This window comes from Eleginops maclovinus, chromosome 24 (genome assembly GCF_036324505.1).
Source record: "Eleginops maclovinus isolate JMC-PN-2008 ecotype Puerto Natales chromosome 24, JC_Emac_rtc_rv5, whole genome shotgun sequence".
Taxonomy (NCBI): domain Eukaryota; kingdom Metazoa; phylum Chordata; class Actinopteri; order Perciformes; family Eleginopidae; genus Eleginops; species Eleginops maclovinus.
Window position 1 is genome coordinate 8,029,437 of NC_086372.1, and position 66,179 is coordinate 8,095,615.

The 66,179-nt window shown below is 41.9% G+C and overlaps 3 protein-coding genes, 3 long non-coding RNA genes and 1 pseudogene across 6 annotated transcripts; 3 read left to right on the forward strand and 4 right to left on the reverse strand.

Annotated features, from left to right (window-relative positions):
• Positions 1 to 8,244: 8,244 nt before the first annotated feature.
• Positions 8,245 to 12,202, reverse strand: LOC134861181 (transmembrane protein 182-like; annotated as a pseudogene).
• Positions 12,203 to 30,648: 18,446 nt separating this feature from the next.
• On the reverse strand, positions 30,649 to 33,558 carry LOC134860613 (zinc finger protein 862-like). The gene is made up of 3 exons (XM_063877374.1): positions 32,400 to 33,558; positions 32,033 to 32,253; positions 30,649 to 31,854 (listed from the first exon to the last, which is right to left on the reverse strand). Exons 1-3 carry the CDS (start codon positions 33,546 to 33,548, stop codon positions 30,966 to 30,968), a joined length of 2,259 nt encoding a protein of 752 aa, XP_063733444.1. The 5' UTR covers positions 33,549 to 33,558; the 3' UTR covers positions 30,649 to 30,965.
• Positions 33,559 to 35,043: 1,485 nt separating this feature from the next.
• Positions 35,044 to 37,204, reverse strand: LOC134860719 (uncharacterized). The gene is made up of 3 exons (XR_010165297.1): positions 36,789 to 37,204; positions 35,708 to 35,788; positions 35,044 to 35,159 (listed from the first exon to the last, which is right to left on the reverse strand). It is a non-coding gene; the product is annotated as an uncharacterized LOC134860719 (long non-coding RNA).
• A 4,590-nt stretch (positions 37,205 to 41,794) lies between these two features.
• LOC134860671 (protein FAM200A-like) lies at positions 41,795 to 44,691 on the reverse strand. The gene is made up of 2 exons (XM_063877440.1): positions 42,372 to 44,691; positions 41,795 to 42,233 (listed from the first exon to the last, which is right to left on the reverse strand). Exon 1 carries the CDS (start codon positions 44,454 to 44,456, stop codon positions 42,375 to 42,377), a length of 2,082 nt encoding a protein of 693 aa, XP_063733510.1. The 5' UTR covers positions 44,457 to 44,691; the 3' UTR covers positions 41,795 to 42,233; positions 42,372 to 42,374.
• Positions 44,692 to 57,625: 12,934 nt separating this feature from the next.
• On the forward strand, positions 57,626 to 58,900 carry LOC134861054 (uncharacterized). The gene is made up of 5 exons (XR_010165355.1): positions 57,626 to 57,850; positions 57,939 to 58,114; positions 58,222 to 58,391; positions 58,481 to 58,719; positions 58,814 to 58,900. It is a non-coding gene; the product is annotated as an uncharacterized LOC134861054 (long non-coding RNA).
• Positions 58,901 to 59,479: 579 nt separating this feature from the next.
• Positions 59,480 to 60,112, forward strand: LOC134860639 (uncharacterized). Its single transcript, XR_010165264.1, has 3 exons — positions 59,480 to 59,613; positions 59,695 to 59,847; positions 59,949 to 60,112. It is a non-coding gene; the product is annotated as an uncharacterized LOC134860639 (long non-coding RNA).
• Positions 60,113 to 63,874: 3,762 nt separating this feature from the next.
• On the forward strand, positions 63,875 to 65,774 carry LOC134861182 (uncharacterized). The gene is made up of 3 exons (XM_063878211.1): positions 63,875 to 64,375; positions 64,502 to 64,829; positions 64,935 to 65,774. Exons 1-3 carry the CDS (start codon positions 63,966 to 63,968, stop codon positions 65,772 to 65,774), a joined length of 1,578 nt encoding a protein of 525 aa, XP_063734281.1. The 5' UTR covers positions 63,875 to 63,965.
• The last annotated feature ends 405 nt before the right edge of the window (positions 65,775 to 66,179 follow it).

The following is a 66,179-nucleotide window of genomic DNA, read 5'->3' on the forward strand; positions in this document are numbered from 1 at the left end:
CTCCACACTTTGGCTGCCACCCACACCGGTCACAGTGACTATCTTATATGCGTCCTCTGCTCATAATCTAAAGCTTTTGCATGCTGAGCGTACAGCATCCTATTTCCAACAATCCTCATTCAACACAAGGTGCGAAACAAATCCTCCTTCCTCTGGGAACGCCCCGGTCAGAGTTATCATTTCCACTGGACAGCAGAAGATGAGCTGTTCAACGGGGCTTCTTTCACACCCTGCATGCTCTTCCGTTGTCTTTTTGCGAGAAATAAAATGACAATGGTGGCGGTGTTATCGCACAGAGCTCGCCTCACTGCCCACTAGAGTCACACTTTGAGATGTAGCCTGACTCAAAGGACGTGGACTCCCAAACTCTCCCACTCGTTGACTACTGCTTCTCTTTCTTCCGGCTCCACCATGGCCATTTTCGGAGGACACTGGGAGGTTAATACTGGGCTTTCTGGAGGATGTTCAACCTTTCATTTAAAACTTTGAGTCAAAGTTTTTATCCCAAAAATGTAGTCAATAAGGGTAGCGTGTTGAATTGAAGGAAGAATCTAAAAGGCAGGTTTAAGGTTCTGATTGCATACGAAGTTAATAGAAGACACAACCACAGAAAATGTGTTAAAACATGCGGTGAAAAAAGCTTACACCAGAGTTTGGTTATCCTCTTATTGCATTTGGAAATTAGCGCCGTTTATCCTCCAGGGAACCGAGGGAAAGAAGTGTCTTCCAATTGTCTTTTTTGTGTGATTTCCTACCTTTTTAGGGTTAAAACTACTTTTTAGTATTTCATTTAATTCTCACATGTGTCCACTGTAGAACACGTGAAGACCATTTTAGTGTGAAAAGACAGCTAATATAAACAGATAAACAACATATGATGCTTATAGAGTGATAGCAATACAGTAATTACACAAGGAATTGATCTGAACTTTGCTCTATATTTAGCCACAGTTGTTTTTTGCTGAACTGGACTCCAGTCTGCACTGGCTGTATGGTCTTCTTGACTATTTTTATGGATGGTCTCCAATTGACCGTACTCAAAGGTACAAACGTTGCATTCCTGAGGCAATTTGCATTTTTCATGGCACCACTCTTCACCCACAGATGGCCACGTATTTCCTGCTTGTCCCTATCTGTCTCTTGTCTGCTCATCTGGGCCTCCTGCATCTTATCTTTTTTTTTCTTCTTCTTCCTCACCCTCTACCATCCCAAGTGTGAAATCCTCATCTCTCCCATCATCTGAGATCGCTTATTTAACTGCTTTCAGAATTAATTATATAATTCCTCACAAGAGCATATATGACTTCCAGAGTAAAAATTAAAAGAAAGAGGAACTTCCCAGCATGCCGTTTTAACCAATGAAATATCACTGGAAAGCCCAGGATGTCCTCTTGTATGCAGCAGGGATTAATAGCTCAAAAAAGTGGAAGAAGATTGATGTGAACAACATGTCCACTACAAAGGACATTGGATCTCAGGAGCTGCTAACGTCTGCCGCCATGTTGTGCCAAAAACAATAGCGTCTGGTCTCGTGTCTCAGAGACGTGTTTGCGCGCAGACATCTTTCTCTGCACAGAAATGTATTCAAGGCCATGATTCCGGGGCTAATTGAAAAATGTTCCCCCAAAATAATCAAATTTAAAGCTTAAGAATGCATTGGAGCCCACATAAGAAGCAGGGCAAACACACGCACACAGACACACAGACACACACACACCACAGCTTGTCTTGTTGCTCTGGAGTCCGTGACATGGTTTAACAGTCTCACAGGATCCATAAAACGCCCCCGAAGGCTTCATATAATCTCTCCTTTTTTTCCTGCTTAATAGGAGATAATACAAGTGCGCACCCCGCTGAATCAATATGCAACAGCAGCTTTAGTTTGATAATTAATACCAATGTCGGAAATAGATTTGTGATTTGGCAGTGCAGGTCTGATATGACTCTGGTCTCCCCTCTCTCTTCCTCTCCAAACAGTCCCCGTTCCACTCTGTATCCACATCCCATTGAACTAATCTCATTCATTTTTTTCTTTTTTCAATAGCGCTAATTCTTTGACTAAAGCCTGTTATCTCATTAAAGGCCCCGCGATGGGATCCGATAGCATCCTGACATCTGTATTCATTCCCCCTCGAAATTAGTCCTGACATAAATTTAATGAAAAAACACTCAGAACAGTGGAGATTAGACTTCATGCCAAGTGTCACAGGAGGGAGGAGGAGGGGGGGGGGGGAAATCATCTATTTAGTTTCATTTTTGGAAGGGTGGATTAGCAGCGTAGTGAGTGATTTTTGACCGAGAAGTCTGGCGTCTTCCCCTCGTGTTTTGACTCTTTTAAACTAAGTCGGATATTGAGGAGTACTTTTCCTGACTGCAACACTCAGGCATTATCCAGTTAAGGTAAGAAATGGTGAGGCGAGACAAAGAGGAGCACCCTGGCCCTCAGTAGATAAAACCCACAAGCTGGAAAGTGGATTTCCTCTCCGATCGGCAACCACCTCACTTCCCATCCCGCCCCTCGCCTCTTCTTCTCATCCTGCTCCTCCCTTATTCCTCCCTTCCTCGTCAAAAAGCCTGTGTCGGCTGTGGTTGATAATTCCCTCTGTCTGAAAAAAAAAGAAAGAGATGAAAGCGTTCATGGATGAAAGAAACTTGGATTTAATCTCTCGCTCGCTCCTCCAGTACACGGGGTGGATCGTTGGGTGAAGAGTGAGGAAGATGGGAATGAGGGGAGGAATAGAAACAGGGGTGAAGCCTATTTGGAGGCCCAGGTGAGGAAAAACGCTGGTCAATAGAGTCCGATACCCTTCCGAATATACACACAGTGGCCAGTGGGGTTTCCTTCTGAGGCCTGCAGGTCTCAGGTATCCGTCATGAAGGAGAGACAGAGAGACTCAGGAGTAGATGACAGATACGGAAATTCCCTCATCATATACACTTATTGAATCCACTTGATTTGCCACATATGGTTGATCCGAGATTAGAAAAAAGATGCACTTATTTAGAGTGCGTCTTTTAATGTATTAAAGCTGCATTTAGCAATGTTATTATGTAAGCATGCACCCATTTCAGCCAATTAAATCAATAACTGGGGCTGCAATAAAGACAATTGTACCGCCATATTGATATTATTCATAAACAGCTGTTTGAATAAGGATTTATAACCCAAGAAAATGCATGTCATACAGTCCCATCGTTTTACATGTAAACAATCTTTTATGTCTTGAAACTGAAGAGCAATGCAATATTTATATGTTTTAAGCCTATTTCTTTTTATGGAGTGTCTATACTAACCTGGGTACAAATAGCAACTGCCTTCTTTTTAAATATGACTATTGATATTCAATATGGTCTGCTCTTCTTAAGCTTTTTCAGGCTTGGACTTGGAATCGTAGGGTCGCAGGTTCAAGACCCCGAACAGACCTCACATATGAAATGTGGACTGGTGCTTAGAGAGGTCCCAATTCACCTCCTGGGCCCTGCTGTGGTGCCCTTGAGTGCCCACTGGACACCCGCAACCCCCCACTGATTGTAGTACTAGGATGGGTTAAATGTAGAAGTTAAATGTCACTGTGTGTGCTAGGCTGTGTGAAATAATAAAGAGGGTTTCATCCTCCGATTCTAATTGTGCTTCCATTCCATCCTCCCTCAGGAGGAAAATCCTAAAAGGCAGATTTATGTAGCATGGTTGTAATTCCTAGACTCCTGACCTCTCATCCCCTTCTGTTCTTGCACCCTGTAACAGCAGCCCCGGTCGCAGGAGTGTTTGAAACTCATACTGTACTCTCAGAGCGGGGCCGCAGACCTCATCATACGCCACTGACTGGTTTGAATAGATCAAATGGAAGGTGGGGAAAAAGGCAAAGACAGGCAGGAGAGGAGCGTGTGTCAGCACAGACCTGGGAAATGGAATCACCTGTGACTCCAAATGATTTAAATGAATGGGGCAAATTACAGAAATGAAAAAAGCAGCTCTTATTCTCTGCCCTTACACCCCGAGAACAGTCATAATAGAGTTCCATAATTCCATAATTACTCATTTAGACTGTGAAACTGCACTACATAAATTCTATTCTCGTCCCTAAATTGATTTTCTGTTCCTGCTTTTGTAATGGCAGCTTGCACAGAATGACACAGCCATCTCATCTTTTTCTGGAATTGTTGTAAAAAGCACATCGTTGGCCCGAGGACAACAGCATCCTTCCAGGAGGGGTGCACAGAGGTGTGGGGGTGTTGGATTTTTATAGCCGGCAGCTTGCCATCCGGGGGCAAAGAGAGCCCGTATGGCAGCCAAGCGTGGCTCCGGCCAGCGCGGGGCTCATATGTATGGAAAACAAGGTCTGGAGAGGGAAGTCACAGGGGGTCACGCTAGTCAGAGAGGCAGCCCCGGGTCCTGGTGCAGGTTAGAAGGTCTTGGTTCAGGAGAAGAGGCTAATTTCTTCTACTTGGCTGAGCAAAGGCCTGAATAATTGCGCCCCCTGGGTCTGCCTCTGGGTAATGTGGAGGTAGAGCAGAGCGTACCAACGCGCACAGCGAGCAAGGGGAGCTTCGAGAAGGCGGTGGGATCTCAGGAAAGGAGGTCTCCAGCTTTCAGTGGCTGCTCATTATCTCTGTTTTTATGTTATGAAAGTGAAATATCATTATAAATGATTATGTGGGCTTCACAGCAAGATACAGGGGAGACTTTCAGATTTTCAAATCACTCTTTTGTTGTGAAAAATGAACTGGTATTCTTCCGTAGACAGATTTTAAGGAATATTTATTTATACATTGACTGTATGAGCTCTGGGATTTGGGCTTATTGGAAAATGTGTTTGTACAGATAGTGACTTGTTGTGTTTTTTCCACTTTGGGACCGTTCAACAAACTAAAACACAACAACAGCATTGTCATTTTTTCAGCTGTAGCTAGCTTCTTGCTAATTAAGCTAATGTGGACTCCAAGACTCTTCACCTGTCTTTTTAGTATCTCCAAAACGGTCAAATCTTTTGGAGTGTCTATTTGAACCCAGGTGACCTTAGCTTGACCACAGTACAGGATACCTGGGGTGCACATGTCTCATGTGCTGTATACACCCGGGAGCAAATAGCATTTTTCACTATTTACACTGGGGACATGAAATGGTCCCTTTTGTCCCCTCCAAATGTTCTGAAAAATAGCGTGCACAAAGACATGTCATAAACAAGAACACTGTTCTATTTCGCACAGGAGAACGGTTCCTTCATTCACACTTTGTGGGTGTATTTCTGGGGACCCAAGGTGTGCAATTTGGACATGTTAGTAGACTAACTTAACTAATAATAATGCCTCCGTACTCTACTGACTCTTAAATGACCCAAACATTCTTGGGGCACTGTTGTTAGGCTTGTTTGTCTGAAGGTAATGTTGTCTTTTTGATTTATTTTCTTCTCAGAGTACCAGAAAGAGCAGTTTACATGTTGAAATAATAGAAAATCTTCTGGGGGAGGATCCTCAGACAACCTTTTTCACAACATGTCAGTGTGCAGGTGTGGGTGTGAAGGCATGGAGAACAGGCATGTGCAAGTCTCCTTGGAAAAGATGAAGATTATTGCCTTTTTCAATAATTTCCCCCCACCACACATATCATGGTTCCTGTAGCCTGACACTGTGAACCCTGAGTCTACAGGTGTCGCTGACATATAGTAGGGAAACTATGTAGTGTGCACAAAAACAAGGGAGACGCACAAAACGGTTTTAATTGTATCTGAGAAAAGTATCCCCACCACTTTACATGCCAAAGTGACTCTCTTGTTGAAACATTTTAAATCCAGAGTAACGCTCTTTTTAGAGTCCGAAATCCCCTAGTAAAGAATCAAATTAAACTTTATGTTTAAATATTTGCAGTAAAGAGAGAGTTGTCTTTGGTCTGATGTCTCTGTTCCTGCAGTAATTCATGTGGACAGTTCTATCTATCGAGGACAAAGAGTCAGCATGTTGATGTGCTGTAAAAGGGTTCCAAGTGCTGTAAAAAAAAAGAAAAAAAGGCTGACAGCTTCAACAGCAGCATGTCAACTCCTGGACCCGAGCAATGACTATTTGGGTCTCTCCTTCTGCATTCACCTTTCAACTCGTGCTGGTGCCGGCTGAGGCAGAGGAGGTGACAGATGTTTGAACAAGGCCAGGGCCAGGGGAAGTGAATGTGACGTGCTCCGGTGTAATTACACTCACCTAGTTCACAGCGGAGATTAAGAAGAGAAGGGATGGAGAGGCACAGGAGCGTCAGACATGAAAGAATATTGAAAGAGTCGCTGATGAGCAGTGTCAACCCTCTTTTTTCCCCCCCTGTTCCCCTCCTCTCCCTTTTGTCACTGCAACATCTCAAGGTCTCACTTCTGTTTGCCTTTTCCAATTATCAAGGTGTGACTGTGGGCTTCCACTACCCCCCCTCCCCCAACCCCTGCTCCTTCAGATATAACTATACTGAACTTGGAGAGAGAAAAAATCCTATGTTTGTTGGGGAAATTACAGGAATTAATTAACACTTACAAATGACTCCCTCTGGTCCCAATGTCACAAAACTCGGTGTACGGATTGATCGGGATTTTAAATTGGATATGAATTCTGTTGTGAAATCCAGCTTTTTCAGCCTTTCCTTTCTTTTAAAGACTTTGTTAGTCATTCTTTTATCACAGCTAAACTTGACTACTTGAATGCTTTCTACATTGGAGTTAGCCAGGCTTCCATCCCCCGGTTCAGAATGCTGCTGCTCGCCTTCTTGCCAGAACTCTCAGGCGTGTACTCGCATCTCTACACCGGCTTCCGATAAAGTTTAGAATGGATTTTAAAATTGTGTTGTTTGCTCACAAAGCCCTTAACGGTTTGGCCCCACCTTACCTGGCAGTACAACATCCTCATGGTCCCTGAGGTCTGCTGACAGATTCTTCCTTGTGGTCCAGAGGTCCAGGTTGAAACAGCAGGGGGACAGGGCCTTTGCTGTAGCTGCTTCCAGGCTGTGGAACCATTTTCCCCCCCTGATAAGATAAAAGACGTACTTTATTAATCCCATTTTTTGCAGTAGCAGCATAAAACAAAACAAGGCATTGCACAGAATTAGAAATTAAAAAGTAGAAATAAACTATTCTAAAATAGAAACATCTCAGAATAGAAATAGAAATAAACCGGCATTAGAGAGTAACAAACGATATATACAAAAAAAAGACCAGACTTGCTCTCACTTTGCCTGTTTTTAAATCTTGTTTAAAGATCCCTTCATTCTCCCGTGCTTTCACAGACCAGACTGTGCTTTACATTTAGGTTTTATTTTCTTGTGTTTTATATTGTTTTTACATCATGTATGAGAGTTTTGAGTCCGTGGTTTTATTTTGTCTGAATGTATTTATGCTGCTTTTTATATATTTATTGATGTACAGCACTTTGGATTGGATTGGACTGAAGCACTGTGCTGTAATACTGTTGCATGGTCAGAACTCCTATCCCGAGTCAACACTGTCCTCTAGTGGCCGTTGTGTGTATTACCAGCCCTGCGAGGCGTCCCTGAAGTGGCCCTCCTGTCACAAAATGGATTATGACAGTCTAATTTATTATTACCTCCGTCCCTCTGACCCGATATCTCAGAGCTTTCGACCTGATGTCCCGCTGACAGGCAGCCGCGGTCACTCTCAATCTACTCAATCCTTCAGCACACACTGCTCTGCCCACTTTAGTCAGGATTGATTCATCAATTTTAATAAAAGCAGAGGGAGAGTACTGGAGTATTAATCACGTTGGGATCTGTTTAATAGATTAGAAAAATCATTCATAATGACCAACTTCAAATTAAGGCTTCCAATTATCCTCCCTGATGGAAGTGGCAGAGGAGATCCTACAGTTGTGAGCACCTGTCAATCAAACTGTCACCCACAGTGTGCAGGAAATAAACAAAGTGAAACTTTTTGCTTTTGATTGCGATTAGGAAAGATGTGTGTATTTAATTGTAAGTTAATTATAATCTACATTAGTTTCCAGGAAAGACAAAGCGCCCTGAAGTTTTTTGGTTTTTTTTGTAATTGAGTTGTATTTTGTCAGGAAGAATAAAAAGATAGACACACGTACAAGGGATGCAGGATTTCATGATTATTCCATCTTTATTTTTTGTTGTATGTGTAGAAAAGTATGCATTATAAATGGCTCATGTCAAAAGATATTACTAACAAAGTGTCACTGATGCATTTCAATATTGACAGGGCAGTGTCCTCTGTATTCCAGGGGGGGAACGACAGATGCTTAAAGTTCAGGAAGTGGCTTTTCCTTATTTTTCTGAGTCCCCTGAACGCTCCGGCCAAGCAGGCCGAAGAGGAGGCCGGCCAGCAGGCAGAAGAAGACGGAGACCGGAGCCAGGAGGAAGGAAGGGCCGTGCTGGACGCTGAGGTGGAAGGAGGGGCAGGTGGAGACTATGTGATGGAGGGCAAACTGCTCCAGAGTGTCCAGGATCTGAATCCAGATCAGATACCTGAACACCACAGCCAGCTCACACCGGCCTGAAAAGTGAAAAGTAGTTAATGCTGGTTAAGTTATGTCCTTTAAAATGCAGCCCGTGCAACTTTATTGCGTTGAATATTATTTACTCAGTCATGCTCCATTATCAATATTACTTTTCAGACTTCACAACTATCATGGAAGTTCTAAAACTCACACCTGGCCCATGAATTAACATCTAAGCATGTTTTGCAATATCCGTAACATGGAGAATACTTCCAGGCTAATGAATACTATCCTCTGTAAAGAAAAGCAAAGTTATAAGAAGGGGAAATGTAAAAAATAGCCCTAACGTTTGATTGTAGTTTTAACTGCATTCCCCCTACAGTTAAAAGCCATTTCTAGTCACTTTGGATTTGCCTTGCTTGTATAAATGTGCAGCAGAAAAGTTCTTCCATCCAAACTCACTTTATTCAAAATAAAAGTGAAGAAGACTCCAAATATGTCAGCTTGGATTTTGAGCAGGTGTGTATAAAATCCTCCACAACATTAGAACATGTAGTGGCTCCTCTCTTGAATCGTGACTCCTCCCCCAAGAATCCCCTCATGAGAGCAGAGTATAAAATGAACCTGGTGGCCCTGTGCTCATCCTTTGGTCCTGCTGTTGTGGTCGGTGGTACAGGTAGGCTGCATCACTTATTATATGGAAACATTGCTCTCAGCGCCGCTAGAATTTTCCTTTCTGGTTCCTTGCACATTGTCCTGATGCTCAGTAGTGTTCCAAAATCACTTCCTCTGTTGAGCAGGGCAGAACCTGAAATGTTTTTATGGTAGGGTCTCCCATGGCAAATTGGTCTCAGGTAAGGGGCCAGACTAAGATTGGTTCAAAAAGACTTCATGAATGAACACAATTGGAAGCGAGGATACCCGGCCCGGAGGAAGCCCAGGGTCCCCTTCTGGAGCCAGGCCCAGGAGGACGCGTCAGCTTGCCACGGAGCCCGGCCGGGCACAGCCCGAAAAAGCAACGTGGGCAACACCTCCGCTTCTCCGTCCCGCGGGCCCACCACCTACGGGAAACAACGATGGGGTCGGGTGCGCTGCCAGAAGGGTGGCAGTGAAAGCAGAGGGTCTCGACGGACCAGACTCAGACGACAGAAGTTGGCTTTGGCCTGGGCGCCTCCCTAGGGAGGTGTTCCAGGCACGTCCAGCTGGGAAGAGACCGAGGGGTAGACCTAGGACCAGGTGGAGGGATTATATCTCTTCACTGGCCTGGGAGCGCCTTGGAATCCCCCAGTCAGAGCTGGTTGATGTGGCCAGGGAAAGGAAAGTTTTGGGGCTCTCCGCGACCCTGACGGAAAAGCGGGAGAAGATGGATGGATGGATGGATGGACTCTCACCCCGTTAGTTGTTTAGCTTCCTGTCTTTCTTTATATGGTGGCCCTGTTCATTTAGTATTTAACCAACTGGGATCCTTTTTGTTTAACCTTGTTTCAGTTTCTTTTCTTATATAGACTTTTAATGTTACATTTTAGGTAAATATTTTGAACACATTCCATAATGAAGTTCATTTTAAACTGTTTTCTAACCGAGGGTTTTATCGTGCAGCAACAGTGTCCTGATTACTTTGTCTTTTTGTGTCTATTTCCTGGGCTGCAAGTCCCCAGGTGGTGGTGTCGGTCCCTTTATGCCCTTTTTAAACCTCCACTTTTAGTATAATTAACCCTTAAACACACCACTCTGCCACAAATATAATGTCTACTTTGATTTTCAATATTTGTATTCATGCTATAAAGATTTTTGGGTCTTTACTTTAAATTTCCCACCCATAAAGGTATTCTGAAATGGTCAAACAATAAAAATAATATAAACTCGTAACTAAGTTGCAAACAAGCTAAAGCAAATTGTGGAGCTGGAAGACTCAAAAACAAGGGAAAAAATGGGATGTTAAGGGTTAAAATGTTGGTTTATTAATATGAATAAACACATATTTTAGGGTTAAGAAAAGCATGATGTGAATGTGACCTTTTGGCTTAAAGCTGCTGCGGATCACCCTCAGGCAGACTCATCATTTACATTATCACTACATGGCATGCATTATTGTAATATTCTTTTTTGGCTGGAGCAAATTCTTCAGGTCATATTTCTTCTTCTAACCTATTGATTTTCTCAATCCAAGACACATCAAGAGCAAGTGGCTGCAGGGATTCGACCACCAGCTGAGACCCTCCACTACTTGCATTTTGGCCCTTTTTTAAAAAATGTGTTTGCATATTACATGTTTCATGGATAGTCACTCATCTGTGTCTCAATGATTGTCTTGATAATTGTTTGGGTAACACATTTCAGGTGCTATTTAGGGGATTTAGCCACTTGTACCTGTTTCCTATTCAATGATAGTGCTAAATATATATTTTGATGTCTTCCTATCCTTCCTTTTTTCATTAAAACCCACATTTTATTTTAAGAATAAATGGATATTTCCACATAAAACATGAGGTTACGTTTTTCTTTCAGCTTAGCCTCGTCATTCAATATTAATTGAAAAATAAAATGAAAGTAGACTATATGTAATGATAAGACGATAAGTGTCGGGGCATTGATTATTTTTATTATATTTCTTGAGCTTGACTCCTGAAACGAGTCAACGAGAGAACAAAATATGGCGATATGTAATTTTCCATGCACTGTAAACGGTACAAATCCTATGTGAACAAGTTATATTCTATTCTATTTCGTATAGACATTTACCAAAAAGACGCGTGAACAGGATAGGACAGGGTCGATCGCTGTGATTTGACTGGACAGATTTAAATGTAATTTTTTTGGGTGGAATACTCTTCTCCTCTCACTACAGCTGGTAACCAATGTAGGTTGTATAAAAACCTAATCACACAGTAATAATAATGCTATTTCAGTCACTTAAGATATGAAAATAGTTGTGTTTCTTATTGATTGTACCACTACCCTGTTAAAAGCATCCATTCTCTTGAATTATTTTATTGCTGTGTTCTTGCACTTTTTCCTTATTCATTTTACTGTATAAAGTATATTGTATGTTGCATTGTTGGAGAAGCAGCAGAGCGCTTCAGCTTGGATCATTTCAATCCTATTCAAATCATGGTCAAGTGTTGCCCTCTGGTGTCCACAATAAGTAATACAACAACACACTTTAAAATGTATGTACCATAGACTGTATATATTCAGTCTATGGTATGTACAGATCATCTTGGCAACCCTTTGTTTCATCTCTAAATTGAATGTTCCTTGCCTCCAGAAAGCATAAGGCCCCACAGATTTGATAAGAGTCTGTGATTGGTCAGTGGGGCGGCACAGATGGCTATTAATCCTCCAATGACGACAGTCGCTCTGTGACGAGGAAGATGCTCCAGATGGTCCTGAAAACTGAGATGAAGAAAATATAAAACATGAAGGATCATAATGCTATGATTTATGAAACAAAATAATACTAACCAATGGCAGAGCGACGCTCAAACTGTTCCATGGGGAAACTGCGTGGCCCCCGCCCGTGATTTCACTATTTCATAAACAGGCAATGGGAAGAGGAAGGCGGCACAGCAGGCCTCTGATGATGGCTGATTAACTAAAGGGAAGGGTTATGAGGCTGCTGTTTGAAACATTTGGAAGCGTAATAAAATCATATAAGCATGAGGCTCTTGCAGATCCAAAGGCCCCACAGAGCGGGATCATTGGAAGCAGCCACGAAAGAGCAGCACCAAAACAGGCCCTCATGGAAGACCCTCACCATAAAGTCTGAAAGATCAGAAAACCAAATGGGACTAGCTTCTCTTGTGAAGAAATAAGATGTCACTGTACAGTCTGAAGTCTACAAGTCACTAAATCAAACTTCCTGGAATATATGAGCCAGAGGAACAGGTGTCCCAGTGTCGGCAGTCTGCTGCAGAACTACAACAGCAGACTGTGTTGTCATCAGCTCTCTGTAAATAGACTGTTTGAAAGATGGTGCACAGGGAGGACAGTGAGCTGGCGCCAGCACACTGTTTGCATTCATACAATAAGACTCTTTACTATAACTGTTTGGTGTTGTTTGTATCGTGTGATAAGTTTGCTGTATTTATTTCTTGGCAGATGCTATTTATACCCGGGTGTCCGTAGCTAACCATGCTATTTACACCCGGGTGTCCGCAGCTAACCATTCTATTGATACCCGGGTGTCCGTAGCTAACCATGCCATTTACACCCGGCTGTCCGTAGCTAACCATGCTATTTACACCCGGGTGTCCGTAGCTAACCATGCTATTTACACCCGGCTGTCCGTAGCTAACCATGCTATTTACACCCAGGTGTCCGTAGCTAACCATGCTATTTACACCCGGCTGTCTGTAGCTAACCATGCTATTTACACCCAGGTGTCCGTAGCTAACCATGCTATTTACACCCAGGTGTCCGTAGCTAACCATGCTATTTACACCCGGGGGTCTGTAGCAGGATGAACCCTCTATTCCGACATGCCCCTATTCCAACACAATTTTAGTACCGCCATTCCGACAGTCTACCCAGGCGCGTCGGGGCATCGTCTTTCTTTCATTTTTGTTTGTGTGTCTTTTTAACATATTCAGTTTATTTTGTTTAATATAATATAGCCTATTGATGCACTGCCTGGTTGGCACTCAATTTCGTTGTTGTCCGACCGTCCTGCATCCGATCTGCAAGGGAGTCGCTCAAAGAAAGTTAAAGCTATGCAAGCCATCGAGGCTGCTCCCCATTCTGCGGAGCTGTAGACCGGAGCTGATGGGATGACGATGGAGAGACTTGGATGAGCGGTGGCGGTGGATTCGGGAGGGCTATCAGAAGCGTCCATGAGGGAGGATGGGGGCCCTGCGTGTCTGACAGTGTCAACTACCACTCCGAGTGCTTCCATTTAAGTGGCGCTATGCAGACCCAATGCACCACTACCACTCCGACAATGGAAAGCATGGGTCATTCTACAGATTCGGTGCCATTTCAGTAGTGTCTTTGTCCCAAGGTGTAACATTGTTGTTACTTTTCAGAATATTGATCAAACTACACCTAAACTGTAACATTTCAAAGTTTCACATGTTTTTTATATGAAATAGAGAATACATATTTAAACATATTTATTTCAACACTTTTATGTTTGCTGTTCTTAAGACTATTAAGAATTCCGCATGTCCCATTAACCCACCCTAACAATAGCATGATGCATTTTGAGTATACAATTTTAAATAATAATGTTTTTTTTTGGGTTAAATTCCATCAAGAAGTCACCTTTTCATTGATCATGCATTTTCTCAAGAAAAGGAATTGAATTTTCAGAGAATTTTAGCCTTTTAACCCGGTCCTTGCGTTTCATTCAACCCCGTAACGCCAACATTCCCCCCCTCCCAATAAAATAATGGTTTGATCCTTTTGACATCATTTATGAGTGAGTGACATCATCAAAGTCTTCAGAACAGGACAGTGGAACAAGAGGTAGGCTTCTCTCTCATTTTCTATGAATATTTTATAGTTTTTATGTACTTATGGCCTTTGTCAATCTCAGGTGTTCAACACTGTTGAGGGGTAAACTCATAGCTAGGAAAGTTTTAAGGAAAAGTTATTTATAGCTGTTAAGTATAACAATATCTAAACTGATAAATGCCATGTGGCACACTGCTAGCTGCTAGCATCCAGAATTAACAACAATTAGCACAAAATATTCAACCCCGTTACATTCAACCCCGTCACATTTTTCAATGTTACGGGGTTGAATTGCTGTTACAGGGTTGAATAGCTTTTACATCTTTGCTATATTTAATGTATATTGCTTGATACACATGATGTTTTGTTATTGTTGTAAATGTTTGTTGTGAGCAGTTTTATAGTATCAACCGAAATAAAAAAATAATTTCTAAATGAATAAGCTTCAGCAGTGACAACGACCTTGTTCTTGTTCGTCACAATGAAGGAATATTACCTTCAAGTTCAGGTTCATTTTACTAGATACTGATTCAAAGAATGTATTTAATCGCCTTAGAAAATTAGCAGGCCATTTACTTGTCTATGCTTTCAGATTCATCAATGGCAAAAACAGCAGCAGAAAGGCAAAGAGAGTACAGGGCAAGACGAAATGCTGATCCAGAACGAAGGGAAAGATACCTCAAGAGTGAACAAAAGAGATGGGGAAAAGATGTTTTAGCAGGGAAGAAGAAAAGAATTGGAGATCTAGACAAGAGAGGTCAAAAGATGAGGAGAAAGGGATGGAGAAAAGCGAAGGAGCGCCAAAAGCAAAGAGAAATGGCGGTTAGCAGTATTGCCACCCCTCCACAAAGCCCTGATAGAGACATGGTGATATCACATGAGCCCACAAGGTTAGGAAAATATATTTATCATGTGGAATTAGTTATCAGGTGTGTCTGTGTGCTAGAGAGAGTGTGAGTGATTGTAGGTTTGAGCGAGAGAGAGAGAGAGAGAGAGAGAGAGAGACCAATAGAGAGTGCATACAACTATGATTTCTGGTAACTTTATACACTCTTTCTTCAACAATTATTTATTTATTACTATTTATTTATTTCTACTGCTTATATACTTACCTTGTTGTGTCTATATGTTTGTTTTAGACAATCTGTGGAGGGGAAGAAAAAATCAAGAAAGACTAAAGACAAATTGAGAAAGCAGGTAACTGAATTACAGAAATCTCTTAATGAAGAGAGGAGGGCCAAAGAAAAATACAAGAAAAGGCTCCAGCGTTTAGGAAAGAAGACAAAACCTACAGCTGTTCCAAGTGATGTCAGAAGATCTGTACTGCATCACACAGCACTCATTGCTCAAATAAAGGAACATTATAAAAAGGCAAAAACTGAAAGAGAGAGGCAAATGATATCTAGAGTAGTGGCAGGTAACATTATTAAGAAATACAGACTGCAATCATTTACAGAGTCTGCGTTGGGTTTTTCAAAGAAACGCTGGAAGTTCACCGGCAGTGTATCTACATTTCAAAGGAAGGAAATCTCAAACTTTGTGGACATCAAGAAGAGGGTGAGGGATTTCTTCACACGTGATGATATCAGTAGAATGACCACTGGCAAAAAGCAAACTAAAACAAAGGACAAACAGAAGATGCAGAAGAGGTTCCTCCTTGACACGTTAAAAAATCTGCACAGGAAATTTCTTGCAGAGAACACAGAGGAGCTGTCATACTCCATGTTCTGCCGCCTCCGTCCTTTTTGGGTGGTTTACCCTTCCCTTGCTGATCGGGACACTTGTATGTGTAAGCTTCACGAAAATCTGACATTTGTCGCAGAGAAGCTGAAACAAATTAAGCTTATTGAATCGTCAGTGCTTGAAGATTTAGTCGAAAGTGTGTGTTGTAGTTCCTTGAATAAGCAGTGTATGTACGGTGAATGTGAACTATGCAAGAACCAAACAGTTTCAGTGTCAAGCTTGTATGCTGCAGATGAAAACGTGGTCTTTCTCCAGTGGATGGTCAAGTCAAACAGTAAAAGTCACTGTGAAGGATGAGGTCAGCAAGACGCAGGAACAACTAGTTGAGTTGTTTCATTCACTCCTGTTCAGGTTTCGGAGACATCTCTTCAACATCAAACAGCAGTATGCTTACTGTCGTGAGCTCAAGAAAAACATGTCTGCAGAGGAGTGTCTTATCCATATTGATTTTTCGGAAAATTTCACCTGCGGATATGGGACTGCGGTCAAGTCAGCCGACACTCGCGATTTCTTGGTCAAGCCAGCAGACACTCGTGTTTCCCAACTTTCTAGTGCACCCGTATTCTAAACTATACGGTAAATTCAGCTACACGAAGTACTAGTCGAGTCTGACAGAAGTTTCTCTGCTTTGTTCCTCTGCTTTGTTCCTTGACGTTGGGTTACTGGAAAAACATTAATAAATTATTTCTGTAAATAACTGGTGGATTTGAATTCACGACGATCCTGACCTCACACACACTAAATGTTTACTGAAGGCTACAAAACTGGGGAAGTTCAACTCTTACGATCCTGATTTACACCTTAAAAGACAAATCTCATGTTGTGTCTCATGTTTTATGTTGTAGCCTATGTATGTCTATGTAAAACTCTGTGTTGTATGTAACGCCTATGCTTCTAGTGTACCCGAGACAAATTTCTCTCGTGAGAGACAATTAAACACTTAGGCTACTTACTTAAATATTTTGATGTTCGAGTTACTGTAAAAACTCAATGCTTCATTATGTCTGAATATGACTGGTACATATGAGTTCACCACTACACTGACCTCTAACCAATAGGCAGGTTCCTGTGTGACGGTCTGGGAGTTGCGGAGCTCAACAGCTGCCTTTAAAATAACTGCTCCAACATGGCTACACGTCTCCCCCAAGCCTGCCATGCAGGTGCAGTGTGCAGCCAAGCCAATGCCATCCTTCTGGGCTATAACCCATGGGCGCAGGGGTGGGGCACGTAGCTTCTGACAGTGTTTAACCTGTGTAAGGACAGAAACACATTGTTTTGCAATTAAGACATTTTTAAAAATGTAATGTTACACCATATACTGCAAGATTTGAAACATTTGGTAAAACATAGCTTTTGGTGTCATTGAACTTGACTATTTTAGATAGATAGATAATGTATTCATTCCAGTGGTATAATATATAATGTTCTTTTCCTTAATAATAAGCAAAATGATGTTACTTCATTTACCTATGTAGAATAGAGGACTATATTATGCATAGTGTGGAAAGATATGGGACAGGTCTCAGTAAATGTTATATCACATAGAGGCTTTATTTGTATACCTCAAGATTTGATAAATTTAGACTTGTCCCATCTTTCTCAATGACAGACTTGTGTAAAGGCAAATAGGTTAACAACCCATACATTTAACATCTAATACTAAAGGAGAGCTAATGAATTTATGTAAGAGGTTATTTCCTCTAGATGTGATTAAATCTGCATTTACACATGTCCCACCTTCCTCTTTGTCATGGACAGGACATATTTCTATAATCCCTTAACATTGTATGGAAAGTGCAGTGGTGTCCTAGTGAACGCCAACGTGTGTAATATGCCTACTGACCACAACCATCATTGCGATACGTTTAGCATACCATGCCTACATGTTTATGTCTAATTCTGATGGATGCAGCATTATGGTAGCTGGGTTCAAAAGTTCACATTTTCACCACAAAAACACGGATTCAGAAGGTTATTGTATGTTCTCAGAGACAGTGGTTGAAATTAATACCTAACTAGCACTGGCATGCTAGTGACATTAAAACGCAATAGTTTCAGCTAGGCGCCAATGAGCTAACGTTAGCAGACACCATAGAAAGCTATGGCCATCAAGTAAAAACATCAAATTAGATACATACCTCAGCCATTACGACCACATTTGATGATGGAGAGGAAAATGTCCGTAGGTCGACGACTTTTCCAGAGATTAAATAGTTGTATGACTCCAAGGATTTGAAAGCCTTCAACTCCTGCGCAGTACAGGCAGACACAGTATTTACGAGGTAATTACTATATCCATATACGTGACGTCCGGTAACAACGATGGGTCCTTGCTTAAAGTGTCAGAATCCAGTTCATAAGGGTCAACCCCGCTGATTAAGCTTTACTTGTCTTTATACCGTGCGAACGAAACAATTATGAAAACTTCTGGATGACAGCTCACTTCACTCACTTCAGACAACTCACTCTCTCAATCAAATCTCCCGCAGAATGTCAACAATATGGCCGCCGTGACGCAATAAGGAAAATAGACTGAAAGTACATTTTCAAATAAGTGCACTTTACAATACTCTCAAATAGTTAACTTTAAGTAAACTTTCCAAAAAAACATTTACAGAAAGTATACTATATTACAATTATTGTAAAGTTTGTCAAAAGTGTATTTATGGAAGATAATGTCAGCATACTTGTAACATATTTACAGAGGGTATATTTCTTTAATAGTATATTTTCAATATACTTCTAGGAATTTAAGTATACTTGAAGTGTACAAAAATATACATTTTTTTCACCTGGGCTACAACCAGCAAAGCCCAGCCATGCCGCAGTGGCAGAGGCCCCCCCAGGTGAAAAAATAGTGTACTAAATATATTAAATGTTATATATACTTAATGATCAGTTTGCTTGAAGTGTGACATTTTGGACAATCTTAAATTGTGCTTAGTACACTTCTTTTAAGTTGTGTAAAGGTACAATTTGAAGTTTACGTCATGCTAAAAACATGTTAAAGTGGAACAACTTCAAGTATACTTTGAACACACTTAAGTACACACTTAAGTACATTTTAATTTAGAGTATGGCACCAGTAGATTAAAAATGTATTATCGAGTATAATCGAATTGCCGTAGAAGTGTGCTTTGTTATACTTATTGATTATGATGATTATACTTTGAGTATGAGAGTAGATTAAAAATGAATTAACGGTATCATGCAAATACACTAACAGCATAACAAGAGTATATTCGTATTGCCGCAGAATTGTGCTTATGGATTACATTTTCTAGACGCTTCTTTCCAAAGCAACTTAGAAGGCTTTATATACAGTACATTTTATATAGACATTGTACATCTACACTGATGGCACACTGCACAGTAGGGGCAATTTGGGGTTTGGTGTCTTGCTCTATTGCCTTGAGAGTGAGGAGAAGTCAGGGATTGAATTTACAACCTTCTGATTACCAACCGACTGCTCTACCGTCTGTCCGATGCTGCGGGTCAGAGGAGAAGTAGACTGCAGCCGTTTGGCTTGGCGCTCAGCACTGCATGAGCACTAAGTGGAGGAGGCGGAGGAGGAGGGAGGGGCGCGGCGGGGGCTTGTGAGCGCCGCGGAGCAGGTCAGGGCAGAATTCTCACAAGAACTGAAATAAATGCCCCGTCAGATATCAAAACACATTCAGGTGGAAATGATGACAGAGATAATAATTTATTTTCTTAAATATTGATGAATGAAGAAAAATTGGGCTCCAGCAGAAAGGGCACTTTTCTCATCCAGGGCAAAAGGGCAAGTGCTTCAGCAGTCTTGCATTTTGCATTTTGTGTGAGTGATTATGGGATTTGTGTTTTGAGTTTTGAGAAAATGGGCCATGCTTTGAAAAAATGTGTGTAAGCAATTCAGAAAAGCTGTAATAGGCTTACTGCTGTACATGTCCTCTGATATCTGAACTTCAGTCAGAGGGTCAAGAAGACAATAGTTTCTCACACCTCTTTGATCCTTATCTACTCTCTGAGCCTGGGCAGAAGAAGTTCAGTGTGTACGTGTGTGTGAAAACAACAGGGGGGTGGGAGGGTCCTTGCAGCAGGAGTTGAGAAGCAGAGAGTGTGACTGTGAGAGAGAGAGAGAGAGAGAGAGAGCAAGATTGGAGTAGGAGGGATAGAGGGCCAAGGGAAGTGTTACCTCCAAATCAACACTATAATGCTTGGCGTCTAGTTTGCACACACACACACACACACACACACACACTCACACACACACCCACACACACACACACACACACACACACACACACACACACACACACACACACACACACACACACGCTATTTTGCCTATTAAAATAGCTTTCTGCACCAGAGCATAATCTGGATCTGGTGGGGCAGGGTCTCATTTGCCCCATTTGAATAGCAGTGTACTCTGTCTGAACACACCAAGGTTTTGGGCATAGACAAAGTGAGCAAAAAGCAGAGGAGTGTGTGTATGGTTTTAATAAAAAGTGTGGCTTACAATTGAAATATGTGTCTGAAGCAGATAATTGTGTTTATAGTTCAGAATTGGTTTAGGGAGTTAGCATATGAGTTACAGGTTGTGATCATTGTTTCATAAGTTCCAGATTTTGTGTGTAAACAATTATGAAAAACTGGGTGAAGTAGCCTACATCCCGCCGCGGCACACACACCTCCGTCCACTCGCCCCCCGCCCCCACCCCCCGCGCGTTCCTTGAAGACAGCTTAACCCTCCTATTACCTTCAAATATTACTTACATCTTTTATCCTTGGGGTCAATTTGACCCCAGCAATTTTGACATCTAGAAAATGATTATATTTAAATATTTTACCCAAGTTTATGTGTCAGGTACTTTAGGTGTGTCTGTTGACCACCTAAATAGCCAATCAAAGAAAACAAACCCCCCACCCAACCCCCGTATACAATCCAGAATACCTGTTAAGCGACACTGGAGAAAAATGCAGAAAACCACAAGTTCTCACTGATTGACCCAATATTGAAAGAGATGTCTTTTTGGTGGTTTCATGGCTAAATAGTATTTCTAAGTAGGTTGCTATACATAACATTTTGGAATGAAAAACAGTTTCTGTTATCAAGAATAGTAACAATCTTTGAAAAATATTGAATATTTGTTATATATTTTATACAATTAAAACAGCCTGGGGTCAAATTGACCCCAAAGAACACTGGTGCGTTAATTCTATGTTTAACATTGAAAAGGGTCAAATTGAGGCCAACGGTAATAGGAGGGTTAAAAAGCACAGGAGAAGGTCACGATTAACAGCTTTGAACTTGTAGGCATCGTTTACAGTACATGGGTAGCGTTTTCGTGTCAGATCATCAGTTTTTTGCGTGAATTTCATGCATAATGGCTGCAAGACGAGGGTAAGTTGCCTATCAATACGTTTTCATAGAAAAATATTGTGTGCAATGTTCAATAGGATCTTATGGGCATCATTGTGTAGTATCTTTTGTACTTAAATTCGAACTTTAACAACGATACGAACAGTTACCTTATGTGTTGATTTAATGTTAGGATCTCTGTGTGTGATATTTCATGAACGCTAGTATAAACCAATGTCAAAATTATTTTGACAGAGATTATTTCGGGATAGGCTACTGTTAATGACTTAATAATATATGAATACATTGCCGTGTATTCTTATAGACCTTGAATGAATCATGAAAACAGGAACAAAAGTGTTTTGCGTCAGAACGCTAACTTAGGCTATATATAAATCTCCTCCGATGTCCAAGGAGCCCAACGAGCTTTAGTTGTTGTTTTTAAATAAATAAACGTATGCAACTCCAGAGTCGTAACTTGAGTTTATTCGCCTAACATATTTCACATTAATATTCGCTCGTTGATTATTAATAGTTTGGCCATCTGCAGTATATCACATTAACTGGTGCTTACTCGGGCATGTAAACCTTAAGTATTATTAGTTAATAACTTTTTTCTCCAAATGTAAACGTCATAGGACTTCACTAGACTCATCTTAAAATGTTTGGAAATGCTCTTATATAAGTAATGTATATATAGAAATCAGAATTGTAATATAATTGTACTCATTTGAAAAAATGTTTCCCCCTTTAGAGTCTTGGTTTTCTCAACCTTTGGACCGGTGAGTTACTAGGACCTATGGTATTAGGCAAGGGGATCTGTTAAATGTTGTCGTATTCATTAAATTAATTTATGCTCATTGGTGTTTTATGCCCCCAACGGAGCCTTCCAGGCAGCGGAGCCTTCAAGGCCTAACCCAAATCCTAACCCAGTCCCTAACCCTAGCCCTGACACTGTTGGAGTGCCTTCCATGCAGGCTGCCTTGAAGGCACCGTTGGGGGCATAAAACACCAATGAACTTAATTTATGCATTGAAATTGTCATGATATATTAAAAGTGTTTGTTAAGTCATCTGTTTATCGTTAAAAGGCTTTCTTAGAGCCTGCATTATATTTATGATTGCTTTTTATGAAAATTTCCACTGTTTTTTTTTTTTTCCAGACCAGAAGAATTTCAAAAACGGTAGCGGATATTGTGGCTGTTGTGAACCGTCTTCAGGCTTCGGCCAGGGGCATTGGGGAAATGTCGTGGAAAGAAGTTTGCTTCGAACTTGGAATTTCCACCAACAAAAACAACAGGGCGAGGGTTAAACGTGCCTATAATTCTCATTCAAGGGTAATGGTTTTACTTTTACCAGTGCAATATTTGATAGAGTCTCTGGAAATGCAACTTTACATAGTAAAAAGCATGGCCTATATGTTATCCAAGTTTAATTTCTCATGAAGCATCCGCAAAGATCTAAGTGAAAATATGTGAACAACTATTACAAAATATAGTTCAAACACTGCAGATGTTGCAGTTCAGACTGTTTGTCAAGACTGTATGGGTGTATAACAGATCACCTTTTGTTTGACATCTCGCTTACTGTAGGCATCCCAACACGAAAGCAAAGCAGTGTACCTGCTGCAGTTTGTGTACCACTGTAGATGAGGGCAGCAGCCAAATGTATTTTAGCCACTTTAGTCACCTAAGAAAACAGTGTCAGTATGAGTTTACTCTATATTTACAATATTTTGGATGGTTCACTTTGCCATCACATAGCCTTTTCCAACAGGAAACTTCAGCCACCATCTATCCTCTCTTCAGTGCCAGCAGACTCCTTGGACAAAACAATAATATTCCTAAACTCAGTTGGATTAAGTCTGATAGTTTAGTCTGTCTTCCTGTGCTAACATTTCTTTTTGGAGCATCATATTATTATAAACTTTATTTACCTTACTAACCTTATTTATTAAATATAGAAATGTTTGGATTTATTTTCTATTTCTCATGTGATGTGCAGATGAGACTGCAGAGAAACACAACAAAGGGGTTGACTGCCACGCCTGGGTCACCTGAGTCCCCGGACCAGAGAACCTCCACACCTGGGTCACCTGAGTCCCAGGAACAGAGAGCCTCCATGCCTGGGTCACCTGAGTCCCAGGAACAGAGAGCCTCCATGCCTGGGTCACCTGAGTCCCAGGAACAGAGAACCTCCATGCCTGGGTCACCTGAGTCCCCGGACCACAGAACCTCCATGCCTGGGTCACCTGAGTCCCAGGAACAGAGAGCCTCCATGCCTGGGTCACCTGAGTCCCAGGAACAGAGAACCTCCATGCCTGGGTCACCTGAGTCCCAGGAACAGAGAACCTCCATGCCTGGGTCACCTGAGTCCCAGGAACAGAGAGCCTCCATGCCTGGGTCACCTGAGTCCCCGGACCACAGAACCTCCATGCCTGGGTCACCTGAGTCCCAGGAACAGAGAACCTCCATGCCTGGGTCACCTGAGTCTGATTGATGACGTTAAAACCAGGGAAATCTATAACCTTGCTCTTTCTGAGGTAATCTGTGCTGGCCTTTTCTATTTCCTCACACTGCCGGACATGTCTTTCCAATGATCTTTGCTCAAAGTAATCTTCATCGAAAAACATCTGCATATCTTCAAACACACATTCACAATGTCTACATTTGCTGAAAGCAAAGCCAACACCCTCTTTAAACCCACACCATTCGTGAACAGCTAAAGTATCTCCGCATAAAGAAACTACTGCTCCAAAGACCTCTTGTTGTTGATTTCCAATTTGTATTTTCACACCACTATACAACTGATCAAGATCCTTCTTTAATCTATCCATGACAGCATCAATTCCACAATCTGACATATCACTCTGCAATGCAACAGCAAGTAAGCGGATTGAAGCTAGTCTGGATCTGAATTTAGTAGGGATGCTCCGATCGATCGGCCGCAGATCGTTATCGGCCGATATTAGGGATGCTCCGATCGATCGGCCGCAGATCGTTATCGGCCGATATTGATCCCAGGGGCGGCTGGCCCATAGGGGGCGATAGTGCACCGCCCTCCTTAAGCCAAACGAAAAAAAAAAAAAAAAAAAAAAAAAGAGAGAAAAGAGTTTATTTTGCCGGTCTAAGTCTTAATAGTATAGTCCAAACAGCAGCCTGAATATCGCTGCGACAATCAGCAGCCTGGATGTCACTGTCCAACCAGTAGCCCCGCCCCCTTGGGGCGATATCAGTCAGATTGAAAATCGCCCCAGGCGCTCTCATAGACTTACATGTTGAGACTCGTTTTTTCAAAAATCGAACGATACAATGCATTTCTATGGGCTCCGGGGGGGCTTGCCCTAACGTGATTTCGTCATACGCAGTTACGCACTGATGCGTGCTCGGACGTACAGCGCGCGCGTCATGCCTGTTGGGTCTGTTGGTTTTCTATACCTTTACTAAACCTGTAAACTGTATAGTGGTAAATGGAATATGTTCTGGAAAATTTTGATTAATTACAGTTTTGATTATAGTATAATTTGATTTGATTATTGCTATGGCATCCATGATGGCTATAAATTGTAGACTGTGCTAAAAGTGATTTCAAGGGCAAACTATTAGATGACAAACTATCTGTTAATGTGTGTTTTATTGTGGAACCAAATGTATTGTATATTTTATGTCTGGGGTTGCATCTAGTGGTTGAAAACCAAATTAAACAATGAGATGTGACACTGTAAAGCTGGCTATCTGACTTTTATTTATTATTATTTTACCCATTGAATGGGTCATCTTAGCCATCATCACAACTTTTGCCCCCCCTGAGAAATTTGTCAGGAGCCGCCACTGATTGATCCTAAACAGGTTGATCGGTGTGCTCTCAAAGTGCAGATCAGAAAAGCCGATCGCAAATATATATATATGTATATATATATATATATATATATATATTTTTTTTTTTACCGGAGACATTCTGCGCGTGACGTATATTATATGAGACTGTTTTGTTTCCCGCATTCCAGCGCGTGGCTAATTAACCTGCGACTGTTTATCCGCTCTCATGAATGAGGCTGGCACAGGCAGCATGAGTTCTCCGGTCTGGAATTTTTTCACAGTTTCCGAAAAAGATGTAAAACTCGCTGTTTGCAAGATATGCAACGCCGAAATACCAAGAGGTGGTCAACAACAACGACAATTTAATACAACTAACCTCATCCGACATTTGAGAACGCGCCACATAACAGAATACGGCGAGTATGAGGAACAAGCCCGGACAAAAAAAAAGACGGCCGCCGTCACTCAGCCCACTGTCAGTGAAACGTTTAGACGTCTGGAGCCTTACAGCAGGGACAGTAAAAGGTGGAGGGATATTACAACAAAGCTCATGGAATTTATTGGACTTGACGAGCAGCCTCTTTCTGTGGTGGAAGACACGGGGTTCCGCCGGTTGATATCATTCCTGGAGCCACGCTATGCCCCCCCTGGACGTAAATACCTGACGGATGTATGTCTCCCTCATCTTTACGAGACCGTTTACACACACATCGACAGACTTTTGAAAGACAATGTCAAATCAGTCAGTTTTACAACTGATATTTGGACGTCGAGTGCATGTCCTATGTCGATGTTAAGTTTAACAGCGCATTTCATCGACCCGAACTTTCAGCGACACAACCTCGTACTGCACTGCCAAGAATTCACGGGGTCTCACACAGCCGAAGCTTTAGCAGGAGTCTTCGGGCGTATGTTTGAGTCCTGGAGCATCCCAAGAGAGAAAGTCCGTGCTGTTTTAAGGGACAACGCACGGAACATGGAAAAAGCCATGAGAGACGCAGCTTTGCCCAGCTTACCATGTATGGCACATACGCTACAGCTTGTTGTCTCTGAGGGAGTACTGTCACAGCGAAGTATTTCGGATATTATCAGTTCAGGGAGACGCATCGTCGGGCATTTTAAACATTCCCAGTTAGCGTACTCCCGTCTTCATGATATTCAGAAGCCACTCGGCCAGACAACCAAAAGACTTCAACAGGATGTCCCAACAAGATGGAACAGCAGCTTGTACATGCTCCAGAGTCTCTTGGAACAGAAACTGTCTCTTTCTGCCTATGCCGCTGATTATGAATTGCCGTGTTCATTCACTAGTAACCAGTGGAAACTAATCGAGAATATGACATCCCTCCTCGCCCCATTCGAGGAGCTCACGCAACAGATCAGCTCATCATCTGCAACAGCTGCTGACGTTATTCCGTCCATTAAAGCCCTCACACGTCTCCTGGAAAAAACAGCTGATTCTGACCACGGAGTGAAAACTTCAAAAACAACATTGCTGGAAGCAGTCCGAAGACGATTTGCTGACATTGGATCTGAAAACCTCTATGTAGTTGCAACTAGGGATGCTCCGATCGATCGGCCGCAGATCGTTATCGGCCGATATTAGGGATGCTCCGATCGATCGGCCGCAGATCGTTATCGGCCGATATTGATCCCAGGGGCGGCTGGCCCATAGGGGGCGATAGTGCACCGCCCTCCTTAAGCCAAACGAAAAAAAAAAAAAAAAAAAAAAAAGAGAGAAAAGAGTTTATTTTGCCGGTCTAAGTCTTAATAGTATAGTCCAAACAGCAGCCTGAATATCGCTGCGACAATCAGCAGCCTGGATGTCACTGTCCAACCAGTAGCCCCGCCCCCTTGGGGCGATATCAGTCAGATTGAAAATCGCCCCAGGCGCTCTCATAGACTTACATGTTGAGACTCGTTTTTTCAAAAATCGAACGATACAATGCATTTCTATGGGCTCCGGGGGGGCTTGCCCTAACGTGATTTCGTCATACGCAGTTACGCACTGATGCGTGCTCGGACGTACAGCGCGCGCGTCATGCCTGTTGGGTCTGTTGGTTTTCTATACCTTTACTAAACCTGTAAACTGTATAGTGGTAAATGGAATATGTTCTGGAAAATTTTGATTAATTACAGTTTTGATTATAGTATAATTTGATTTGATTATTGCTATGGCATCCATGATGGCTATAAATTGTAGACTGTGCTAAAAGTGATTTCAAGGGCAAACTATTAGATGACAAACTATCTGTTAATGTGTGTTTTATTGTGGAACCAAATGTATTGTATATTTTATGTCTGGGGTTGCATCTAGTGGTTGAAAACCAAATTAAACAATGAGATGTGACACTGTAAAGCTGGCTATCTGACTTTTATTTATTATTATTTTACCCATTGAATGGGTCATCTTAGCCATCATCACAACTTTTGCCCCCCCTGAGAAATTTGTCAGGAGCCGCCACTGATTGATCCTAAACAGGTTGATCGGTGTGCTCTCAAAGTGCAGATCAGAAAAGCCGATCGCAAATATATATATATGTATATATATATATATATATATATATATATATTTTTTTTTACCGGAGACATTCTGCGCGTGACGTATATTATATGAGACTGTTTTGTTTCCCGCATTCCAGCGCGTGGCTAATTAACCTGCGACTGTTTATCCGCTCTCATGAATGAGGCTGGCACAGGCAGCATGAGTTCTCCGGACTGGAATTTTTTTTCACAGTTTCCGAAAAAGATGTAAAACTCGCTGTTTGCAAGATATGCAACGCCGAAATACCAAGAGGTGGTCAACAACAACGACAATTTAATACAACTAACCTCATCCGACATTTGAGAACGCGCCACATAACAGAATACGGCGAGTATGAGGAACAAGCCCGGACAAAAAAAAAGACGGCCGCCGTCACTCAGCCCACTGTCAGTGAAACGTTTAGACGTCTGGAGCCTTACAGCAGGGACAGTAAAAGGTGGAGGGATATTACAACAAAGCTCATGGAATTTATTGGACTTGACGAGCAGCCTCTTTCTGTGGTGGAAGACACGGGGTTCCGCCGGTTGATATCATTCCTGGAGCCACGCTATGCCCCCCCTGGACGTAAATACCTGACGGATGTATGTCTCCCTCATCTTTACGAGACCGTTTACACACACATCGACAGACTTTTGAAAGACAATGTCAAATCAGTCAGTTTTACAACTGATATTTGGACGTCGAGTGCATGTCCTATGTCGATGTTAAGTTTAACAGCGCATTTCATCGACCCGAACTTTCAGCGACACAACCTCGTACTGCACTGCCAAGAATTCACGGGGTCTCACACAGCCGAAGCTTTAGCAGGAGTCTTCGGGCGTATGTTTGAGTCCTGGAGCATCCCAAGAGAGAAAGTCCGTGCTGTTTTAAGGGACAACGCACGGAACATGGAAAAAGCCATGAGAGACGCAGCTTTGCCCAGCTTACCATGTATGGCACATACGCTACAGCTTGTTGTCTCTGAGGGAGTACTGTCACAGCGAAGTATTTCGGATATTATCAGTTCAGGGAGACGCATCGTCGGGCATTTTAAACATTCCCAGTTAGCGTACTCCCGTCTTCATGATATTCAGAAGCCACTCGGCCAGACAACCAAAAGACTTCAACAGGATGTCCCAACAAGATGGAACAGCAGCTTGTACATGCTCCAGAGTCTCTTGGAACAGAAACTGTCTCTTTCTGCCTATGCCGCTGATTATGAATTGCCGTGTTCATTCACTAGTAACCAGTGGAAACTAATCGAGAATATGACATCCCTCCTCGCCCCATTCGAGGAGCTCACGCAACAGATCAGCTCATCATCTGCAACAGCTGCTGACGTTATTCCGTCCATTAAAGCCCTCACACGTCTCCTGGAAAAAACAGCTGATTCTGACCACGGAGTGAAAACTTCAAAAACAACATTGCTGGAAGCAGTCCGAAGACGATTTGCTGACATTGGATCTGAAAACCTCTATGTAGTTGCAACCATTATGGATCCAAGGTGAGACAAACTTATTTTACTTAGCCTAAATAATCTAAATTCATTACAGTCTCACAGAGGTTACATTAAATGAGATGGTTCATGTTTAGCATCTGTAGGGTTCCCAGGGGAATATGTGTGATTGATCTCATGGTTAAAGATAAATAAATCAATGTACACACTGCCACTCTTCTACATTTTGTCTGTTGTTACTTGCCATGTGGCAGTTCAGATGTGCAGTTCTAAGTGTTTAGCAATGAAGATCTGTGTAGCCTACAGAACATGCAATTAATTTCAGATTTTTTTTTCTCAATTTAAAGATACAAAGACCGATACTTCCCTGACCATCTCAAGCCACACCTGCGTGATGTGCTTCGGGATGTTGTGGCTGCCCTTCCAGGCCACAGCACTGAACAACCCATCAGCTTGGAAGCGTGTGGGTCTAAGTCACCACAAAAAAAGAAATCAGCTGCCAGCTCTCTACAAGCTATGTTTGCAGAGCTAGTAGATGAAAATGAGGAACTGAGAGCTGAGGAGTCTCCACTCACCTCACAGATAAACCTCTACCTCTCTGAGCCCCTGACACCATATAGTGGACAGCCACTTGCTTACTGGCAGGCTAATAAGGAGCGGTTCCCCGCACTTGCAGAAGTGGCACGAGCCTACTTGTGCACACCGTGCACCAGTGTGGATTCCGAAAGACTATTCAGCACCGCAGCACATGTTGTGGATGAGAAAAGGAATAGGTTAACCTCCAAAAATGCAGAGATGCTCATATTTATCAAGAAAAACTTGCCATTTATGCTTGAGAATTAAGTAAGATAGGCTCACCTTAAAAAGAAAATATGGTAGCCTAAGCAGTACCCTGGAGTCTGTTTTTCTCAGTTTTGGTCTTTGACTTTTGTTGGCATAACTTGGGAAGGCTGTTATTTTGTTTCATCTATTGGAATACATTTGGTTTTTTGTTCCATTAATGGAACTTGCTTATTGCCTCATAGTTAAGGTTTGTTTGTTTGTGCTAAGGTTATCTAGACTGTGAACTACTCTCGTGTAGAGAATAATGAGAAATATTATTATTTTTCCCATCAAATGGACATCAATTGTGTTTCCTTATGGTCAATTTTATTTATTTGTATTTAATTTAATCTATTGCTCTTGACAGGGCAGGGTTTAAAGGTACTTTATTTGTCACATATACAGCTAGTACAGTTTACACAAATAAAAAGTTGATTGTGGTACATAAAGATCTTGATTGTGTTTATTATTTATTTTAGTACAAATGGTTTTACCACTTTAAGTGGTGCACAAGGCTACATTGTAAATACAGGACATTGAGGATTATTATTATTATTCTCCCATCTATTCTGTGATCGGTGATCGGTATCGGTATCGGCAGATATATGATTCCTGTGATCGGTGATCGGATCGGCCCCCAAAAATGCTGATCGGAGCATCCCTAGAATTTAGGATTTATATTTCCTAAGGTATAATAGAACATCAGCAATTTGTTCTTTGAGGCATAAGACCAAAGCGGGTTGGACACATCAATCCCATCATAATACAGGATGATCTGCAAAGCAGAAGGCCTGAGTGAAAATAAAGGGTGTGACCTCATTAATTCCCCATCTCTTATGTCATACAAATATCCATCACCAGTGTATGAAATTCGGCCAAAATAGGAGCTAGACCACAGGGCTAGTAACTTTCAAAAGTTACTAGCCCTGGTGTAAAGTTACTAGACCAAGCAAATCAATGTATGTCGTAGGCACGCGCATCACGTTTTCACATCATACACCACAATTTTCATAATAATAATAATAAAAAAAGCGATTTGGCGGACTTTCAGCTCAGAAAAGATAAAATTGGACATTATTGTTATTTTGTATTTGTGTTTTCAGCTATTTTTGGCATGATTGTATTATCAGTATACTTTAGGCTGGGATAAGTGACAGCGCTTTACATTTTCTTCAAAGAAAAAACACAGCAGATTACAAACAATAATTTATTAAAGTAGAACAACAGACTGAGAACAAGGGACATGAACAATATTAGCAGTGGATCAAACGATCAACATCAGTTCATTTAGGCAAAATGGTAATACAAACCGTAATACTTGCTGTAATAGCAGTAGTAATTGGTCTACAACAGACTACCACAATCATTCCTCATCCTCACCAACAAGACCTCTATCTTCCATCTCACCATCGTCAGAATCTACATTATCCCCCATGTCTGTAAACCAGTCTGAGTCATCAGAGTTTATCTCCTTGGTTTCAGCTTCAACTACTGCACCCCCAGCAGCTTCAGCAACCATTTGAGCACCATCCACTCCGTCAACTCCATCAATCTCTTCCTGCACTTGTTTGGCTCCCTCCAAAGCTGCCATTCTGCCTTTCTTTCTTCCCTCCATGAAGTTGGGTCTGCGATTGTGGTTTTGATTCCACTGGTGAATGGCAGATGATGGATCAAAATCCTTTGTAGGTTCTGAGTGCAGCTGAATTGTCATGAGCATTGTCATGGTGGTAGCCTTCAGTCTATTCCTGTACTGGGACTTGGTAATCTTCATTTGAGAGAATCCTCTCTCATACTCAGAGGTGGCGGCAGGGAGTGATAAGACCAGATCAATTACATGCAGGATATTTGGAAACGTGCTCTTGTAAAGCTCAAACACAGATGGCCAGGACATGGAGTGAATCTTGTTCCCCTGGTTTTCGTACAATGCTTGTTTGAGGGAGGTCCACTCTGCTTCGATTGCACTTACATCTACTCCAACATTGTCGAAGTGCTCCCTGTAGTGGTCGATAATCACTCCAATGAAGTCATCCCCAAAATCATCTTCATGCTCCTGAGGCCATGACTGCATGTCCGCTATTTTTGTAGCTTTGAGGACTTCACCTCCCATGTCACTGAATCTCCGGGCTAGTGAACCAACCAATGCCTCAACGACCTTCTCAATCTGGCCTGAAGAGTGGTCTACCCCTGTTAGGGTCTGACCTTCAAAGGAGTTACAGTCTCCCTGCTGGAGTTTCCGCTGCTCAGGTCCTGCCCTGAAATAGTGAAACCAGCACCAAAACCATCACCACCAAAAATAAAGGCATAAAACAGTTGTGATTTACAAAAGAACCAGCAATAGCAAAGAGCATTTACGTAAATAAGCAAGTGGTTAAACAACTAATTAGAGCAGGAAATGACTTCATGATTTAATGAGCAATGTATCTATATTACCGGTCCTTGAATTTGTTGATGCTGGTCATTGTGGCCTTCAGTGCTTCATGTACATGATAGGTACAAACTTCTCTCTGCTGCAGCGTCTTCGACAGTTTGGAGAGAACGGCCAGAATGTCACTTAGGAAGTGGGCAAAAGTCATGGCATCTTTGGAGCGCAGCGTTTTCAGGAGACCTTTTGCCTTTGCTTGCATACCACTAGCTGTCCTGGTGGTGGCAACCTGCAATTCATTTAATATTTTTTTTAATTTCAATTTACAAAAATGTATTTCAATATGTTGCCACAGTGGATATCAGATGATATCATTCATGCAACAGAAAATTCATCGGGCTGTTAATAACATGTTATTATTATCAAATGTCTTACTTGACTGAGATGAAGAACAATTGCACGGTAACCACGCAACATGTTTTGCAGTGCTGTGTGGGTATGGCTAACCCAGCGCGTTCCTCCAACTCGGACAGGCCAGATCTTGGAGATGTTGGTGGTACTGAAAGCTGCCTTCAAACCAGCGGCCTGTTTAGGGATCCTGTAAAGCTTGTACAGAGCATCCAGGAGGACATAGACTTTGATGAACAAAGAGGCTTGTTTCATGGCTTCTTTGAAGGCCAATTCCACCCTATGGGCCATGCACTGCACCATCAGTATGTCTCCACTGATTCTTTCCCGCATGAGAGCGATCACCCCAGCCTTTTTCCCGGTGTTGACAGCCGCCCCATCGCCAGCAAATCCCACAATCTTCTTCATCATTTCTTCCTTTGGGATCCCCGGGAGCTTTACAGCTTGCATTATAGCATCATAGATGCCATTGGCATCTGGTTTGTCACACTGTACAAGTCCAAGGAAATTGCAGTGAGTCTTGCCATCCACTGCAAAGTGCAAGTAAACAATCTCTTGTTCAGTGGCAGAGACATCTGTTGATCCGTCGGACATTATTGTGATAAACTTAGCACTCTTTACCTTGTCTTCAATTGCTAGACGGGTGATTTCGGCTATAGCAACCAAAAACTCCTTACAGCTCTTTTCATTTCTGTAGGTGCTGCCGAGATCCAGGCCCTTCTTCTCATCCATCTCACACATCCATTTGAAATCAGAAACTGGTCTGCAGTGCATGGCAAGGGCGTGGGCATTTATGAAGAGTATCTTGAGCTTCTGAAATACTTTAGTATTCAAAGTCTCAATGGTCTTCTCGGCTATGCTCTCACCTTTCTTCTTATTCCTGGCCTCATACTTCTCCTGGGCTTCCTTGTGGCCGTCAGATCGTTGGTGACAGACTAAAGTGTCATGCTTCAGGTTTTGACACCCTTTGACAAAGGAACCTTGACTTCGCTTTCTGAAGATATCCCTCTGTTGTCGGGTTTCAGCATGGGGGCCGTATACAGTTTGACATGGCAGGCAGAATAAAGTTTCACTTTCGTCCACAATCAACCAAGGAAATTCTGCTTTCCATGCAGGCACTACACTTCGTTTCCTTTTAGTGGCATCGTATGCCTTATTCACTTCCTTTAAATCCATTTTCTTTTTCTTTTCAGGTGGTTCGTTAGGCGTGAGACCACACCACTGACGGAGCATGATTTTGCTTTGTTATTGTCAACCTCTCTTGCACAGCATCTATAAGATTGATTGTGAACATGTATTTATTCATTCTTTATACAGTACATTTAATGCTAGTTCTGATTATATTACTACTATTACTCACAGACTTGCAGTCAGGGGAGGCAGAGGAGGCAGAGCTAAATGTGGTATAGGGCCAAGCCCTTGGACTACTAAACTTGTTGACTTGTTATAGTCATTTTTTTTTCTATAGGCCTATTATTATTATTATGGTGGGTGTATGGAGTTTGGAGTTTTTTTGTATAATAATCTGCGAAATCCCTAAGACAAACCTTAAATAAAATCAAAAGTGAATTGGGCCATTACTAGATCAACTGCAGTGAAAACGCAGAAGGGAGGCAAACACAGTAGCTAGCTCTGCCTCAATGAGGGGGACGTGCGAGAGCGCACCAGTCGGGGTTATGCTTGTTCTGCCGTTGATCTGAGCTACGTTATGAGGCTACGTTATGTCTTTGACGTTTATGACCTTGTTCGTCAAAATGGCAGATTTTATAGTGATTAAGATAGGCCTACTCGTAAATCTGACTGAAAGTGGAAGTGTCTGCCTCGCCAGCCACGAACCTCACCGTATGTCACTGCTAGATCTAACATCTCCTCATTGACATCTCCATCCATTTTTTATGTTTTACAAATGATTTAAAAGTGCTAGTTATACAAATCACCCAACATTTAACAGTGTACACGATTAGCATTCAGGCAAACTCATTACAAATATACTCCTGTGTGACCTTAACTTCTAAAACCAAGATTATGTTCACCGTAAAATGACGTGGCTTACCTATAAGATTGAACGCTAACTTTATTACATGTTATCGTGGGCAACACACAGCATGAACCCTACGGGTTATCAGAAGGGACAAAAACATTTGAATAAACAAATTATTAAGACACGAATGCAGCGTGTGCGAAATAAGACCAATCTTATGTTGTGCAAGAGAGGTTTACAATAGCAAAAATAGGTTCGCGATGACAGCCGTAATGCTTGTAATAGACGCTCCGTGCAAAGGGGCTGTAAAATTGCCAGACACACGGGCAGGCAAGTGCATAGAGTTACTAGCCCGGTAAGAAAGTTACTAGACCCGGGCTTGCGGGCGTGTCGTTATTTCGAACCCTGCCATCACTATTGTAAGTTGCAGGTTCATTTATCATGGCAAATATTTTTGGATTAGACAAGAACTGTTCCAAACTTTTTATTAGAGGGACATAATGAAAAACCTTGGATTTAGTTGTTAGAACTCTTTTAACTCCTTTTGTCTGCATTGATGCTGCATAGCCAACACATACTTCTTCAGGTTCCACATAACAAAAGCTTTTTCTGATCATACTATCCTGGAGGTAAGTTGTAGAAACTGCAGCAAGTGGATCTTCAAACTGGTCAAACACTTCCATAGCATTCATCTCAAGTTCCCTGTCTCCATGTTGTTGCAGTGTAGATTGAACTTGGCTCTTTAGGCTGGTCAGTAACATGGCTTGATACTGCTGCATTGCTGCCACCATTTCATTCACACCATTCTGAAATACAAATAAAAGAAATACCAATGCTTTCAAATGTTTTCATGACTAATCACGATTAATTGGCAGCAGACAGGATAGTTATTTTATCCCGGCAAGGCCTTGATGCTAATTTGCTGGCTTGCTCTGCATAGAGGGGCTCTTTGCACCTATCCCCTCCCCAACTAGGCTAATTCCCAAATTGTCAAGACACTTGTTGAACTGGCCTTAGCTGGCCTAATAGCTAGGGCACCCGCTGTATATTCCGGCAACCCGAGTTCCCCATTGTCCCCAACCCCAGGACAATTTACGTTGTGTTTTCATATTTAAATTTTGCTAGTGTTATTTTCTCATTTGCTTGTGTTGGATTTGCAGTGGTTTAATGGAATGTGTTTTCTGAATTTTATTATTATGGATGAGTTTTGCAGATTTGCAGATGTTGGAATTTGTGTGTGTTTTGATCACTCTCTGCTGCTGTACTAAGTGATGTAAAATGTGCTTACAGCATAGTCAACCATTAGCTTACAGCATAGTGTGAGCATGAAGGATAATGATAAATTGACACAAACCTGTGAAAGGTGATGCTTTTCCCTTACGGACATCACTATAGCAGTAGCCTGCCTGGTGAGAGCTGCATGGGGTGATTCTTCCTGTGGACATCAATTAATGAGAACATTGACCAGAAGTCTACATTTAGTAATGGCATTTTAGCAGTAACCTTTATGACCTTACCAAGAAATTCCTTCAATGTTTATCAATGTATGCAGTAACTCAAAGAAAAAATTGGAAGCTCAACTCCTGCGGGAAACGCCTTAAAATCGTTTTTAGTACATTTTCCACAATTTTGGTGGGAAATGTCTACAATAATTTTGATCTGAAGCATGAAGAGAACACTGATCCAATCACATAAATCAAGGCATACAATCTTAGGATGTGGTCTGATATGACCTGAGGCAGGCCTCACCCTACTCAGGACAGCCCATAATAAATTAAGTAAGATCGTACTTAGGGCACTCTTAAGCCTGCACCTCCTATGGTGTTTAATCAGTTTCTTGAGACGGGCAAACTTTTTGGCTAAAGGGCCACACACACCGGGTTTAAAAAAAATTGACTCACAAGCCGGGTGGTGTGGGCAACTAGTTGAGGCCTAGGCAGTTTACATACTGTACAGTAGCCTATGTGAATTTCAGCATTTCATTTTGCACTTGACTCCAGCTTATTACCAAGGATATGATTTGCCTGTAAATAGGCTGCTACTCTCAAACATGCATGCCCACTTTTTTGGTGAAGGAGGTTACCATTCTGGGTAAATAAAGGGGGAAAGAATGCAAGGAATGTAATGTTTCCTCTTCATGGTTCAGACCGAATTATATACTGGTTGAACATGCCTTTTTTACACTGAAATCCACAGAATTAATTTGGGGAATTTACTGATGCGATTACTTTAGTGGATGAATGAAAAACGTTTGAATATCCTGTACTACACACCTTCAGAAACTGATTGGTGAAGTTTCAATTTTGGTAAGGGCCCTCTACAAAGATTTTCACACCTTTTCACAAATCATTTCACATAAGCTCTAGTCTTGACACAGAGTAGAGGTAAGCCTATGTAGGACTAACTGAACGTGTAAAAACAATGGGATGGCTTACCTCAGAGTGGCAAGATATAGAAGAGTCGTCAGCGTTGGGAAAGACAAGAGAATCCTCACATGGGCTAGTTGAGTCGATAACTGAGGCAGCTCTCTGTAAATGCTGAGGTGACCTTGAGATCGTCTCATCGAGAAAGCCAGAGTACATGCTCCTGGTGGTATCAAAAGTGCCAAAATGCTCTACCATTGAGTCACCGAGTAGGGGTTCCACTGTCGTGCGATCTCTTGTCTCCAATTCAGGAGGTCTCCCTGCATGGCATGCTTGTCTGCTAGCAGCCCTGCTACTTGCTGTCAGGTGTTCCCCATGACATCGTTTAATGTGGTACCAAAATGAATTGTACACCCGATATTCTTTGGCACAGCCATTGATCCCACAAACTACACGGAAGTCTGGGCTGCGACTGTGGGTGACATTTATGTGGCTCAATAAGGATTTGAGCGTTAGCGCCACGAACACGTAACATATGACACACCGCCAAACCATGGTAAATGACCTGTGGCAATTTCTTTTTTTAAACAAGCAGAAGTATGGATGAGTCCAAACAAATGTGTTATCATAATGTCATTGTCCATGGTCAAAATACATAAAAACTAACAATGCATTTATCTGACATACTTGAAATTACATTGCAAATAATAAAGTGAAATCAATATCAAGGAGGAATGCAAAGTACATTTGACATTTATTTGGATTACCCACCCTCCCCCTTCCGTTGGGAAACCACTTGGTACCACTCTTTGGGTTAAGGCGCGAACCACTTCTAACGTCTCTGCATTTGGGATGAGAATATTGCATTTATTGAAGAGAGGAAAGCGAACTTGTAGAGAAGAGAAGAAAGTAGAGAACTTGATTTATTGCCACGAGATTCACAGAGATGGAAGATTTCGACGACCTGACTATTGCCACGCTGAGAGGTAAATTTTGTTTATTTCAAATTTCACCATTTTATTCAAATTTTATTTCACTTCAATTTGACATACGCTATTCCAATCGGTAGTGCATCAAGTTCATGCTAAGGCGCTAGTCAGCATGTAAGTATCGCTAACTAGCATATTTATTGTACACTAATGTCTCTGTTGCAGCGTAGCTTGAATGCTATCCTCCCTTGTAAGTCACTTTCGATAAAAGCGTCTGCTAAATGACTAAATGTAGATAGTGAGGTTAACCAGAGAAATTTAAACAGGCTCTGGGTTAGCTAACTAGCTATTATAGCAGGCTAGCTACAGGTACCTGCTAGTAAGAGATGGCACACTAATTGGCTAGCTTAGTGAGCTATCTATGGTTAATCTAAAATAAACTAATTTTTCTGTTTGTGCTTTATACTCATCAGTAGCTAATATCAGCGAGGATACCCTACACACACTGTCAAGAGAGGACATTAGGGATCTCTTCCCTGGTCCAGAGCACTTTCTACATACGTAGACATATGGCTCAAAATCCACGTGGAGGACCAGGTAAGCAGTAGCACTTAACCACTGGAGGGCACGCCAACTTTTCTCTCACCTAGGGTCTCGCATGCCTTTAAGTCCTTTGCAAACTTAAGCAGGACTAACAAATTACTGTGCCGAATATAGTAAAACTATACTATATTAGTAACACTATACTACAATAATCATTATTAAATTGTTTAATGATTATTATACTTTTGTTATATGATAAGTGTTATATTTTATACAACACCTTAGTTCTTTCGACGTTTTTTCTGAGACGTTCCATGAGTTTTCACTGACTTTTCACAGCTAGACTAATAGTAAATCGCTCAGCAATTCAATGGGAAGCATTAAATAATGGAATGTTGGTTACGTGGCACAGAAAGTTGTCCATTGGAAACGGAACCATTTTGTTCATGCGCTAAAACGAATTAATAATTTGATCAATAATTTTTTATGATTAGTTGTTGGTATAATAGTTGTATAAAAGCAATATAGCGCTCGTGCGAATGGTTATGGTAAAGCATATCCCCACGGGTGTTGTAGCCTGCGGCCTCGTGGCTACGGCCGAACACCACCCGTGATGATATCCTTTACCAACGCTACTCGTGCTATATAGTTACATTTTATACAACAATTGGGTTCTTTCAACATTTTACTTATACCACCAACTGGGTCAGATTTATTGTCATTTGCCTCCAAATTTCTGCCAGGTGTTAAATTTTACACCTGCAACTTTTTGATCTACAACTGATGCTGAAAAAAAATTGATGGCCCTTAAGTTCATATAATTTTGTAATCCCAGCATTGTATTCAACTGCATGTTATGTTTTTGAAATATCATAAATAATGTCATGTTTAATCAGTCACAAGATTATTTGATCCTGGTAGCCTACAATATCTTGGATATTAATTTAGTACTGAATATGTTAATGTCTGAATATCTTCACTGAAGTTCTTATTTTATTATTTACAGCCGCATGAGGGCCACTCTGCAATGGCTTTGCCATCAACTGCTCCTTGTGATGTGGCGTCTCCTAGCAATGTTTTAAAATTCTCCAGTATGGAATATGTTATATTCACTGATAGTGAGCTTGAGCAGGTGAGGCGAGTATTTTTTGAGAAGCAGAGACTCGGAAAAGAACAAGAAGTCCGTTTGTCGAAGGAGCTTTACTGCCGCCTCGTCAGAAACACGATGACAAATATGATTGCCATTGCCCGAGCATCTGAGGATTTCCGTTATCCAACTAGGCATGAGGTGACCTCCATGGCTAAGCGCTTAGTGGAATACTACCCAATGATTAAGGATGACTCCTCAAATAGTGTGTGGGTATGTACCATAGACTGTATATATAGATGGACAGAGTGGCTCCATTCAGCTGTGTTCTATAGAATTGAAGCAACCGAGGCGACGCCATCTTTGAAAATTTGGAGCCAGTTCGAAGTACGCTTGCGCAGTAGAATCTGAAGCATGCGCAGTGAAGAGGAGGTCGCGATCAGACCCGCCCACTCATCGAGTGAAACACGCCCCTTATCGAGTGAAACACGCCCCCTTCTCCATCCGTTCCCCACCACACACACAGGCCGAGTCCGACTCTCTGGGGCTAAACTGGCTGAAACTACAGTGCCCAGTTCGGTCTGGGTATTTGGATTTTCTCCGGTAAGTGTAACGTATGTAAAACAAACATACATACATAAAATAAACTGACAATATACTGACAATGATTAGACTAGTTCTATCTTTAAATAAACTGACAATATACTGACAATGATTAGACTAGTTCTATCTTTAAATTAATAATGCATAGTACCGCTGAATGCTGAGGTAAATTAACCTGGTAACGTAACGTAACAGATTGCCAACTAGATCGCTATTCCTGGCACAATGTCAAATAAGATACATATGTAGTGACTCTAATATACATAATTCACCTCCTTCTTAAGTGTGGTTCTACACACTGTTGTTTCATGCCTGTAAGTATGACCGTTGGTTTATGCTTAAAAGTACAACTGTAAAAAGGGATCGTGGTCCCTTTAATTAATCTGTGTTTACGATGACGTGGAGCCCCATGCTTGTTGGTTTACAGGACAGCGCCATCTTGTTTTGTTTTAACTTTGACTGTGTGATTAAACGAGACACGCATTCGTGTGCTCAACTTTAATGAACGTCTCCTGCTTTTCAATACGATCTCCACACATAAATAATAACAATAATAACCATCCTTCTACCTAATGTCACTAAGAATAATGTTATTTGTTAATTTCACCTCATGTATTTCACAGAGCACGTCAAACACCCTCATCGCAAAGCCAGCTGTGACAGCTGTCATTAAATATTCAGCCTAGAATATTTAAACGTTAACGTTAACTTTTTTCTCATTAGAAATCTCGATGTTTCGAGCGTCTTCAACATACAAATCTATCTGTTTTTCGTTGGTATATGACCATAATCCTTTCAAGGATGTCCGAAAATCTATAGATTACTGTCAAATTAAGTTAACTTTCTAACGTTAGCGGCTAAGCTATCGCTACCGTCATTTTAATGAGTTCGCTAGCTAATATTAAGTTAATATTCACTTACCGAAAAAACTGCACAGAGCTCCCCTGAGATGGCCTGTTAGTACAATCAACAGCACAACACGACATGACTGTCAATATATAAATGTAAAGTAATAACAGCAAATAAAACCAATATGAGTTGCCTGACAAAAGAACACCACTACAGCCGAGCCTACAGCTACTCTGAATGAAATGAAATGTTGAAGGAGGTTGCAAGCGGCTGCACTGTCAATCAAAGTGTAACCACGCCCCTTTTATATTTATTAAAATAACATTAAAGAAAATAATTTCTCGGGAAAAAGAAAAATGGTGTGATGTGAAGCACCTTGAAAGCTATTTTTTCGAATAAAAAGTTGTGGATGCAAAATTTGTTTTAGGTGAGAAAAGTGACATAGAAAGTTGGTTACTTGCCCATTGAAAATACATGGGAATGGGCGGAGCTACGCATTGTACTGCAGCCAGCCACCAGGGGGCTCTGGACTAGCGCTTGCTTCACTTTTAACGGACGAACCTCTGTCCATCAATATATACAGTCTATGGTATGTACAAATTCTTGTCATTACAGTTTTAGACGATGAAAACGACGTTGCTTTGCCTGTCTTAATGAGATTCATATCTTTACAGGAAGATGTGTTTAAGAGACTCATGAAGAGACTTTCAAACATAAAAAGTCCTGTGAAAGGCAGAGCTCCACCTGCCAAGAAGCAACGCCAAGATGGAGAGGCTGATGAGAGTCTTAGCTCTACCTGTAATGATTACGATAACGATTCCTGCGCATCAACAGTTATATTGGAGACGCCACCCAGGACGAGTACCCCAAAAAGGGACAACCAAGTACCCCAACCTGGGGACAGCGAAGATGAGCTCACACCTACAGGTATTTTACATTTGACTTGCATTAACTATTTAGATTAAGTGGGTTTCAGGTAATACAATTAAAGTTGTAGGGTGCATTTTATTGCACTACAGTCTGTCTGCATTGCTGTCTTTTGTTTCCTTGATATTTGTTTATTCATTTATTTAGATCAGGGGTTTTCAACTGGTTTTGTCCCAGGGACCACCATTCGGACTAGAAAGCAATCCGCGGCCCACTGATGTGCCTGCGCGTGCGCGTGTGTATTTGGTGTTACATGCATAGCTCAATGCATGAAACATGAAAGAGAGGCCACGCAGATTTTATAATAATAAAAGTAGATTTATTAAATTAAATTAAATTAAAGATTATTTTAAAGAAAGAATAAAGAATAATAAAGTGTTGTGCAATTCAGTATTGGGAAAAGTAACTAAAAATGTCATGCAAAGTCAGTCTAGGTGTGTGACAAAACAACAACGGAGAACAAAAATCCAACAACACCGGAGAACCAAAATCCAACAAATGAAGACCAAGGCAGCCTCAACTGCTGGCTGGTCAGGGCTTTTATAACCCAGCCAGGACAGACCTGTCACCAATCACCTGCTGTAGAGACAGAGAGATTGAGAAAAGCAGAGAGAGATTGAGAAAAGCAGGGAGAGAGAACAGGCTTACCATTAACACAGGGCGGGGCCTAAACCCGCCAGGGTCGTAACAGTGAAAACATGGGAGAATTAGGCCTACCTGTCAGTGTGATATCTGGGCGTGGTGAAGTCCACACAGCCTGTCTATTCGTGGCGAAATGGTAGACAGAGACAGTCTCATGTCATTCTCTGGATCAAGCCTAGCCCTGTACTTATTCTTTAAGTACGCCAGTGTAGAAAAACCACTCTCACACAGGTATGTGGTTGGAAAGGGCAAAAGACACCTCATTGCTTTTGCAGCAAGCTGTGGAAATTCTGTCTGGCAACTTATCCAGAATTTAACAAGGGGCTGTGTGTCGTACATATGCCTCCTGACAGAGTCTGTGGACATCTCAATCAGCTTATCCTCTTCCACAGCCGTCAGACTTGACCCTACTGATGCATCGTCACTGAATGGGAGCAGGATCCACTTGCTGTCACGGCGCCACTCTTCCGAATCAGTGAAGTACTTTGCGAATTGACGCACAAGCTTCCTCAAATGCTCACATATAGTGTCGTTGATGTCAGTGCTGTCAGGGTATTCCTCAACTGAAGGAAACATCGCCAAGTTATTGCTCTCCACTCGTTCGATCCACTTTGACATTTTTTTCACAAATGCGTCGAGCTTCTCGTAGAGCTGCATGACGTTTGCATCTCTCCCTTGCATGGAGCTGTTCAACTTGTTCAGCTCTGCAAAAACATCTGTGAGGTACGCCAGCTTAGTTAACCAGTAACTATCGTTGAAATTGGAAGCCAGATCAGAATGCTTCTCGCACAAGAACTCGTAGATAGCTCCGCGTAGTTCAAACACACGGGCGAGCACAGCGCCGCGAGACAGCCAACGCACCTCTGAATGATAAAGGAGAGAGCTGTGTTCACTTCCCAAGTCATGGCATAGGGATGAAAACAGGCGTGTATTCAATGCGTTTCGTTTTATGAAGTTGACCGTCTTGACAACGACATCAAACACACCACTGAGCTCAACACTGAGATCTTTGGAGGCGAGAGCCTCTCTATGAATCAGGCAGTGTGTCCAAATTACCCCCGGAGCCACCCTCCTTACATGCGCAAACAGTCCAGTCTTGCTGCCACTCATGGCTCGGGCCCCATCGCTGCATAATGCAACGCACCTCTGCCACGAGATATTGTGCTCCGTGAAAAAATCGTCCAGTGCTTTAAATATTTCTACACCGGTAGTTCGCCCGGGCAGTGGTTTGCAAAAAAGAAATTCCTCGCACATAGTGCCACTGTCCTCGTATCGCACAAATGTTAACAGTTGCGCATCATTAGTAACATCTGTCGTCTCGTCGATTTGAAGGGAAAACAGAACTGTCTGAAGTTTTGCCATCAGCTGGTCTTTGACATCATTTGCCATTTCCCCAATTCGTCTTCCGATTGTGTTGTCTGACAACGGAATAGTTTTTAATTTGTTGGCACATTCTTCGCTTACCATAGCTCTGCACATATCTATGGCTGCTGGCAATATAAGCTGCTCTGCAATGGTATGGGGCTTCTTACTTTTTGCAACCCTGAGAGCGACCAGATACGATGCTTTCAGTGCGTTTTCATTTATTTTTGCACTCTTCCTCATGGTAGCCTGCTGTCCTTTGAAATCACGCAACATCTGTTGCATGTACTCAACGGGTTTGGCCTTCAAGTGGACGTGATGCGTCTCCATATGCCGCGTAAGTTTCGACGGCTTCATAGCTTCATTACAGAGAATTGTTGAACATACGAAACACAGTGGTACCTCCTCTCCTGCTCTGTCTGTCGTCACTGTGAATCCATATTTAACATATTCCTCATTGTATTTTCTTTTTCGTCTTTTTTGCGAAGTTGACGCTTCGGAAGCCTGTCCTTGCCCTATCGTGGCGGCCTGTCCCTCTGTCGTGGCAGCCTGACCCTCTGTCATGGCAGCCTGTCCCTCTGGCACTTTCCTCACTACAAAACGATCCATTGGTGCTAGATATATAGCTAGACTAGTACATATGTAACAAATGTTTGCTGTACTACAACCTATCTTAAAATACTCTCGTCGGCTATGCTTATAAATGTATGTCAACTTTGCTCGCAAGACTGTACGTAATGAATAATAAGTGAGGTTAGCGACGCAACTCATTACCATTAGCGAATCACAGGCTACCATAGACTGGATAGGCGCAAGGCTACATTCTGTCAGCTTGAATTTCCTTTATATTATTTTAAACATATTTTTCACGATATGTAACGGTATTCTGGAAATGTGTTGAAATATCAAAGCGAATTTATATTAAAAAAAAACAATGGTGAACTGATCAACATAGGCTCTTGTCACGGACCACATGCAATGCCGCCGCGGACCACCAGGGGTCCGCGGACCACCGGTTGAAAACCCCTGATTTAGATGAATGCAAAGTTTGACATGCAGTCATAATTCCATTAAAATCACTATTTCCTACTCTAACAGTGTTGTCATCGTCATGACAATGTTTACATCTACTCACCCTTTCCTATGCTCAATTTTTCCGTGTGTTTCCATTGAAAACAATAGAATTTTAAGTGATCACAAACTTTTGACAGTGTATGTTTGTGATGAGCAGCCATTCCAGTGAAATAAAATGGAAGGCCTGTATTCTGCATTGGAAGCCCATCATTGGCCTAATTGAACTGGCTCTGTGATGGCAAAAGTGAGTGCTTGTGCTGTAATATTTTGTTTCTCTATTCTTCGCAGTTCCTGATCTTATGGATAGTGAGAAGACGCAGGCGCGGCATTATCGCACACTGCTGATGATGTTTAAGTCGAAGAAGCCAAATAAAGCTGCCGTCTCACAACTGCTCAACCTAGAGTTTCCAGCCCGTAGAAAGTTTATCGATTCGGATACCATCAGAGAGCAAGATAGGCCTAGCAAGATACTGGAGGCCTACCCTTGCTTCCGGGATCTTGACCATGTAAGACAACGTTATCAGCCCTACAGCTCTTCTCTCTACCCCCCCCCCCCCCCTCTTCTCTCCCCTTCTCTTTTTGTCTCTCTCTCGGCCACCCTTCTACTCACTTTCCCTCTTTCTCTCTCCATCTGTCCACTTTTCCTCTTACTCTTTCACCTGTTTGCTCTCCCCGGTCCTCTTTCTATCTTTCTCTCACTCTTTCTCCATCTCTCTCCCTCCCCTTTCTTTCTCCTTCATGTTTCTCCCCCTCTCTACCGCCCCTTTTTCATTTCCCCTTTCTTTTTTCCCCTTTCTCCTTCATCTCTCCCTACCCTTTATCTTTCCTATCACTCTCCCCCTCTTTCTCTCATCTTTCTCCATCTCTAGCTTTCTAGCTTTCTCTCCCTCTCCCCTTCATCTCTCCCTACCCTTTCTTTCACCCCCCCATTCTCCTTCATCTTTTTATCTTATCTCTTTCTTCACTCTTTCCCTCCTTTTCTTCCTTTCTCTGCATCTTTCTATCCTCTCTTAACCCGGTTATTACTATTCAAACAGTAATTTGGTGTTCTTTTTCTTTTCCATTTCAGATCATGGATGAGTTTCGCCGCGTTGTTGCAATGGACAACGTTGACTTTTTAAGAGACTTGAGAGAAAGATGGGAGTCATTTTATTCCAAGGTCCAATACTATGGAGTGGTGAAGGGTGCAATGAAGCCCCCCCAGACCTTGGACGGCGGTGAGTTATATGGTGTGGTGGGTTTAGCGATGGGAATATTGAGCTTAGTGTTTATTTCTAATATCTGATTTTTTCTTTGTTTTTGATTTAGTTGAACATGCCATCGCTGTCTTCACTGCTTTACCACGGCTCTTCCAATCAAACTCAAAGGCACGCAGCCAGATGGAGGCGATTTTCCACATTTTAACGGTGCGTCAAACATGACTCATGATTCCTATGTTAAGGCCGGTGTACACACTTTCAAGCATGCTCACAAACTGACATCAATTGCGTATAAACCAGTTGGAGCGCTTCAAAACAAACATGAGCGAAACGGCAGTGATGTTTAACGTTGTCCACTTTTTCTTTGCAGCCCTCTGAGAATCCCGAAGCTTTCCTGCGCACACAAACATTCCCAACTGTCCTGTTGGGAGAGGAGAACTGCCTTCTCGCCATTGGAGCAACCACACTGTGCACGTTTCCACGCGAGAAATTTTATGAAACAATCCTCTACCTTATGGGCTGCTACTATGTTTTTCATCTAAGGTATCCAAAAAACATCTGCACACTCCTGTCTGTTATCCAGACTGAGGTGGTCGGGGACTCGCTGCACAGTGGCGATGTCACCCCATCCTACAAGAAAGCCATTGGAGAGTGGCTGGCCTTCATCGGATGAATTAACACTCTTTCACATGTCCCTATTCTATCTTTCTCTCCCTCTTCCTCCTCTTTTTCTCTTTCTCTTTAATCTCTCCCCACCCCCCAACCTTTCTCTCTCTGTCTCTCTCGGCCCCCTCTCAACTCTCACTTTCCCTCGTTCTTTCTCCATCTCTGTCCACTCTCCCTCTTTCCATCTTTCGCTTCCTCCCCTTTTTCTCTTTCTCTTTAATCTCTCTCCCCACCCCCCAACCTTCTCTCTCTCCCTTACTGTCTGTCTCTCTCGGCCCCCTCTCAACTCTCAGTCCCTCATTCTCTGTCCACTCTCCCTCTTCCTATCTTTTTCTTCCTCCCCTTCTCTTTAATCTCTCCCCACCCCCCAACCTTCTCTTTCCCTGTCTCTCTCGGCCCCCTCAACTCTCACTTTCCCACGTTCTTTCTCCATCTCTGTCCACTCTCCCTCTTTCTATCTTTCACCTGTTTGCTCTCTATATCTGTCCCCTTCCTCTTTATATCTCTTTGTCCCTCTTGCTCTCATTCTCTCACTCTCTTCTTGATCTCTCTCCCTCCCTTTCTCTACCCCCCCACCATAGCCTAATTAAGCATCATGGAGACTCGTTTTTTATTTTTTTTAGTTAAATTTTAAAAACTTTTATGTTAAACTGTTTGAAAGTTTGAGCATGATCCTGATCAGCTGATCCTAGTGTATACATTGTGTGTGGGGGACGACTGTGCATACATTATGTGCGTGTGTGTGACAAGTAAAGTAAATGCAGACGGAGAAAAGGGGGGATATTGGGGTTTGTTTTGTTTACCCCAAAAAAATGTTAATGTTACTGTGTGTAAGAAATTGCGAGACAGTGGTGTTGCCTTTTGTGGCATGTCTGGCCTTCATCCTTCATCCTACTCTGTGCAGTTTGTGAGCCACAATAAAAGCTTGAACTGCATTCATGGTAGCCCATATTGTCTCATTTCAAGATAAATAAGAAACCATGTTCTTCTCAATACAAGAGAGAATTTCTAAGTAAGCATAATAAGCTAATTTTTAGAGGCTAATATTAAGCAAAATATACTTATTTACAGTTTTTTGATTCAAGACATATTGTCTACTGTAAGCAAATTTCCCTTGTTTCCAGTTACTGAATATGAGCTATATGGTCTTATTTTAAGTTAAAGGTTGGTCTAGTTTTAAGAATGCAGGTGGCAAGAATTTCATGCTAACTTTGAGAATTCTTACCAAGAAAAAAATGCTTACCCCATTGGCAGATTTTTTTGCTTGAAATGCATGATTTTAACCTCATTTTGGGATTATTTTTCTTGTTTCAAGAGGGGCATTTTTTGCAGTGTAGGTCCTTGTTTACAGTGAAATATAACTAAAAATATCGATTTTGTGTATTATTTTTTTCACATAAACACATTTTTCATTATATACATTTAGCATACGTTTCCTTTTCATCTTAGTTAGAAACAATTTTAAGTTTCAAAATAAGTTTTCTTTTCTTAGGCCTAACAAACAAATAAATAAACATAATCTTAGCTGATAGATTTAAGATAAAAATGTGTGATATAAGTTTACTTTTTTTGTGTGTCATCTGTCTGTACTATTGTATGCTTTGGCAACACTGCTTCTGGAGTCATGCCAATAAAGCTTCTTTGAATTTGAATATAGATGCTTCCAGTAATGCAGTGGTCTTAACCCTTTTGTTCAAATCCATGCTCCTGGAGGCCTGTAGTCCTAGTTATTTGTACAAATATTATATTTAGACTGAAAAGTATTACTTTATTTTTCAAATATCAGAAATACCTTATGGCATAAGCCCTGCAAACCACTCACACACACAGACATAAACATAGGAGTGATAAAAGATTAAACTGATATTTAACATGATAGCTTTGTTTTTTGTGTTTTGCAGTGCATTCCTGTAACTGAAAATGGCTCCACATCTTCAGACGATGAAAATGAGTCTGACCAAGATGAATTCTTCACACATGAACTGCCACAGCAACCCTGCTTTTTTTTCATTGAGGAAAAAGACTGGCACATACTGCGAAGGAAACAGCAAAAACATCGCTTTAAAACGCTAAACTGGACAGCTGTCATAGCTAAGGGAATTAGGGGTGTTCATCCCTACTGCAGTTTTGCTTTTAAGAATCATAGGGTGAAAGCTATTGGCTCGCAAAGAAGAGGTCCAGTCTTCTCATGTTTTGGATATTGTCGTTTTGATGACTGCTCTGTTGAGGTTGAGGTGGAAGTCAAAAGTGAGTCCTCCCTTAAGGCAGATGTCTTATTCAGGGGAGACAAAGTGTTGCACAACACAAAGGAGATCAAAAGAAGACCTGTGCGGGCTGACGAAAGGGATGCCCTGGCAGATGCCCTGCAAACCAGACTGCCAAGGAGTGTCCACATTCAGAACTTGGCTAAACTGGACGAGTCTGTTGTGGCATCTGGTTGCAGGGACCAGGTTCCTGCAACTGGTGTGCTCAAAACCATCTCCTGGAGCAAGAGGAGGGACCACAGAAGACACACGAGTGATGTGATCAGTTTGATGAGGATGTTCGAGGAGGAGTCTGGCTCATCGGAAAGAGTCATTCAAAAAATTGTATCACACCCAAAGAGTGTCATGCTGTGGTCGGACAACACTATCAACCTTTTCTTTGACCGTTGCAAAGAAGACATCGTTTATTTGGATGCAACGGGCAGCATTGTCCAAAAGGCCAAAGGGCAAACCTCACCATTTTATGTATACGAATTTGTCATCAGACATCCCTTCAAAGGATGCTCCCCTCTCCCTGTGGCCACTTATGTCACAAGTGACCACACAACAGCTTCAGTCTCGTTCTTCCTGGGGTCATTTGTGACTGATGTCATGAAACTCCACGGAAGACGTGTGAAGACAAGGCCAGTCATGTTGGTTTGCGATGGCTCTGTGGTACTTCTGCAGGCCCTTTCCTTCAATTTTTGTGGCTGGAGTCTGCAGGAGCTCCTCTGCAGATATTTTGACTTAGTGACCGGTGAGGGACAGCAGGACTCAGTGGGGTTACCCATTCTGCACCGCTGCTTGAGCCATGTGATGAAAAATGCCAAGGACCTTTGCCGAAAGCAGTGAGTATTTTCTGTACATTACAGTAATATGCAAATGAATTCTAACAGAAGAACATTATGAATCCCTAATACTAATTTCACCTTTTTTATTTGCAGTGCCTCCAAGCATTACCACCTGGCCATGCATGTGTTTGGGCTGATGACTCAGGCCACAACCCTAAAAGAGCTTGATGTGGCAGTCATCAGTGCTCACACTGTATTTTCAAGTTCTCATAGCGGCACTAATGTGGAAAAGCATTTCAAACATTTACAAATGCTACTATCAAGGTCAGGACAGACTAAGATGGACTTCACGTCCATTGAAGAGCAAGACTTTGCGGTATGTTTTTGTCTTTGAATTAAACTCAAAAATTGGAGCTGTACCAGACTCTAGGGTTTTTAAGACTCTAGACTTCATAATTTTTGTGTGACACGTAGATCAAAGAAACACTAGATTTTATATTTGTTATTTATTGACAGAATGATGTTGGACCAACACCATTCCAGCATCATTTTGATAGTCTGCTTGAGAGGGAGGAACTCGAGAAGAAAGGTGATCCCAATGTTTACTTCAGCCCAACCTTCATCCCAACACTGCAGAAATACTTTCTGCCCCAGGCTGCTCTGTGGTCTGGATTACTCCTGGGTTAGTACCATTTATTTTTTGGTGCTTTAATTTTTATATCTTTCAGTGAATTAAATTAAAAAGTATTCTTAACCCTTTGTTGACTGCCCCGAACATTCCATTTTTTCCACACTTGATGACCTCATGGCACAAATAACCTTACTGTGTGGCCATACTACATGGCAGAGATGAAATATACACACCATTGTAATCAGAAGAAAGAGCACTTTAAAATGGTATAAAACATAAATAATTATGTGTAAAGGTAGCATAATTATTTTTATAAATATGCTCAAAATTAATCCGAAAAAATCATAAAAATTACAGATTTCAACAGAAATGTTATTTTTTCCCTAATTTCTGTTGTAGATAGGGAAAAACATAGAGTATATGACAGACTAGCAAAGTTGTCCCCTACTCAATGAAAAAAAACAGAATCAATTTATCATTTTCTGCTCAAAAGTTATGGTCAATTCATTATGCCCTGTACGTTTGCAGAAAATTATAGAATCTTTACAGAGTAGAATGTCTTCACTGCCCAATTTGACATTTGACCTCAAAATCCAGACAGAATGGTCAAAATAAGTTATTTTGGCCATATATCAATGAGACAGAGCTATATATGGTATGTTTCATTATACTTTAGGACAGGTAATACAAATCCTTCTGGAAAAGAAAGTGTTAACCTTTTAGTGACCGCTGAAAATTTACACCTAAAAAACCCAAATATGTACATTTTAACTTTTTTTTTGTAAACCACCAAAACACCCAACATCAATTTTGATGGTATTTAGTTGATTTATTTGCAAACATAAGTTATTACAAAACATATTGCTTAAGTCATTTTTTTTTAGATGTGGTAACTCAATAAAGAAGTGCAATTATCAATCACGAAAAATAACAATCAATAAACATAAGCAGCAATGGACAAAAAGTCAACCATCAACTAAAAAAGTGCTTCTTATTTAGGATGAAAAGGCATGTCAGTCAATCAATAAAATCTAATAATAAATGTAAATTCATTAGTAAGTGCATTTCCAATAAACAATCAATAGTAAATGAACACTCAATGTCAGATCAATGGTAATGGGAAGTGCCTCCTGTTTTCATGTGCAATAAACAATACTTTCTTGTCAATCACTATAAACAGTATCAAAACGTTCTTCTTATTTATATTTAACAAACAATACAAAATCAATCAACAGCAACGGTCAATCAACAATCAACTAAGACAGTGTTTCTAATTGATGATGAACAATCATGTAAAGTGCAGTCAATGAACAATTATGACAAGATAAATCAACAAAAATCAAGGAACAAAACTAATCAATTTCTGTGTTCACAATTCATTTTTGTTTTTATTGCTCTTTCTATGTTCATAATTCTTTGTATGCCATACTTTAAAACAATTCTTGTCTTGAGTTATGTGCAAGTAGACCTGGCATTGAGGGGCATCACATTTTGTAACAACCTTGAGTGCTTGTTTGCTGGTGTCATAGCAGACTCTACAATTTCTCTTTGTATCAGAGACAGAAGGAATGTGATCAGATACAAATTCCCCAGGGTTTTGTACAGAAGCATAAACTGGGGGCTCTCCATACTCCTCAAGGCCAGCCAGCTGCCGGACAAGCTCCTCTCTGAATTCGGTCACAGAATACTTTTGTGGTCGCTTGAGCGCAGCTACATCAGGGTTTGCAGCCCGGTGAATCTGGAACAATATGAAGCTGTTTACGACAGCAATATCCATCATATGAAAGAAGAGAGTCTTCCACCATCGCATGCACTTTCTCAAGGCTGTGCTCTGCCCAATAAGCTGGTCAGACCGGTCAACCCCATTCATGAAAAAATTGTAGTCATGTATAGCCTTGGGTTGTTTCACTCTAATACAATGCCACCTGTGTGCGAATTTTTCTCTCCTTTGCACATGCAGGAACTCATTTGCTGAGTGGATAGATGACAGAAGGGTCACAGGCCTATTGTCCTTCCACTGCAATGCCAAACAACAGTTATCGCGGACCCACCTCATAGCTCCCCTATCTTTCCCTTTCACCCACTGCTTCCCTTTCTTTACTGAGTCAGGGAAACCTTTTCTGTTTTCAGCTGCAGTCCCACAAGAAGGCATCTGGAGCTGAAACAAGTCCTTTACTAGTTTTGGGGATGTGTAAAAGTTGTCAAAGTACACATGATACCCCTGGTGTGCAAGAGAGCTACAGAGTCTCATCACTACATCATACCCCAAACCATTCTCACTAGGTGCAGCATTAACATTTCGGCCAGTGTAAACGTCAAAGTCATAAGTATAACCATTCAAACTGTCAGCTAACACCCAGAGCTTAATTCCCCACTTTGTGGGTTTGTTCTTTATATACTGGCGAATACCAGACCTATGTTTAGATTTCACCATTCTTTCATCCACAGCAACATGCTGGAATGGTTGGTAAAGTGCTTTACACGTCACCTTGAAAGTCTCTAACAGGCCAGTGATTTTACGTAGTTTATCACGCTCATCTTCAGCACCATGATCTACAACATGGAGCATTGCCATCAATGCTTTGAACCGGTCTCTTGACATTATGCTGCGTGCCCACAGGCCATGGTACAGGGTTTTGGTGCTCCAGTATCTGTAAAAAGAACTAACTGGGACAAGGCCACAAAACATTACAAGGGCCATCAGTCGTGCCAATTCATCTGGACTGGTTTCTTTCCATGTACCATCTGTGCCACCATAATAGGGCTTTCTGAGTATTTCCTCCCAGGCATAAGCATTTGTGTAGGTGCAGATTTGTAGCAGGAGGGCATCAGTAAAAAAAAGTTGAAAAAAATCTATGGCTTTGGTCATGGTACCTCGTGTTACTGGTACATCTAGGTGAACACCAGGCTGGCGTACAGGACGGAAAGATGGCAACTGGTTGGGCATGTCTGGATCATCATAGCTAGATGTCTGGACAACAGGTTGATTCACTCGATGTGCAGCTCTCCCTCTCCCTCTCCCTCGTCCTCTCCCTCGTCCTCTCCCTCGTCCTCTCCCTGCGCGCGGTCGCTCTGGCATTTCTTCTGGTGCCTCCCTTTCAGGCTCAGGCTCAGGCTCATCCTCCTCTGAGTCGGTGGCAGAACCAGGAGAAAGTTGAGTTCTAAAAGTTGAGATATAAAAAAAACAATACAAGTTGTTCACAACCTAGGTCAAAGCTAATTCCAGTCAGAAAAGGTGGTAGCAGAAAAGTTGCCACTGTCTACATGTCATTATTTTCTTTCTAGAAGTTAAGATAAAAAAAAAAAATGCAAATTGTTCACAACCTAGGTCAAAGCTAAGTTCAGTCAGAAAAGTTGTAGCAGAAAGGTTGCTTACTTACTAAATGTCATTAGGCTACTTTCTGTCTAGAAGTTGAGAACAAAAATACAAGTTGTTCAAAACCTAGCTCAAGGCTACTTTCAGTCAGAGAAGGTTGCTACTTACTAGGCATCCCATTACTTTCTTATATGCCATTACTTTCTTATAGGGAGCAAAAATAGACATTTCTGGAACTAAACAGAACGAGTAACACTGATATTTATTTATTTATTCAATCCTATATTCAGCTCTTCATCCAGACATGCCCATGGCATATGCTAACAACGCTACAATGTTGGCAAAGGGCTAATTTACCCGCGAGAGATAAAGCGCTAGTGATGCGCGGGTTAAGGATTTTTAACCCCCGCACCAACCCAACCCATCGTGACAGCCAATCCGCACCGCCCGACCCGCAAAATTACGCTCTGATTTTTTAACCCAACGCGACCCAACCCGCGAAAATGGGAGAAAAAAAAAAAAAAAGATAACAATGAGTTTACGTCGTGATTTGCCAAACGGTAGGCCTATTAACGAGGGGTTTTGCTCACAATTATGAGGAGATGCACGGCAGGCTATTATTTTCGCTAAACAAATGATTGACAGGAGGCATAGCTCGCAGCTTGCTGCTGCCTTCTGACGTGCTGCCTGTGTGCGGTGCATGAGACGGAGCGGGAAGAGAGGGAGAAAACCCCATTTTATCCTTACACAAAAGACAAGCATATGAACGGATACATATAACTATAATAGCTGGAATAATTGCGATTTTTACCCGACCCGCCCGCTACCCGCATTTTCCACGGAAAAAACAACCCGGCCCGCCTGACCCACGGGCTAGCCCGCGGGACCCACGGGTTTTGGGCCAGCCCGCGCATCACTATAAAGCGCGATCAAAAATAAACAATCACCAGGCACGATTTTTTTTGTTGTGACAGACAAAAAAACACATTATACAAAAGGCACAGTCTACTCTGAGTATTATCCCTCGAAACTATAATGTTTTATGAAGCTGTAAGTAGTCTAAAATACAATCTTGAGTTTCAAGAACTTTATTTGTTTACTCACGTATCATCGTTGTCGTCGTCGTCATGAAAGTCTTCATTCAGTTCACGGTCCAACTCGTACTCTTCTCCACTGGATATACCTCCTATTTCACTGTCTTCACCGCTATTGTCATCATTTGTGTGTTGACAACACATTTCTGCCACCTCAGCAGCTGAAAAACGCACTTGAGGATGCCTACGATCTGACATGTTCATTCAGTGTGCAGCCGCGAAATGAGCCAAACGCGATTCACCTGGCGATTCACGCGAACCTTTCTAGGGCGGGACGATCACAAGATGTAAAATGACATAACTCAGCCAATAGGCTATCAAAACGAACTCAACTACTTGACAGTGATTGGCTAGGTGTTGACAACATATCTACATAGTTTTTTTAATCGGTGAGGTTAAATGCGTGATTCAAACACGGCGAAGACGTCATGGTTCGATATCGAACCAAATTTACATGGGCCGTCAACAAAGGGTTAATCTTCTGTCAGCTGACCTTGGACGCCATGGAACGGGTCCAGTTTATCGTAGGCTATCGGGGAAGTACAGAAGAGTTTCCTTGAAAACCACACAGGTACAGTAACCCTGAACATCTGGTAATAAAAACGAATGTAAATTGCATTGCTCCATGATGGATTTTATATATAATAATTTTTAAAAAAGTGATTGAAGACATTGACCTTTGACATAACATATATTTTCAACCTCAGAATTACACAAGGGACAATAAGACCCAGGGAATAATGGAGAAGAGTCAGTGGGATCTGAAAAAAATACGTTTTCAGAGAAGACGACTGACCAGACTGGACGATTTTGTCCATACGTACAAGACCACCCTGAAGGCCCTTCTAAGGGAATACACTGACTCCAAAAGGAGGAAACAGAAGGTAAAAAGTTCAAACTATTTTTTACATAATACTTGTAAGTTATACTTTTGTGAGTCTGCATGAGTCCATTTCAGACAACCAAAACCATAACAGCGTATGTTGACTTTGATGGTTTCATTATCTTAAAGATACTGTAAGTATTTCACAGTGAAAATCTATTTGTTTAAAAATTAATTGTTATGTAATGACGTGGAACAATGCAGTATAGTGAAAGATGCAGGGGTACAGTTGCTGAACAATGAACTGTAATGTGCTTTGTTAATACTGTTTTTGATTCACTGTAGAGACATCAGGTGGATGTTGAGCGGTGGAAGCAGAGGAAGCACAGGAGAAGAGGAGTGTATGTGTCCCCAATGGCCAAGCCCTTTGTTTTTCAACAGCGCAAGACAAAGGTATATGTTTTTGAGCATGTTTTTTAAGCATCAGTGTAGAGGATACTCTATCACAGGTGATGTTATGTACAACATTATAAATATGTAGAATCTCAATTGACGTGTCCAAAAAAATTCTGTAATGTGAACTCATCAGCATTTTATTTACTGCAAGTATTTCTGTTCTGTTACTATTCTGTAAAAATAGTATTCACAATGTCGGTGCTAAATAACGATACTGTGAAATAAAAAAGGAAACACTGAATGTTAGACAAGAAACCAAAAGAAAACTACACCCACCCACCCACAACAGTAACATTGTATGATCCTCAGGTCACTGAGCTGTGGAAAAAAAGGGACACAGAAGTGGTGGTTTCTGTGGTCCCCTCTCAAGACAAAGGGCACAACATCGTCATTCACCACAGTGAATTGAGAACCCTTAGACCTCACAAGTGGCTTGTAGGCGAGGTAAGTAATCCTAATAATTTAACAGAACCACTGATTGTGAAACCGAATCAGAAGACTTGTAATTATCTTCAATACACCTTAAACTATTACCCCTCTCAGGGTTTCCCACAGCGCTTTCCTGTTAAGGCGGCCGCCTTAACAACACGGGGTTGCCGCCTTGACTAACGTCACGTCTCCAGAAAAAAAAAAAAAATGATATAGATATAGGCCTATAGCGATATTCGCCGTTTTACTCTTTCATGTTTTCTACCTTTCATTCCAAACCGTGACTGACAGTCTATCTTCTCTGCAGAACGCATTTAAAAATAAAAAACAAAAAACAAATAAAAGAAACGTTTTAAAATGTGGGGCTATGCCTCCAAATATGCCTCTGAATCGCGTGATGCGTCCGAACAGCGGCATCTAGTGGTATATGTCATTGTGCTATCATCGTTCGACCAACATCCTTCAAAACCAGCATTTTTCGGAAAGACTACTATTTGGATAGCTGACAACCTGTCGTATCAAGGTAAGATTATTATTGAATTCTATACTAGTCTAATAATAGTCTGTCAACTGTTCACTAGTAGGCTACCTGGATAAGCGTAATGTTTTCTTATCAAGGCTAATTGTGTTTAACGTTTACACGTGGCTATATTATTATAGCCTAGCCTGCCTTTGACATTTGCACGTAATTTTCTCTCGCAATGTTCACAGCCAAATGGATCGAAAAACTCAGCCCAAAATCGCCGGCTTCTTCATGCGACGTAGCCGGCCGACTTCACCCTCCGCATCGTCTCCCCCCCCCCCCCACCACCAGCACCTCCATCGCCGGATCCCCGGCAACCCAACAAACACAGAGGCAGTGGGTGGAACCCGGAGTGGGCTATGGATCCTAAATATGCAGGTTGGCTTTACCACACAGAACACGGTGAGTAGAGCATTATTTATTTTATGTTATATGTGAAAAGTGTAGACTAAGCTATATTAAGTGAGTTATTGTATTATTCCTAGGAATGTTTTGTAGAATCTGCAGGATGCACCGACAAAAGGCATCTCGTGGCCCCTCTCAAAGGCCTTTCATAGAGCTACCTTGTACCAACTACAGGCGCGATGCCTTGGACCAGCACTTGGGCTCAACGAATCATATTTCATGTGTGGGCTTTACAGCCCAATCAAGCCCAAGTTAGTATTTCTGAGTGGTTCAGGAATAATAATAATAACTTTTTTTTAAAAATGGTGATTAAATTATGTTTATTACATTTGAATTAACAGTGACAGCTGAATGTTTGTGTATTAGGTCTGCCCATCAATGAGGCATTTCAGCCCATTTTGAATTTGGAGCATGAGGCCATAATTGGTGGCTTTAAATGTCTATACTGGCTGGTAAAACATGAAATTGCGCACCATACAAATTACCCGGCATTGCTGGATCTGGCAGACCTCCTAGGCTGCGAATATTTTGCCAAACTGAAGGTAAAAAAATATTTCATTACAGTGTACATTTGCTGTCATGGGTTTCTAGTAGAATTAACTATAATTTAAGGATATATTATTTTCCTAGATTGATCAGAGGACAAACTACAGGTCCCACAGGATTGTGGATGAAATGCTACAGATTCTGGGTGAAGTGGTTGAGGAGCCCATTTTAGAGGCCATTAAATCATCAAAGGCTATTGGCCTGGAAATTGATGAGTCCACAGACATCTCTGTGACAAAACAGTTAGATCTCCATGTCAGGTACAGTAGTGGTCTTCTTCTTATTTTTTTTTAAATGGGTCATGATGAGGTCTTCCTGAATGTGTAACAAAACCAAGTAAGGCTAATTGTTTTTGTAAATACTCCAGGTACACAGACAAGGAAGGACGGATGTTCTGTCAATTCCTGGATCTTGTATCTATTCCAGATGGCACAGCTATAACTATAGCTGAAGCTGTGAAGGAGGTCATCATAAGAAAAGAAATACCTCAGGACCGCATCTTTGGCCTTGGCACAGATGGAGCCGCAGTGATGACCGGTAAAGTATAGGAAAAAGGACGGTTAAGTTAATGTCGAAACGAATAGGTTGCCTTGATCTAAAACCTTTTTGTTTTACTTTTATTTTAGGAAGAAGGAACGGCACAGCAAAATTGCTGACTGACTCCTGGCCAGGATTAGTGTCAGTGCACTGTGCTGCTCATCGCCTTGCACTAGCATGTAAAGATGCAGCAGATGGAGTGCCATATATGAAAATATTCAGAAAGCACCTACAAGACCTGCACCTTTATTTTAGGAATAGTGCAAACCGCACCAGCGCTCTAAAAGCAGCTGCAAGTGTGCTTGGAGTAGAAGACCTGAAAGTCACAGTAAGTGAAAACATGAAGTGTTTGAAGTGAAGTGCATCAAATTCCTTAGATAAATAATATTGAATTAAATTAATTGCTCTATCCCCCACCCCAGGAGGTTAAGGACACTAGGTGGCTATCACAAGAGAAGGCCATTTCAAATCTTCAAAGAAATCTACCTGCAGTGCTTGCTACACTAGCTGCAACTTACAGATTCGTTGCAGCTGTCCACCTGCAATCGGACATCCTGCCCTACCTGGCGCAGCTTTCAAAATTGTTCCAGAAGGAAGATACAATTTCATGGCAATCAAGAACCATGTAAGTTGTGATGTCACATTGATCTTTATTTAATGCATGTCAGTTTTCCTTTGCAAATGTAAAATAATGTTTAATTTGCATGTCTATAATAGGTTCCTGTTACCATTGAGACATTGAGAATAATTAAAGCAGCAGGTGAACGGCAACCCGAGGGCTCCTTTCTAGCTCAGGTTGAAGAGAAGGTGGCCAATCTGAACATCAGTGCAGAAGAAGACAGGGTGAGGCGTGGGACAGCTCTTCCCACCGACACCTTATGGGCACGTTTTCAGACACAAGTAAGCAAGCTTAAGAATGAATAAACAATAATAACGAGCCTGAAATATTAGGGCCTAAATTTGAATTTTCTCTTACATCTAATGTTAATAGGTCATGGAGCCTTACATTGACGGACTCATTGAGCACCTGGAGCTGAGGTTCCAGCAGCTTGGGATTCTTGGTGCCTTTAGTTCCCTGGGACCATAAGGACCACAAGCTGATGAGAGTCGTGCCATCTCAGATCTACAACTGCTGGCCAAGCAGTTCCCTCCCATCAGTGAGATGGCACTTCTCCAAGAGTGGCAGAGCTACAAAGTCCTAATAACAACCGGAATACTGAAAGTGAGTGATAGTCATTAACACAACTTAAGTTGTTTATGCGAGTTCATGCATCTGTCATTGACCAATGTTCTCATCCATCAGGACAAGTCCCAGCTGGAGATCATGACAGCAATGGCATCTGGGTATGATGAGCTCCATCTACTCTACCCAAACCTGTCCCTCCTCTCTGCAATCGCCCTAACAATACCAGTCTCCAGTGTGAATTGTGAGAGGGATTTCTCGGCGATGAATAGGGTAAGTCCATTATCATCTCTCAATCTTAGATTCTATCAAAATTGTAAATATTATACAAAAGTATAAAATAATCTAAACTTCAGTTAATTCACTGTCTATAGATCAAGACAGACCTAAGAAACAGGCTGCAGGGCAACAGTCTGACAGCCTGCATGAAAATGAGCATCAATGGTCCGCAGGTGAAAGACCTACAGTACAGCAGGGCCCTTGAGATTTTTTTCAGCAAACCAAGGAGGATTGCTTGTAGTGATGCCACTTGTCAGCTCTGCCATTAGTGACCTTGTTGAATAATTGATGTTTTGCAGTTCTAATAGCAAAATCATCATGTTTAACCCTTTAATTATAATTTTAAAAGCTAAAGATTTTTTATTTATTGTAAGAGATAAGATATTGTATTATTTTGTTGTTTAATGTTTAATAAATAGTTGTTCTCAAAGTTGTAATCAAAGTCTGCACTTTATTCCCCTCGGTGATGTGCTTGCGACGCAACGGTGAAACCCCCCCCCCCCGGAGATGAGTACATTTGTATGTCTGTATACACAGAGGAAGGAATGAGTGGCCGTTTCTCTTCTCTCAGAAATGCCTATTCTCACACTTTGGCATCCTGACGGACGTCGATGTCCTTCAACAACTAGCAGGAGGTAATTAGTCGACGAGGACAGGCCATCCTGGATTACTGTGCAACACTGGACAACCCCAAGATCTGCGATGTTCTGGCCCGCTATGATCCAGACTCTGACAAGGCTGCCTGCATCCTGCTGCTCCTAATGTCGTACTTCAAAGAGCGAAGGAGAATTTGAAGCTTAAAGTTGATGTAAGATTTTTTATTCAAATATTTAAAATGCAAAATGAGTGATTACATTAGACCCCATTTGTTACCTTGTATGATTTACCTCTGACCAATGAACAATATTTATCCTTTAACGTTAAATCTATGCTATTGTGTGTTACTATGTTACAGCCATGTGCAACTGCTGTGGACGTGAATACTGCAGAACTCCCCAGCACCCCCTGTTTGATCATTCAAGGTAATGTTACTTGGACCTTGTATCGACATTTCTAACTCAGTATTTTGTTTTGATTCTAGGAATCTACATGACCACAATAAATAATAATAATGATTACATTTGTATAGCACTTTATATCTGAAACAGATCTCAAAGTGCAAATAACACATGATGTGGTATCTGTTCATTTCAGGTGACATGATGAAGCCCTCTGGATGGCTTATATCCATCGAGGGACATGTCGTAATGGGCCCACACCCTTTGTTTTTACACGGAGTAGCTGCTTTCTTCAGCAGCTATTACGTCTTCAACATTGAGTATCCTGCCACTGGATCGTCAACGCTGGAGTTCATTCAAAGGTATTGTATAAAGATCACATTTAATCTTGTAATTCACATTTTAGTATAGGCTTCCAACTCAATGATTGTCTTGAGGTCTAAAATGCTGACAAAGGAGGTACCTGAGGCTAGCCTGTTGAGACCATCCTGATCTTGCGAACTCATATTCTATTTCGCTCTGCAGATCAGTCTGGGTATCTACACATGTTACGCTGACTATGGTCCAACAAATACCTACCGGTGTGTTGTTTTTATACAAATTCGCCAACACCGCGAGATTAGCAGAGGAGAAAAAAATCTGCGCAAATGTTTACTTCCTGTTACTACTGGACTCTACATTCGCGAGATGGACATAATATCATTATTTTCAGTAGGCCTACATCAGAGACAAGGATACAAAGAACATTATAGTTAAGTGCACTTTGTGTGCGAAACCAAAAGATCGTAATCTAACGAAACATCTAGCGCGGTGCCACGCTAACATTAAGCTAGTAACTAAAAGAAAGCAAACCGAGGATGAGAGCGGAGAAAAAACTTTTTGATGAAGCATAAACTATGTGTCATTATGCTATGCTCTCTGTGAATAAAAGATAAAGGGATAGAAATGTAAAAAGGGTTGTGCATCTTGTCATGTCTTTAGGTGTTAGGTTACAATATACAGTAGTAGGCTCTAGCTCTATTGATTTCAATATGAATTTGCCTAAAGTTACAGTATATCCATCACAATATATATTGCGCCATGAGCCATAACTGGGGCCATTATATTGTACTGTTGTTAGCCTTAAGCCTAGCTCAGTCATTATGCCATACCACATCACCTCCTACTGGATGTCTTAATGAGATGCATTGAACGCAATAAGATCTATTCCATATTTCCAGTTATTTTGATGAAAGTAATGCAAAAGTAGTGTAATGCCTTACAATTCAAAGACAGTAATATTGTAATGTAACAAATTACTTTGAATGACAGTAATAAGTAATAAATAATGCATTACGTATTTGAAGTAACTTGCCCAACACTGCCTGCAATACATAAGTCTATTTAAAACTGAAACTATCTTTGCTTATTAACAGGTGCTTCTTGGGCATCAATCCTGAAAGAGGCTCAAAAACAAAGAAGCGGACAACAATGAACCCTCATGTGAGCACCCTTTTGAGGAAACTTATAGACTTTGAGTGGGCATCATAGATTTTTTGCAGCAGCAGTTGTCATGCTCAGTTTTGAGCAGTTTTTGTACTTTTCTTAAGACAACTTTTGCACTACAATATGTTTGCACAACGCTGTTACGTTTTGGCATTCATGTTGAATAACCTTTCTTTGTAAATAAATATGCCATTGGGCTAACATTGACTTTACCTTGTGTGTTGGTTGGTTTTAATTGTACAATGATTGTAAATGATTGTAAAGTAATTTAGTGTGCATTGCATGCACAGTAAATTACTGGCCAATTCCACTGACTTCCACAGTATACATTGTAAATTCACAGTAAATTACTGTCAACTTGTGCATTACTTTCACAGTAGACACTGTAAAAGTACAGGGCCTTGTTGTAATGATGTAGAGCAAAAGGTTGTAATTCCCCAGTAATGTACTGTAATATCACAGTAATTACTTTGTCATTGAAGCTGTGAAGTTACAGTATACAGTTGTGCTTTTACAACAATGCATTGTAATATCACAGATGTGAAATCACAGCAAATTGCTGTGAGTACATTTCACAGTATATTGCTGTAATCCTTACTGTGAAAGTCATGCAAAACTTATCCAATTATTTATTGTGAATTCACAGCGAAAATTTTTACAGTGTAGAGTTGAGCCCTCACACGCTGATACAGAAGTTCATTGAAAAGTGACATTATGTGACACTCCCACTTATGCAGACTGGAACTATTCACGTTTGCTCCCATTATAATGTATTATGTTGCTCTACCTTGGTCTGTAACTTTGGTCTGACTAGCTGTAGCCTAGCATAGATCATCTAATCTGATTCAATGTTCTAAAACTGATAGGTCCGGTTCTTGATCATGATTGGCTGAATTGCGTTCGATGCCGGTGTAAAACCCATCACAAACATACACCTTGACCGCTTTTGGTTCAATAGTAATGTGCTAACACAAAGTGAGTTTAGCTGCGCTTTGATGTTGCATGGCAGCCATTCTGATACAGGAAATATATTTCTTGGCGGAAGAATGATTAGATATGAATACATCGTTACATTTTTCGTTGCTGTGCCATTTCATGAAATCTTGCCGAATAGACGTAGTTACAGTTTTAGAAAAGCAATAAACCACTCGAGTCCGTCGTTTGCACTGATTTCAGAACAGATAAGGGGGGTTTTAGGCACTCCGCTTGCGCGTTGTAAAATCAGTGCAAACGACGGCTTTCGGGGCTTATTGCTTAAATCTATGCTTGGCTGGAGCCAAAAATGCTACCGTCAGACTCAGAATGGCTGGATGAACAGGAGAAGGATAAATCTCAATTACTTAACTCGAGGGAAAGTGGAAAATTGGTGTAATTCCCCAAATGGTGACGTATCCCTTTAATTCTACCCTAACATAAAGTGGACAAACTATTTAAAGGAGCTAGGTGGAATTCTGTATTGTCTTGTATGCTGCCACATAATAATACAATAAGCATTTCAACTCTGTTGTGAACACACATTTTTATATGCCATACATTACTACATTATTGTTGTCTTCTAAACAGGATGCACCTGGAGGAGTTCAGCTGGCCACTGCGGGGGCTGCAGCTTCGGTGTGGTTGCCAGCAGAGATGTATAAAAACATCCCTGTCCAAGACCAGAGGTGGATTTCAAACGCCATCTTCCACTCTGGCAAACTGCGGCAAGACCTGAAGCTGTGGTACGAGCCCCCTGCCCCAGCCCTCATCTACCACCAGACACCGACACCAGACCGCTTCTTAAACCACAGGCTGATGGTGTGGATGCCCTACCACCTGTGGAAGGTGAGGGTAACCTGCCCTGAGTGTGGGAAGCAGCTGACGGGGTACGGTGTCCACGAGAGGGCTCGGAAGGTCCTGGACATCGACAGGTATTACCTGATGGTGACAGAGACACTCGGGTGCACTGTGTGTTCTGTGAACTACCTGTCCACCTCCGAGACTGTCCGGAATCAGCTGGACCTGCCGCACCAGAAAATGTTCCGGATGATCCTGACCCGCCAGTGAGTAAATGGAACTCTGCTGTCACATTCAACTGTTGTTTCGCCGGCTGCGTATGATAGCCTTTACATGACTGTAATGACCCTCCCTTTAATGCGTAACTAATTGGAGCTACATGTTCATTTCAGGTACGCCCGTGACATCCGTGTCATTCGCCTGCTGCGTGACCGGACTCTCGGGAACAGTCCAGCACGTCTGGTGAAGCAGCTGAAGGAGAACCATGGGGAGGAATGGCTGAACAGGTTGGCACACTATCTTGGGGAGTGTGCTGAGTTTGTTGGCCGGCCAAGCCTCTTCCCAGTGGTGTGCCAGGATCCCCCAGAGCCCATTGATGTGCCCACCAGTCGCTGGCTGCTGACGGTCTATGGCAGGGACATCCTCTCTCGCCTGGACCATATTAAAGCCAGCATCACATCAACGTTTGGCTCCATCTTAAAGATGGACTCAACCAAACAGGTAATAATAATACATGTGTACAGTGTAGTTAATCTATATACTCTTGCTCCTGTAGATAGTTCAAATTTTACAGATTTTTTTAACATCGCTATTGTGAAATTCCAGATCACAAAGAAGCTGGCTGGCCATGCCAAGGGGACTGGTCTCTGGGTCACCTCCATTGGGAACGAGGTTGGCCAGATCGTGACCAGTGTGGTGACAGTGCAGGAGGGGCCAGGACTGGACAGGATGGTGGCAGGAGTGATGGAGCGGTACCGCCTTGCAGCTGTCGCACCCCCACTGCTGCTGTATGTGGACTGTAACTGCTGCATCAGTGAGGGGTCCACCACGCTGCAGAACAGGTTTGGGGAGTGGCCAGACCTCCAAATACGGCTGGACATCTGGCACTTCATGCGGAGGCTGGCTGTTGGGTGTACCACCGACGCCCATCCCCTCTACCCCACCTTCATGAGCTGCCTCTCTGCCTGCATTTTTGAGTGGGATGCAGGGGACCTCTCTCTGTTGCATCAGGCAAAGAGAGAGCAGCTCAGGCAGGAAGGTGTGCCAGCCATTACTGATGCTGCGGTGGATGCCGGGATCAGTAAGAGGGAGCTGAGTCAGTACTGCCGCAGGAGGACGCGCGGCGTGGAGGCCACCATCAGCCTCATTGGGCGGCTGCTGCAGCAACTGGGCGGGACCAATGGGAATGACCTAATGGGGGTGCCACTGCTGGACCAGGTGCGCATGGAGCACATCTGGCGTGTGCAGCAACGCCACGTCAGCTGCATCCAGGACCTGCCTGGTGTGCAGCTCTACACCGAGACCGGCACCATCAGGAAGGGAGGTGTGGTCCTCACCAGCTACCGCTGTGCCAGGGGGTCCACATCCCTGGAGTCCTTCCACTGCCACCTGAACAGGTTCATTCCAGGTTGGTGTCTCCCTTATGTATATAAGCAGTCACTATGACCACAATAAATAATAATAATAATAATAACATTTGTATAGCACTTTATATCTGAAACAGATCTCAAAGTGCAAATAACACATGATGTGGTATCTGTTCATTTCAGGTGACATGATGAAGCCCTCTGGATGGCTTATATCCATCGAGGGACATGTCGTAATGGGCCCACACCCTTTGTTTTTACACGGAGTAGCTGCTTTCTTCAGCAGCTATTACGTCTTCAACATTGAGTATCCTGCCACTGGATCGTCAACGCTGGAGTTCATTCAAAGGTATTGTATAAAGATCACATTTAATCTTGTAATTCACATTTTAGTATAGGCTTCCAACTCAATGATTGTCTTGAGGTCTAAAATGCTGACAAAGGAGGTACCTGAGGCTAGCCTGTTGAGACCATCCTGATCTTG

Excerpts from the sequence above, each read along its gene's own strand:
- LOC134860613 (XM_063877374.1), bottom strand. The coding sequence starts at position 33,548 with ATGGATTTAAAGGAAGTGAATAAGGCATACGATGCCACTAAAAGGAAA. Across the intron at positions 32,254-32,399 it reads TTGTTCTTCATCTCAGTCAA|GTTGCCACCACCAGGACAGC; the intron begins GTAAGACATTTG and ends AATGAATTGCAG. Across the intron at positions 31,855-32,032 it reads ATCAACAAATTCAAGGACCG|GGCAGGACCTGAGCAGCGGA; the intron begins GTAATATAGATA and ends TCACTATTTCAG.
- LOC134860671 (XM_063877440.1), bottom strand. The coding sequence starts at position 44,456 with ATGGTAGCCTGTGATTCGCTAATGGTAATGAGTTGCGTCGCTAACCTC.
- LOC134861182 (XM_063878211.1), top strand. The coding sequence starts at position 63,966 with ATGTATAAAAACATCCCTGTCCAAGACCAGAGGTGGATTTCAAACGCC. Across the intron at positions 64,376-64,501 it reads CGGATGATCCTGACCCGCCA|GTACGCCCGTGACATCCGTG; the intron begins GTGAGTAAATGG and ends TGTTCATTTCAG. Across the intron at positions 64,830-64,934 it reads AGATGGACTCAACCAAACAG|ATCACAAAGAAGCTGGCTGG; the intron begins GTAATAATAATA and ends GTGAAATTCCAG.